This window comes from Alternaria arbusti (genome assembly GCF_024043155.1).
Source record: "Alternaria arbusti strain BMP 1465 chromosome Unknown scaffold_32, whole genome shotgun sequence".
Taxonomy (NCBI): Eukaryota; Fungi; Ascomycota; class Dothideomycetes; order Pleosporales; family Pleosporaceae; genus Alternaria; species Alternaria arbusti.
The window spans coordinates 1-66,983 of record NW_026249972.1 but is presented as its reverse complement, the minus strand read 5'-3'; the positions used below and the strand labels follow the sequence as shown (position 1 = coordinate 66,983).

General features: G+C 53.2%; 22 protein-coding genes across 22 annotated transcripts in view; 12 read left to right on the top strand and 10 right to left on the bottom strand.

The window, feature by feature from the left end:
• The window catches only part of J4E86_011283 (uncharacterized protein), a gene marked incomplete at both ends in the record, with an annotated part of 1,685 nt that extends 1,492 nt beyond the window's left edge, over positions 1-193 (top strand). The window contains 2 exons of the mRNA XM_051451776.1: positions 1-47; positions 96-193. The exon at positions 1-47 is cut by the window's left edge and continues 1,296 nt beyond it. Coding sequence (XP_051297033.1) covers positions 1-47; positions 96-193 — 145 coding nt within the window. The remainder of the gene's footprint in view (positions 48-95) is intronic.
• A 558-nt stretch (positions 194-751) lies between these two features.
• J4E86_011282 (uncharacterized protein) lies at positions 752-3,499 on the top strand (the record flags this gene model as incomplete). The annotated part of the gene is made up of 1 exon (XM_051451775.1): positions 752-3,499. The coding sequence occupies one exon, from the start codon at positions 752-754 to the stop codon at positions 3,497-3,499; it is 2,748 nt and encodes a 915-aa protein (XP_051297032.1).
• A 3,505-nt stretch (positions 3,500-7,004) lies between these two features.
• Positions 7,005-8,930, top strand: J4E86_011281 (uncharacterized protein; the record flags this gene model as incomplete). Its single annotated transcript, XM_051451774.1, has 2 exons — positions 7,005-7,090; positions 7,160-8,930. The coding sequence occupies 2 exons, from the start codon at positions 7,005-7,007 to the stop codon at positions 8,928-8,930; spliced, it is 1,857 nt and encodes a 618-aa protein (XP_051297031.1).
• A 5,277-nt stretch (positions 8,931-14,207) lies between these two features.
• On the bottom strand, positions 14,208-14,770 carry J4E86_011280 (uncharacterized protein; the record flags this gene model as incomplete). Its single annotated transcript, XM_051451773.1, has 2 exons — positions 14,208-14,702; positions 14,753-14,770. The coding sequence occupies 2 exons, from the start codon at positions 14,768-14,770 to the stop codon at positions 14,208-14,210; spliced, it is 513 nt and encodes a 170-aa protein (XP_051297030.1).
• Positions 14,771-16,219: 1,449 nt separating this feature from the next.
• Positions 16,220-16,672, top strand: J4E86_011279 (uncharacterized protein; the record flags this gene model as incomplete). The annotated part of the gene is made up of 2 exons (XM_051451772.1): positions 16,220-16,251; positions 16,333-16,672. The coding sequence occupies 2 exons, from the start codon at positions 16,220-16,222 to the stop codon at positions 16,670-16,672; spliced, it is 372 nt and encodes a 123-aa protein (XP_051297029.1).
• A 1,615-nt stretch (positions 16,673-18,287) lies between these two features.
• J4E86_011278 (uncharacterized protein) lies at positions 18,288-19,161 on the top strand (the record flags this gene model as incomplete). The annotated part of the gene is made up of 3 exons (XM_051451771.1): positions 18,288-18,607; positions 18,668-18,972; positions 19,121-19,161. The coding sequence occupies 3 exons, from the start codon at positions 18,288-18,290 to the stop codon at positions 19,159-19,161; spliced, it is 666 nt and encodes a 221-aa protein (XP_051297028.1).
• Positions 19,162-19,661: 500 nt separating this feature from the next.
• On the bottom strand, positions 19,662-23,719 carry J4E86_011277 (uncharacterized protein; the record flags this gene model as incomplete). Its single annotated transcript, XM_051451770.1, has 5 exons — positions 19,662-19,800; positions 19,853-22,830; positions 22,885-23,081; positions 23,135-23,507; positions 23,564-23,719. The coding sequence occupies 5 exons, from the start codon at positions 23,717-23,719 to the stop codon at positions 19,662-19,664; spliced, it is 3,843 nt and encodes a 1,280-aa protein (XP_051297027.1).
• Positions 23,720-25,308: 1,589 nt separating this feature from the next.
• Positions 25,309-27,990, top strand: J4E86_011276 (uncharacterized protein; the record flags this gene model as incomplete). The annotated part of the gene is made up of 2 exons (XM_051451769.1): positions 25,309-25,509; positions 25,558-27,990. The coding sequence occupies 2 exons, from the start codon at positions 25,309-25,311 to the stop codon at positions 27,988-27,990; spliced, it is 2,634 nt and encodes an 877-aa protein (XP_051297026.1).
• Positions 27,991-29,576: 1,586 nt separating this feature from the next.
• Positions 29,577-30,983, top strand: J4E86_011275 (uncharacterized protein; the record flags this gene model as incomplete). The annotated part of the gene is made up of 1 exon (XM_051451768.1): positions 29,577-30,983. One exon carries the CDS (start codon positions 29,577-29,579, stop codon positions 30,981-30,983), a length of 1,407 nt encoding a protein of 468 aa, XP_051297025.1.
• Positions 30,984-31,389: 406 nt separating this feature from the next.
• J4E86_011274 (uncharacterized protein) lies at positions 31,390-32,733 on the bottom strand (the record flags this gene model as incomplete). Its single annotated transcript, XM_051451767.1, has 3 exons — positions 31,390-31,677; positions 31,733-32,592; positions 32,649-32,733. 3 exons carry the CDS (start codon positions 32,731-32,733, stop codon positions 31,390-31,392), a joined length of 1,233 nt encoding a protein of 410 aa, XP_051297024.1.
• Positions 32,734-33,331: 598 nt separating this feature from the next.
• J4E86_011273 (uncharacterized protein) lies at positions 33,332-35,413 on the bottom strand (the record flags this gene model as incomplete). The annotated part of the gene is made up of 3 exons (XM_051451766.1): positions 33,332-33,374; positions 33,432-33,699; positions 33,748-35,413. 3 exons carry the CDS (start codon positions 35,411-35,413, stop codon positions 33,332-33,334), a joined length of 1,977 nt encoding a protein of 658 aa, XP_051297023.1.
• A 989-nt stretch (positions 35,414-36,402) lies between these two features.
• On the bottom strand, positions 36,403-37,434 carry J4E86_011272 (uncharacterized protein; the record flags this gene model as incomplete). Its single annotated transcript, XM_051451765.1, has 2 exons — positions 36,403-37,047; positions 37,102-37,434. 2 exons carry the CDS (start codon positions 37,432-37,434, stop codon positions 36,403-36,405), a joined length of 978 nt encoding a protein of 325 aa, XP_051297022.1.
• Positions 37,435-37,765: 331 nt separating this feature from the next.
• On the bottom strand, positions 37,766-42,240 carry J4E86_011271 (uncharacterized protein; the record flags this gene model as incomplete). The annotated part of the gene is made up of 4 exons (XM_051451764.1): positions 37,766-38,016; positions 38,071-40,594; positions 41,149-41,837; positions 41,889-42,240. 4 exons carry the CDS (start codon positions 42,238-42,240, stop codon positions 37,766-37,768), a joined length of 3,816 nt encoding a protein of 1,271 aa, XP_051297021.1.
• A 733-nt stretch (positions 42,241-42,973) lies between these two features.
• Positions 42,974-44,502, top strand: J4E86_011270 (uncharacterized protein; the record flags this gene model as incomplete). Its single annotated transcript, XM_051451763.1, has 2 exons — positions 42,974-43,094; positions 43,193-44,502. The coding sequence occupies 2 exons, from the start codon at positions 42,974-42,976 to the stop codon at positions 44,500-44,502; spliced, it is 1,431 nt and encodes a 476-aa protein (XP_051297020.1).
• A 406-nt stretch (positions 44,503-44,908) lies between these two features.
• On the bottom strand, positions 44,909-46,776 carry J4E86_011269 (uncharacterized protein; the record flags this gene model as incomplete). The annotated part of the gene is made up of 3 exons (XM_051451762.1): positions 44,909-45,688; positions 45,743-46,546; positions 46,615-46,776. The coding sequence occupies 3 exons, from the start codon at positions 46,774-46,776 to the stop codon at positions 44,909-44,911; spliced, it is 1,746 nt and encodes a 581-aa protein (XP_051297019.1).
• A 2,358-nt stretch (positions 46,777-49,134) lies between these two features.
• J4E86_011268 (uncharacterized protein) lies at positions 49,135-49,857 on the top strand (the record flags this gene model as incomplete). The annotated part of the gene is made up of 2 exons (XM_051451761.1): positions 49,135-49,588; positions 49,661-49,857. The coding sequence occupies 2 exons, from the start codon at positions 49,135-49,137 to the stop codon at positions 49,855-49,857; spliced, it is 651 nt and encodes a 216-aa protein (XP_051297018.1).
• A 1,061-nt stretch (positions 49,858-50,918) lies between these two features.
• Positions 50,919-53,635, top strand: J4E86_011267 (uncharacterized protein; the record flags this gene model as incomplete). Its single annotated transcript, XM_051451760.1, has 5 exons — positions 50,919-51,267; positions 51,332-51,532; positions 51,587-52,486; positions 52,742-52,896; positions 52,958-53,635. 5 exons carry the CDS (start codon positions 50,919-50,921, stop codon positions 53,633-53,635), a joined length of 2,283 nt encoding a protein of 760 aa, XP_051297017.1.
• Positions 53,636-54,244: 609 nt separating this feature from the next.
• Positions 54,245-56,083, top strand: J4E86_011266 (uncharacterized protein; the record flags this gene model as incomplete). The annotated part of the gene is made up of 2 exons (XM_051451759.1): positions 54,245-55,305; positions 55,366-56,083. The coding sequence occupies 2 exons, from the start codon at positions 54,245-54,247 to the stop codon at positions 56,081-56,083; spliced, it is 1,779 nt and encodes a 592-aa protein (XP_051297016.1).
• Positions 56,084-57,311: 1,228 nt separating this feature from the next.
• Positions 57,312-58,816, bottom strand: J4E86_011265 (uncharacterized protein; the record flags this gene model as incomplete). The annotated part of the gene is made up of 2 exons (XM_051451758.1): positions 57,312-58,336; positions 58,390-58,816. 2 exons carry the CDS (start codon positions 58,814-58,816, stop codon positions 57,312-57,314), a joined length of 1,452 nt encoding a protein of 483 aa, XP_051297015.1.
• Positions 58,817-60,446: 1,630 nt separating this feature from the next.
• J4E86_011264 (uncharacterized protein) lies at positions 60,447-61,545 on the bottom strand (the record flags this gene model as incomplete). Its single annotated transcript, XM_051451757.1, has 3 exons — positions 60,447-61,013; positions 61,061-61,175; positions 61,226-61,545. The coding sequence occupies 3 exons, from the start codon at positions 61,543-61,545 to the stop codon at positions 60,447-60,449; spliced, it is 1,002 nt and encodes a 333-aa protein (XP_051297014.1).
• A 3,092-nt stretch (positions 61,546-64,637) lies between these two features.
• On the bottom strand, positions 64,638-65,208 carry J4E86_011263 (uncharacterized protein; the record flags this gene model as incomplete). The annotated part of the gene is made up of 2 exons (XM_051451756.1): positions 64,638-64,934; positions 64,987-65,208. The coding sequence occupies 2 exons, from the start codon at positions 65,206-65,208 to the stop codon at positions 64,638-64,640; spliced, it is 519 nt and encodes a 172-aa protein (XP_051297013.1).
• Positions 65,209-65,438: 230 nt separating this feature from the next.
• On the top strand, positions 65,439-66,901 carry J4E86_011262 (uncharacterized protein; the record flags this gene model as incomplete). The annotated part of the gene is made up of 2 exons (XM_051451755.1): positions 65,439-66,457; positions 66,629-66,901. Coding segments are annotated over 2 exons (1,292 nt in total), but the record flags the coding sequence as incomplete, so codon positions are not given.
• Between the last annotated feature and the right edge of the window lie 82 nt (positions 66,902-66,983).

Here is a 66,983-nt window from a genome sequence, read left to right as displayed (position 1 = left end):
CAGCGTGTTGGGACAGAACAACATCAACATCGAGATGATCTCTCAGGGTACGTCTTTCTCTATCTTAATGCCGCTTCATTGCTAACATTCACCAGGCGCCAGCGAGATCAACATCTCCTGTGTCATTGAAGAGCGCGAGGCCGACCGCGCTCTCAATGTTGTACATACAAACCTTTTTACTTTCTTAGACTAGAAGTCGCATTCGCATTAGCGGAGTTGAATACCACCTAGACAAAACTTTCCAGGTCAATATTATATTTACATATCCGTTTCACTTTCACCACCATGCCTTCAGTCATTCTCATCGCTTAATGGGCTCACCGCGTTAGGTCGATGTCTCTATCCACCGAGTAAGTTTCACCCCGACTTGCGCGTTTGCTCATGGTCGTAGCGCGCGATAGTCGCACCACGCAACAAATACAATCACAACGCACCCTCGACCCAAGACAATTGTCACGTCTGTTGCGAGACACCGCTCGACTCCTTCACAGTGCAAGTGAAGGACATGTGACCGAATTTCCCCATCGAGTTGCAAATCATTCCCACGCGGTTGCCTACACTGCCCCGGGCGCAACTATTGCGATTAGTTAGTCTCGTGTCCCACTTCACGCGACCAAACACCCTAGAGGAGGTTATGACACTCAATCTGCTCGCCAGATCACAAGGCCTATCGAGCACGCCGCCAAACACTCCCGACGCAAGCCACGAAAGATTCCCATCTGCATTCGAAACCCGCCCACATACGTCCAGAATGCAAGAACGAGTCCTCACGATGGAGCGCGTCTTCACGAAAGAAGACAGCGCCATCTCGCCCGCCACCGGCAAGTCAATCAGCCAACACGAAGCCGCAGGACTAAAAAGCCTGACTAAGGAGCAACATCTGAGGTTCTGGGAGGAAGTCATATACTGGAACAAAGAGCGATTCACCGAGGCGAAATGGCGGCAGGCGAAGAAGAACATTTTGCGGGCTAAGAAGGAACATTGCATGAAGGTGCTTGGGTGGTATCCTCCTCCTCCGCCTGTACACTCGATCGTCACGCCAGGTGGACGGCAACTTCTTCTTTACAGCTCGTCTTCATGGACTGCGCCTACGGGTGCACACCCCCTTCGCCCAGCACATCTTCCGCGCTTCGAGACTGCGAGCCCGACTACACCGCGGCCGCGATGGGAGATCTTGTCTTCGGGTCCTGGGACGCCGAGGTCGGCTACTGCTGGGCCTGTCAAGAACTCTTTCGCAGAAGGCGGGTTTTGGGAGTCACTGATTTCACCGAAGACGCCTGTTACGGCTATACCGATTCCAACGACACCTGTTACCGCCGTCCCGCCTTCGCCATGGCTTCCTAATATTCCCTCCATAGACGCCGAAGCCAAAGCCACCTACGAAGACCTCAAAGCCTCCGTCTCAAAAATGGCCCTCAAGGTCTGCGCAAGCCGCCACACACTCCGCCGGTCCTTCAATAGCGACAACGATGTCATACACCCTTCCATGGTGCGTCCAAAAGACACCCTGCTCGCCGCTCAACTCACTCTCGGCTCCTTGAAATTGCATCAACCTCTGTCGACATACATCGACGCCTCGCTTCCCCAAAAGCTCGACTGCCATGCCGACGACGAAGCAGCTGGCGCAAAACAATACAAGATCTACCACCGGGAGCAGCTCGATGATGTGGATAGCTGGTTGCAATTTGATGCGCAGACGGGGGAGTTGACGACTATACTGGAAGCTCAGCGCGATTTACTCAAGATGAACAAGGATAGGCGGAAGAGTAGAGAGGTTGCGGTTGGGGAGAAGGGTATCAAGCTCGCGTGGGCTGTAAAGGTTGTGGATGATTGTCAGTACTTCGCCGACATTGCCGCGGATGGGGAAAGTGAAGGTAGCGACGAGGGGTATGAGTACGGTAACTTCGTTCGAAGCCTGGGAGATGGCGATGGCAGTTCCTTGCGGTCGAATAGCTCTACGCTCGACCTCACCTTGACACTAACCAACAGCTCCAACGCCCGCAGCAGTGGCACAGAAGACAGTCTCAACCTGACTCAACGCTCATCCAGCAGCCCCATCAAACCAACCCACGACCCCAGCTCCGACACCTTACCACTCCGCTCACGCAACTACACCCTCTCCAACCTCTCCAACGCCACCAACCCAAACATCTACACACCACCCCCCTCCCACGCCCACAGCATCCGCCGCAGCAACGCCACAGCCACCCCTTCCTCTTCCGCATCTCGCCGTAACCGACAGGGTAGTCTCTGGATCAATACCAGTCTAGCCAATCCTTCGATCAGCGCGGCTAGTACGATGAGCCCGCAGGAACGTGGGACTAGGCACAAAGGACCCAGTATCGAGGATTTGAGCGGGTGGGCTGAGGAGTTGAAGAAGATGGAGAGGAAGAGAATGGAGATGAGGGGGGATGGGCGGTTGGGCAGGCCGGCGGGGGCTGGGAAGCCGAGGCAGTTGAGGTGGTTTTCTAATACTGAAGGGGGTGATAGTGACGATGAGGACAGGGCAGAGAAGAAGACGACGGATAAGAAGGAGGAAGCGAAGGATGCGGAGGGCGACGGCTTGACGATTAACGGGGCCGTTCACCCTGCGCTGAGGAAAGGTGGTCACGGCACCGATAATGGCATTACGAATTGGCGTGACAATGTCGACGTGTCACGAAGAGAAGAGAGGAATAGAGGCGCAAGCGGCGGCAGCACCAGCACAGCTAGTTGGCGCTGCGAAACTGCTTCTATCGTTGAGCGGGAAAGCCGTCCTTCTAGCATGGCCATGGATGATGAGGTCTACGAGATCGAAGACGAGAACCAGATATCCGATAACGACTACGACCACAACCACGACAACCCGTTTGACGACGCCAACAACCCCTCATATCTCGACGCCTCCGACTCCGACACCAATGACTCTCCCACAATAACACCAACACCGACTACGCCAATCCATCCCCAGCGCACCTCCTCCTTATCACCGACACACGCACCGATCAAGATGTCCGCATTATCAACGCTACGTCTCGAACCGCCCCGTCGACCACCGCCACCTTTTCGACCACCACCGCCACCGACGCCGTACTGTAATATGAGGCCGCCGGCGCCGCGGCCGACGGCTGGTGAGGGGGTGGTCATGTCTATGCCGCGGTATAACAGACAAGCTACTACGTCTTATGAACGGCAGTTGGGTCAGATTTCTGCTGTACCGACATCGTCATCGTTTATCGAGGTGGTTAAACGGCAGGGGCAGGGGCAGGCTGTTGCGCGTGCAGACGGAGAGGAGCAGACTGAAAAACAGGGGAGTGCAAGTGTGAGCGTGAGTAAAGCAACTTTACTCCAAGAAGCCGTTCAGTCACGGGGAGGCGGAGGAGGACAACATACGCGTATGTGGAGTAAAAGCAGTGGGAACGCCAAGGACGGTACGAAGAGTAAAGAAGAAGAGGAGTGGGACGAAGAATTGAAAAGGATGGAAGGGAGGGAGAGGGCGAGGCAAATTGGTAGTTCGTAGATTTCGTGTAGAGCCTCATGGCATGCATGCTTGGATGGAGAAGAAAATGATGATAGTTTGACATGTCACATACAACAGAGATCTTTGGAGAGTAGTAAAGTGGTGCGTAGGAATCTGGATTAAGAATACTGCTTCCAACTTGATGCAACAAACACCCTACTGACCGCGTACTACGAAAAGCGGAAAAGCAGAAAGAATAACGGGTATATAAACATTCCAACACCATCAAACGCCCAAGTCATCACCGTGATCACAATCACAACAACATCTAAATGCCCACAGTCCGCGCTCACAACGGATACTAACTAACCGTACACCACGAACACGGCGCCTCTTCCGAATCTCTAATATGACATGTCAGCAGATAATCAAACACATCCAACACGTCCCAGCACAACCAAAGAGGCGGAAAGGGAAGGGGAGGGAAGGGAAAGTGTCGTCATCTACATAACAACGCACTTATCCCTCTCCTCCTGTCCCTGCCCCTGTCCCTGCTGCCCCTGACTCGGTCTCCTCCCTCCGCCCATCCGTCCAGGCAAAACATTACCATGCCTGCCCCTCCCCGCGCCAGGCAGCGCCGGCAACCCGCCACTCGTACTCTGATACGCACTCCCGCCCTGCCCCGGCACCGGCGCTTGAGCACTCGCAGGATGACCAGCCGGAGGCACATATTGCGGACTTGTAATAGCCTCCTCGTACAACGGCGGCGGAGCCGCTTCCCCAGCAGGTCTATGCCCCGTAATATTATTATTACGGCGGGGCGGAATGACCGGGTTCTGTGGGTTCCGCGGTGGCTGGGGAGGAGCGTTGATAGCGTCCATGGAAAGTTGGTTGTTGCGGGAGTTGCGTTGTTCCGTTTCGCGGCGCTCGCGGTCTTCTTCTTCTTCTTGGAGCTGGAGGGCTAGGGCGAGGTCGTGGTCTTCTTGTTCGGCGCGGCTGAGGGCTTCCGGGGAGGTGACGTCGGTGTCTTGGGGGATGTTGGATTGTGCGTTGCCGCGGCGGGCGGGGACGGTGGTCCAGCCTTGGCCGTTGTCGACGCCGGAAAGTTGGTGCTGGTCTTGTAGGCCGGAGGTGTTGCTGTTGTCGACGGAGCGGAAGTCGCCGGAGAAGAGCTGGCTACCTTGGCCGTTGACGTCGGTAAGAGACTCCCAGACAATTTCGTCGTGGGTGGAGTAGCCCTGGTCTGTGACGAGAGTGACGAGCTCGCCATTGCGAGGGTTCTTGCAGAGCGTCGAAAAGTGGTCGTTTCGGAACAGGATAGCGACTTGACCGGGCTGGAGGTTATCGCGAATGACGTTCAAACCATGATCGGTCAACTGTGTTGGCCAACGCATCAAGAACTCTTTGATGGCATGGATATCCGTGAACATTTGTTGCTCGTCCTCGTTCAGAGACTCGCCCGCCCCTAACTTTGCGTTCAACTCCTCTTCCTGGAACTGTACAAACTGCGATGTTTCGTAGGACGCAGCTACGCGACTAAAGGCAGCATAAGCGTCGGATCCAGCCTCGGGCAGCCATCCGTGCATCAGTGGGATGTTGAAAGTGCGGTACAGCTTCATATCTTGCGTGTTCTCAAAAGCGCCAGCTCGGCTCGTGAGCGTGGATTGTGCATCCGGGGTGTTGGAGTCTGGGACAAACATGGGGTTGACATTGAGACCTGTGTGGAGAGCGAGGAGGAACTTGTACAACTCGCTCACGTCGGGTAGAGCTTGCGCAGCATCACCCCGTCTACCGGACATCAACTCGTCGAAGACGGCATCAAGCAGTAGTCCCAGGCTGACTGTCTCGCGTGTGCGTAATGTCTCAACAAGCGCAGTGTCAAGCCTAGCAGGAGTCGAAAGGACTAGTGCGTTGACCAAAGCCAGCAAAGGGCAGGGGCCATTCAGGTTCTGCGTCAGGATGGGCGAAACGCGCATGTCCTCGATGGTGTGATCAAGCCAGCGAATGTGCTTAATTTGGTAGTGTTCCTTCCTCTGCCTCTCCATTGTCGTATTGGGCGATTCCAAGGCAGGAGGAGCGGACGAACCAATGCCTGTGTCGATAGGTCTAGGAGGCATTGTAGGCGCCATGTCCTCGTGCGACCTTCTTGGCGGCAGCGCAGGTGGATGTTCTTCGGAGGAGGGTGGTGTTTGCTCGGGCGTGTATTGAGGTGGATGAGACGATTGCTCGACAGTATTCGCATGTGGAATGATTGGGGCGGGAATGTTGTGTGAGCTTTCATTACGGGCAGCTGCATCGCTTGGCGGTGCCGTCCAGGGTACAGTGTCAGTATGAGCATCGTGCGAGGCGGGTTCCCATGGATTCGTATCGAGGGAGGTGTCTGGATGCTCCGACCGGGGTGTAGGTGAGTTCACAGCAATGACAGGCGGCTCTACTGGTGCTGTCGACTGCGTAGACGGGGCATGGTCATCTAGTCCAAGGTTCTTCATGTCGTGGGTGGGTGTACTTGGCGTCTGGAAGGCCGGGAGCTCGACGGGCGCCTCGTACTTGTGGGCGTGGCTCGGCGCATCGCCCCAGATAGCCTGGCTGCTCTCTCCGTCCCAGCTGTTCTGTCCAGTCGTCTGCATCTTCAGGTAGGGGTTGTTGGTCTTCAGCGGGATGGAGCCATTGGACTGCTCGGACACGGTGCTGGCTGCCCCGTAGGAAGCCGCGCTGGCACCGGTGGGCGTGGCCGAGATGCTTTCCTGTGAGCGCTTGATGGGGATACCTGCCGGCGGCCCTGGCCTCAAAGCATCGGGAAGGCCGCTGGTGATGTGTGTTGTACTTGGCACAGGTGGCCTTTTTCCAGCAGCCGGCTTCAGGGCAGCAGGCACGTCGTTGTGGTTGATGTCTTCGAAGTCATCATCCGACTGGTTCCACTCGTCTTCGCTCAGGTCCGAGTCGCTCTCGTGCTTGTCGTCGGGAAGTCGCGTCTCCTCGGGCGTCTTGATGTTGAACGCTGGCGACTTGCTTGTGCTGGGCGGGTTCACGGCACGCTCGGGCGATACGGGAAAGGCAGGCGGGTGCTCGTCAGAGGGCGTCGTGGGATACGGGGGTATCGCTTTGGACAGCGGCGCTGGAACGACGTCGTCGGCTTCGTCGGACTTTCGTAGCACCATGTTTACGGTGCAGTGCCCTGGGGCTTGGTGTGGGATATGGGGGAGTTGTCGCGACAGTCGGCGCGGCGCGGTAGTATGAGGAAGGTGGGTGAGGGGATTGATATTGAAGCAGGACTCCAGCGAAAGAAGCAAAGTAGTCGACGTAGGCGACGTGTTGGACCCGAGTGACACGCCCAAGTAGCAGAAGTCGCGATGGCGATGACGTACGACTGGTGCGAGTGTGTGGCTGAGCCTGTGGCTGAGTAAGACGCGGCGGTGCGCCTCGGAACTATTCCTTGCGACAAATTCACTAGCTCCACCTCACCTTTGCGCGTGCAGAACTCGGGGCTGAGATACCATACTCAGACTTTTAACCATAACTACACATGGAATAGTAAAGAACACAGGACCGCGACCACATTCGCGCCATGCATTCCCACGTCCGCCCCAATACGCACGTTGCGCTGCGACTGCCCTCAGGCCTCTTCAAGATCGTCGAAATCACACCGAATACGTACGTCGCATAGCTGGAGTGAGCCCTCCGTGTGCATATAGATGAGGATTTCTTCTAAACACCCTACAGGAGCATCAATCTCGGCAAATTCGGCACCTTCAACTCCAACCTCCTCCTCGGCCGCCCGTACTATCTCACCTACGAACTGCTCGACAAGGACGATGGCAAATCCAAGACGGAGCTGCGCGTCGTACCCGCTTCCGAACTCCACGCCGAAGCTCTAGGCAGCGACCATGCGCCCACCGCCGAAACTAGCGAAGAGACTGCCGAGGGTGCTGCGGGTGCTACGGGCTTCGACATTGTGGGAGAAGATGGGCAGGTCATCATGCGCAACAACCGCTTGACCGTCGACGATGCTTCACGGCAGGCGCTGTCAATGGCTGAGATTGAGGAGCTGAAGAAGGCAGGCGCCGGCTCCGGTAAGGAGATCATCGCCAAGATCATGGCTTCTCACAACGCAATCGACGAGAAGACGAGCTTTTCGCTGGCCAAGTACACCTTGCGGAAGTCGAAGAAGTACCTGAAGCGCTTCACCGCCCTGCCCATGGATGTTGGTCTGCTCACAGAGTATGTTCTGGAGAAGGAGGCATACAAGATCATGGAGCTGAGGGAAGATTTACTGGGCTTGATCAATAGCTGGGCCAACATACACTCTGGAGCGACGAACCAGGTTCACTTGGCGGAGGATGGAGTCAGCCAGGTAGGAGGGGGCCGATGGCTCGTGGTAGATGATACCGGAGGTCTTGTCACAGCAGCGCTTGCCGAGAAGATGGGCATCCTCTACCCTGAGGACGAATACGACGACTCATCTCCAGAAGAAGAGGCAGCTGACGTCGACATGAACAGCACGCCAGCACCGACCTCCGCCCCAGAGCCCAAAGACACCGACACCGCTATGCCCGACGCCGACGCCACAACAACCACAGACCCCACAGCCACCCCTTCAGATCCTCCCCCACGCCCACGAAAGCCCCCACGACCACACATCCCGCAAATGTCCGCCCAAACCAACACCCTCACCGTCCTGCACCCCAACAACCAACCCAACCTCTCCTACCTAAAATACTTCGGCTACGACTACGGCAACCCCACGCCCGCCCACCCCCTCTACAAACACCTCAAATCGCTCTCCTGGCTCGCCCTCCTCCACCCCGAAGACGACCCTTCCTACGACGAGCCCGAGATAATCTCCGAGGAAGTCCTTGCAAGCATGAAGTCAACGAAACGCGGTACCTACTATAAGAAGCGCAGACGTTGGGAGCGGGTTAAGAGCGTGGTAGATGAGACGAAGAGGGGTGGGTTTGATGGGTTGGTGGTTGCGACGGCGATGGATGTGAAGACTGTGTTGAGGGAGTTGGTGCCGCTTGTGAAGGGTGGGGGCAGGATTGTGGTGTATAATCCTAATGTTGAGCCGTTGGTTGAGTTGTGCGATCTTTATTCGAAAGAACGCCGCGCGGCGTATATCGCACGCGAATTTGGGCCTCCGCCGCAAACCAACGGTCACGGTACAAGCAACACCAACGGCAAACGGGTCAAAATCGAAGAAGACGTCGATACCCCAGCAGGTACATCGGAAGCCGACAACGAAGAAGACGACTTCCCGCTCAACCCCACGTTGGTCCTCGCACCTAGTCTGCAGACGGCTAGAGCGCGTCAGTGGCAGGTTCTTCCTGGCCGGACGCATCCTATGATGACGAGTAAGGGTGGTGCCGAGGGGTATATTTTTACGGCTACGAGGGTGGTGCCGGTTGAGGGGAGGGTGGAGGCGAGGGGGCATCATGGGAAAAAGAAGAGGAGGGTTGAGGAAAGTGGGGAGGTGGCTGTTGCAGCGTCAGCTTGAGGTTGATGGGGATTCGTGATAGGAATTTGGTTGGTATGTAGTGTTTTGGCCAGTTGAGTGAGCATGTAGGATGTCTTTTGAATGTTCCGCTGGTGTCGTACATGAGAGCTCGCAGGTGGGGGAGCCGTCTCATCTTTGCGCCGGATATATAAGTTCATCTCTCGCACCTGCTCTCTTTCACTTCAACACACTCTTTTTCCATCATTCTCCAAAAACCTTCTCGAAAATAACCCATGGGCTGCCTCTGTTTCTCCAAAACTCCCGTACACGAAGCCATGAGCTGTTTTTCCCTCCCTCTTCCAACACGCCATACAATTTGGCTATGTCAGCGTCCGCCATCCAAAACTATAGATCGTTCTCGCCATGGCCTTCGCTCCTCTTCTAAAACTGCATTTACTCTTGTCTATGTTGGAGAGAAGAGAACCGGAACTTTCGAAACGGGAGAGACATGAATGCTTTGGCTGAGCCGCCATGCATCTCAGCGCTGGACTTTCGTTCACACCGCTTTCGATGCGTCCTGCAAATGGACGCAGTGTATGAAACCTACGCCTCAACGATTCATGTCTCCTGCATCACACTTCAATGTTCCAAAAACTAAAAAACCAGGCCCTAATTTATATGTGCTGTCTCTCTTCCAAAATCTTGACCTTCGCTATCATCAGTGGGAAGACTGTCGGATTTCTGCGATATCGAAACCGCCGCTGGCTCTAGTGATGATTTCGAAAAGTCGGAGAAGTGCTCCATGTGTTCGAGAAAAACGCAGAATATCGCTTATGGAGAACGAAAAAAGTATCTAGCCTGGTTCGATGACTTCCGTGGCTTCCTTCCCTCGCAAGCCGCTAGATGAGCGGTCTCGGGTATAAAACCTCGTCTTCGTGCGCGATCTTCCTTTCTTGTTTATCATACCTCTTCCCTGGGTTTCTCAAAAAGTGCTGTACACAGCCTTACATGTGCGTTCTCTCTTCCAAAATCCTGATACTATCACTCCATGGCCGAGACGATCTCCGCGCTTGCTACATGCAGCCTTCCGATCCAGAAACGCGACTCGATTGGTTCTATGTTCCGCGACTGCGACATCTAAATCGTAAAAGGGGCGGAGGATGGCTGTGTGCCGTGGTGTTGGACCAAAATAGGAGAGAAACCACGGAATGTGTGGAGAAGAAGACTGAAATGTTACTACGCCTTTGCCATGTTCTGTGGAAGTCAGCACTTCCCACGATAGTGGACTCGAAAACAATCACCATGGCTCACGATGGACTCTCTGTCTCGGTGTCCAGCATTCTTCCTTCAAAATCAAAAGTCGAAAGCGAATAACTGATGTGAGCGGAGAAAGACTCCGCCTGTTCCACACTCACAGCCCAAAACCCACTCGACATATTTGTATGTGCCACGACATGGAAGTCCAGAACACGAGAAATACCCTCCTCATGACTCTTTGTCTGTGCTCTTCCTACAATCACAAGATTCATCGATAATGTCTGTTGAGAGGGGTCTATTTTCCCAAAAGTCATCTTCCAAGCTGTGGATGGGAAACGTTGATGTTGTGCGACTGTGACCTCCAAAATACCGCCTGGAAGAGTATATGGTCGTTGTCTGTGTGCGAGAAGGGGGATTGATGATGTTGTATTTCTGGAACCGAGAAGAGTCCCGGATGAGATGAGGCACTCAAAACAACGATCCTCAACTCAATGTCTGCTTCTCTTGATCCAGCATCAACGTCACGCTCGTACAGGAAGGACATCTTTGGAATGGTCTGAGCGCCGGTTCTGAGAGCGTATAAATACCCACTGCGTTTCGCTCTGCTTTGTCTTCTACACTCCACTCTACCTTTATTGGTATTCCTCGAAAACACCGAGGGCATCGCTGCATGGTTGTCTCTTCTTCCAAAATGCCACTCATGTCGCCAATGACTGAGAAGTTTCCCGGGGTGTTTACCCAAAAATCGAAACGTTCACGCTTATGTGTCGCAAAGCAGACCACAGCGCTTCACTCTTAATAGCAGGACGTCACTCGCTATGTGAAAGTTGTCCAAAATCTTCTCCTCTACTAGAATGTGTGCCAGAAAGGGCGTTGCGATCTTACGATGCAATATTAAAATGCGCAGGATGACGAGGCATGACTTGTTCTCGTCGCGCGCGGTCGATATAAAAGCTCTCATCTTCTTCTCGATCTCCTTCTCTTCTACATCCTCGCTTTTAATACAGTGGTTACCAAAAGGTTCGAATGGCTATTTCATGACTTGTTGCTGCCCAAAAAAGAGATAGAGAAGCGAGCCATGACGATCTTGCCCGTCTCTGACTTCATCGAAATATTCCTTAGCGCCATCCATGTGCAGCTTTCAATCTTCGCGACCAAAAGTACAAGCTTGAATCTCTATGTGCTCTTCTCCGCTGTTCTTCTGAAAAACATACAACCTAATCTTTTATGACAAGTCGTGGCGCTATCAAAAAGATCTCGAAGACGTGATAATGTCGCGACTCTCTGTTTTCTTCCAAAACCAAAAGCTATCTTCTTGATGAAATCGCCGACGTCGCGTCTCACTGGAACAGAAGAGACAAACAACGCATGTTTCCTGTCGGAAGAACGAGAAAAGCCATCCTACACTGCCTATGTCGCAGATCGTGAGCGCGACAACGCTTAAATGAAATATTAAAACATAGGCCCTATGACTAGCAGATGGGGCTGTGGGGGTATAAAAGCCTGCAGTCTCTTTGCCTTAACTCCCTTAAGCACCGCACTTCATTCTGCACATGTCAAAATACCTGGTTCTCCGTGACATGTTCCTGCTCCTTCTCTCCTTTCCAAAATAAAAGAGGCAGACCGCATGGTTCGAGAGGACGGAACCAAACACACTTTCGCGCAAATCATGGTTGTTTCGAAATTCCAAATTCATGCATATATTCAGCAGCTCGCTGTCTCAGAGACTACATGTGTCCTGCAGGCATCAAAAGTCAAGAGACGCCATATCATGTTCTTCTCTCCCGGTGTCTCAAAAAGAGAGGTAAACAGGCTATGAGAGAAGCCGAACTCGGCAAACCACTTATCCTTCCAGAGGACTATAAATTCCCGCCGTTGTTGTTAATTTCACTACAACCAGCATGCTACGATATATAACCAAAAATAGCCCAGACACAGAACATGTTTGCTGCTGCTGCTTCTCTTCCAAAACACAAAGATATCCGCTCCATAACATCTGGAAACGTCTGCACTTCACGATGAAAAAAAAACGAAAGAAGAGCCCTGATGAGCTTCAGCGCGCTAAAATGCAGGAGATGTCATGATGATTTCCAGCATACCTGTTTCAATATACCTGGTCACGTATCTGAGCGTTCATGAAACTGTCACACGAGACATGGAGAAGAGAACGATGAGATATCTACGCATAGTATTGGCAAAGGCAACGCATGCACTATCTAACGAACCTGATCGATGAATCCATCGATTGGAATTACCGCTTGATGACGCCATCAAATCCTCTCGTAACGCGTAACGGTTCCATCACGCGTGTACCATGCCGGTCGATGAATCCATCGAGCGTACCTGGAATTACCACCGTCCTACAGCATCTCCACCAGCAAGACTTTCTGCAACGGGCGCATCGGATCTGTTGGCCAAACGTGAAGCCTCCGGCACGGAGACGTACTCGACTGCCACCGTCACCGGGGTCATCGTGACCGCTTCATGCTCGCAAAGCATCGATCCGGGGTGGAGGAGCTCGTGGCGTCTCATTCAACCAGAAGCCCCTCTCCTTCCACCCCTTTCCCACTCGCAAATCCTCTGGCAAGGGCAGGGCCAGTATGTACTCCCCTTTTGCATCCGCCCGTAGCATGACGCAAGGCCTTGGGGTGATTAGGCCGCTCTCCCCGTGACTTGTGCAGCAGACAAGGCACGCTCTGGACGCCCCTTGACCCTTCGGGAAAAGATAGGAGCGGATAAATCCATCGGCCGCGGTGAGCATGCAAAGAGCGTTATCTTCATGGTCGGCATCGTTCCAAGCTCTGATGCAGAATTTGGTCGTGAGGCACTTTTTGACTTCATCGCGAAGCAGTTTCGTGAGCTGGGCAGGAATGCCGTTGCGTATGACGACGTTGCGACCATCCTGAGTAGGCAGCAGTATTGCGATGGGGTATTCCTTGGCATGAAGTTCCGAAGAGGCAGTCGCAGGCACGGAGAATTTGGGTTCGGCATCGCTGGCAAATGGGCACTCGCTATCCTGAAGCAGTATCGCGATGGGGTATTCCTCTGCAAGAAGTCTCGAAGAGGCAGTCACAGGCACGGAGCTTTCGGGTTCGGCATCGCTGGCGAACGGGCACTCGCCTTCTCGAGAGCGTCGCGACTGACGTTTTGCTCGAGTGCTGGAAACGCGTTCAGAACTGGCTCGCCGTTTCCCTGCGCCCTTCGTTGGCAGTGTCTTTCGAGGTGCGACATGATCTTCTTGCAGTGTTAGCATCTTTGACTCAATCAGAAATCTGGTGAGTTGATTACCGGTTGCATAGGATGCCTCTTCTGTGACGGCAGCAAGACTAGTTGGAGCGGCAATGGAACGAACCCGCAGACGTTCCTCGTGCATGGCAGGACGACTTCCTTCATCGACCCTTCTCTGCAGACGGGATGCAATGGCACAACCGCTCACTCTGCGTCGATTTTCTTCGTATTGACGCATGGAGGCATTCTCTTCGGCTTGCAGTGCTTCAAGAAAAACGTTGGGTGCGTCGGGCACCTCCGGCAGGTCGGACGCCATCTTGTTGACGTGAATGGTATGGGGTTGCAGTTGCTCTGACGAAATGAACTAATGAGGTGTGCGCGCTACTTGTCAATCACGCTCGTGAGGGCAGGCACAAAGAATCGGATGACAAACGTTGACGTAGCTGTGGTGGTTTGGGCAGGAAGTCGCACCGAGTCCGCCACACCATCTCCCACACACTACTTCTCACAACGCCGCTCGAATTACGAGGCATACCGCACGATCCACGGGATACCAGCGAGATGTCTCCAAAAGTAGTGTTGCAAAAGCTGGCCGCAACACACAGATCGATTGTTCAATTATACAAAGACATTCATTGATGCCGCAACTTCTATATATCCGCAACGATGACCTCTTCCCCTTCCTCGTGAGCTTTTCTCACGAGCTGTCCTTGCGAGCGTCTACTCACGAGCGTTCATTCTACCTACGGGCGTTTACTCACGAGTGTTTACTCACAAGACGACGACGCCGTCACCTCTTGGCCCTCCAAATAACGCACAGCCTCGTCGAAGTAGTCCTCTCTGGCATCCACCTCACCGACTTATTCGAGTAAGCTCTTCTTCAACGAGTCTGTCGAACTCTTTGCTAAGAGTCTCGAAACCATCCTCGTCGACTTCCTCTTTCTTGACGAAAGGAGCAGAAGTGCGACTGGCATTCCTGAGCCTCTGAGTCTCAGCCTTTAGCTGCTCGTTCTCAGCCCTGAGCCGCTCATTCTCAGCCCCGAGAGCATCCATGCCCACCCTCATCTTTTCGATCTCGGCACCACCGGCATCAGTCCGTGTTCGCTTCGGTTCCGGCTGTTCGTCGTCATCACCCCGTGCGCGCTTGGGCACCTGCAGCGACGAATGGTGCTGTTTCTTGTCGGCAAGCGGCTGCACGCTCTCGGCAAACTCGCGGTGCTCTGGGTAGTCGCGTCGAATGACCTCCAGGTCGAGCGGCGATGGGCGCAACTGTTTGGGCCTACGCATCCCTTCGTTCGGGCACGCACGCTTCAGGAAGGCAGCAGAGAGCCATAACCGGTCACAAAGCTATCGAGCATCAGCATCTGATGCACCTCGAGATAAGGGAGGAGACTTACGCATCCTTGGTGGTTCATGGTTCCACACCGGCAGCAGCGACGAGGGCAGGAGCCGTCGCGGAGCAAATGATAAGAGTTATGACCGAAAATGTTTGCTCCCCCACAATGCAGGCAGGTCGTGTCCTTGCGGCTCATTCCATGGCCGGCCAGTATCTCCAGCTGATCGATGCAGTCGTGAGGCCGAAGGTAGTACTTGACGTCGAGCTTCAGCCTATACCGACCGTTGTCGGCATTAGCATTGGCATTGCCATAGGCAGACCCATTGATGTACCCGTTGGCACTGGAGTTGGCACTGTAGCCACCTCTGCCGCGAGGCGCTCCAGATGGCGCATTGTAGCCCCCTCGTGAGGGTCCTGTTGGCATTCGACGTTGGCCGAAGCCCTGCGAATAGTTGCCGCGTCCTCGCATTTTTTCGAATTTTGGCAGATCTCGAAAAGAAAATTGGTGTGGCGTGGACGCGAGTGGAGGAGGCAAGAGCTGTGGACTTTCACTTTTAACACCAGTTAACTTGAATGCGACTGATAGCATGATACCCATATTTTCCTTATGGTGTGCGTTATCGCCGTCCCATGGTACTGCGACGATCCAGAGGCGACCCAGAGACGACGAGCCAACTATACCAGCCGAATTTCAGACGACTCATACGCGAGAAGATACTCTACGAAAGAGAGGTATCGAATCTCCAAGAACCTCCCTATGCTCTGTGGACTACAGGATCGGAGAATTGAGGGCCGTTGTTCGTCCCGCAGTCTTCTCCATGGAAGCATTCTTAAGATGTTATCCAGCTCACGAGTATGGGGTCAGACTTGGGGAAATGCTGTTGACAATGCTGGCCGATCGCTGTTCGGCGACAGGCAAACGGTTTAGCTTCAGAGGCTCACTCTTAATGTTCTCACGGATGAGAATTGCGTTCCATGGCGCTCAACAGGACCTCGGGACGAACCAGCGACACTAGTCCAGGATTGGCGAATGATCGCATCGAGCCTGACTGAGGAGCATACAGCGAAGGGCAGAAGACGAGGTACGAGCAGCCAAATGCATGCTGCGGACGGGAGAGATGGATGACGCGGGAGAGATGAATCATCCGTCGTTCAAGGAGATTGAGACGTTTTTGGAAGATGCTGCAAGTCTCGTGGAAGAGCATGTACCACTTGCTTTGGATGGCGATGTGCAGGTAGCTTAGACTTTCCAGGTAAAATGAGGTAAGTAAATTAAAAAAACGAGACATCTAAACATGAGAGTACAAAGCCAACGTGCCCTCGTCTACACGGGGCTACAGTGCATGACGGCGTGAATTTCGGGTGTCGCCGCAGCCATGGACATTATGAAGAGAAGCGCGTCTTCGCAACAGCATTACCCCTCCTCTACGGCCCACGATGAGCCCCTCCGTCGAGCTCGTAGGTGTACTGCACAGGCATCTCCTGAGGTGGCTCGGCGGCAGCATGTTGATATTTGTAGGGCCCAGGAATGACAGGCTCAGAAGCCAACTCGGCCTTTGGGTACGCGTCTTGATACATCACTGCCGGGGCGTAGGGTTGCTGCATTTTCTTCTTCTGTCGACGCTTGTAAAGGAACCATAGGCCTACGCCGACTACGAGTGCCAGTGTAGGCCCAACGGCGATACCCGCGATAGCTCCGCCTGACAAGGAGGAGGACGAAGAAGACGAAGACGAATCGCTAGACGGAGGTGGCGGTATGGCGCTCGATGCTGCATTGGATAGGACGTCTGATGCTGTGGCAGGAACGGAGGAGGACGCTGATGATACGGAGTTTGATGCAGACGAGGTAATTTCGGACGTCGGCGAAGCGGAGCTGGGTTCTATACTCGAACTACTTGTCGGAGCAGCGCTGGCGCTGGCTAGTGACACGAGGTCAGCCGAGAGAATCTGGCAACGTACAAACTTCTCGGTGAATTTGTAGCCCGACGCGCATGTAGTCTGGCCTGGACAGCATGCTTGGTCTACGCCAGCCTCAAGGTTAGCGCATGGCACCGAGTCGGCTTCTTCGCAGACAGATGGCTGGTCGACGTAACAGCCAGGCTCGCTGTTGGGATTGTCGATGCAGCACCATCCCTTATTGAGGAGGTTTTGGCACTGGGGGTAGCTTTCTCCCTTCCGAATACAGCAAAGCGTATTGCTGGGGTTGCAGGTATTCGTTACTGCGCCTTCGCCTGGAAACGCATCTTCGCATACGTCGCGCTTGAAAACTTCGAGTCCTTGCTTGAGGGCGCGCTTGATGTTCAGCGCAGCTTCCTGTGGTGTGGGAGACGTTCTTGGTCGATGGCCGAGTGCTCGTGTCGGGGATTTATCGAGTGTATGCGCAAAAGTGACCGTAGTAAGGCAGAAAAGGAAGAAGACCCATCGCGAGACCGTGATGAACGAGCCAGCCATCGGTCAAGCGGATTTGGTGTTAAAGGCCGAAGGTAACAATGTGGTACGCGTCTAGAGAATGATTTGGTAGAGACGTACAACCACGCGAGCGAGGCCCAGATCTGATCTTATGAGAATAGTGTGCTGAAAGGCCGTGCACCGCCATTGTTCTGCGGTCGATATTGAGACCAATTGCAGTGGCTATCGCCCAGCTTAGGGTGGGGGCCTTACAGCGAGCATGTGGATTACTGGCTGAGCGGCCTGAGGTTCGGCCTAAGGCTGTCAGGCAGCCTGGCGCTTAGCCTCATGCTCGTGGTTTCCTCCAATCCTTCTCTGATGATATGCAATTACACATGCTGCAGGAATCAATGGGTTAGTCAGGGACTTTCCAATACCTATGCTTCGCCATCATCGTTGCGCTCAGAAGAGAGGGAGAGGGTGGTCTGTCTCGTAGGTGTGTTATCGTGCCAAGAGCACGTTGGCCCCACGGCAAGGCCTCCAGTAATAGGAGTAAGTCTCGTTGTGGCTGCAGCTGAAACAAGATAGTGACGATGTCCCGGACTATGGGTGGCTTATGGCGTCGATTTGCCACATTTTGAATTTGAGCGGAGGCGCCACGAAACACGTCGCTCAGTCTGGCGACTCGAGGTTGATGAACATCAGAGCCGGTTGTGAAGCTCCGGTGTGACTTGTTATTATCATTGTTGGAATCTGTCGAAGTAGCGCTCTCGCGGCTACATCCGTCGTTTTGTGTGCGTGAAGATGTGTCGCAGCGTGTTGTTGTCGTCTGGTCGATCCTTCATCACGCTAATGCACGTCGAGCCGAGATCGGGGCCAGAGGCTAACCATCCTTGGAATGGCCGCGATCTGACTTTTGGGGGCCAGAACTGAACCCTTTCAGCTGCTGCTGACACGTCCGCGATATTGACTGTGGTAATGATTCCGCGCATATCACTCACACATGCCCTGAGCCTTGAGCAGACTCTACGCCATCACGTGTCCAATGTGAGCCCTGGCTCCAGTGCATCGCAACCATGGTTCTTAGTAAAATCTCATCTCAACAACCAAAGTACACCACAGTCATGTGCTGCTGCTGATGCCTCGAGGGATGAAATAAGATTTCGCACTTGTGCGTCGTTCCTTCTTCATCCATCTTCAACTCCATCATGAGGCTCTACGCCAACGTCATGCCCGCGTTCCGCCGACCGATCCGAACTCCTTTCATCGCTACGTGTCTCGTACTCCTATCCGTTCTGACTTTCTGGAAACTGAGCTCCAATGTTCCCAATGAACCTTATGGCGGAATCGCTCTTAACGAAGGCCAGTTTGACAAGGCCCTAGTCATCGCTTCCATGAAGCATGAGAATACGTCTTGGTTCTACGATGAGCTTCCAGAGTGGCGCAAATATGTCTATGTGGTGAACGATCCAACCGCCGAGCTCACGGTGCCGTTGAACAAGGGTCGTGAATCGATGGTGTATCTTTCGTATGAATACAACCCTACGCGATTATGTCGTTTGCTATGCAAGGACTGACTCTGAAATAGCTTCATCATCGACAACTACCACAAATTGCCAGGAAACATTCTCTTTCTCCACGCGGAGAGATATCAATGGCACAACGACGATCCCGACTATGACGGTCTGTCGATCCTGCGGAAGTTTCGCTTTTCCTACCTACAGGAAAAAGGGTATCTCAACCTGCGCTGTGTATGGGTTCTGGGTTGCCCAAACGAGATTCGCCCGTTCGAAGATGCAAAAGACCCGGCCCGGCCTGCGCCTCACGCAGGGCAATTCTACAAGCAAGCTTTCGAAGAGCTGTTCCCGGGTCGCGACGTTCCAAGGGCAATTGGTGTTTCTTGCTGCGCGCAATTCGCTGCTACGAAGGAAAAGATACAGGAACAACCGATTGAATACTATAAGCGCATTCGAGATATGTTGCTGAAGACAACATTGGAAGACTCAATCAGTGGAAGGATTATGGAGTATTCATGGCATAGTAAGATACCCCACCCTGGTCATGGAGTTCCCAGTGTACTAATTCTTGTAGTAATATTTGGGCAAGACCCTATTCACTGCCCCAATGCGAGTGTGTGCTATTGCAAAATGCTTGGGTTGTGCAACCTGAAGTGCACTAGTGACGCTTGCGATGGTCGGTACAAACTGCCTCCGTTCGCAACTCTCCCTATAGGATGGCCGATCATTGGTTGGCATGGCGAGCAGCGAAAGCTCGGAGTTCCGGGTTGAGGAAGACATGTCGTTGAGTGCTCTGTGAGAGTAACCATGGCAGTCAATGTAGGTGCCAACTTGATGTATGGTAATACTCCCGACCGCTGAACGCTTGCTGTAATCAGCAAAACACTAGGCGAGGCGAGGCGACTGTGTAGAAACGGGAGCGGACTAGTAGGTCTGAACATGCGAATTAGCTCTCGTCAAAGAGAAGGACCGCGTCAGCCAATTACAATGGCCTTAGACAGTCTGACTTCACGTGTATCGCGACGATCTGCATGCGTTGAAAAGCCTCGTATTATAAGTATCAAATCATGCTTGGTCGAGCGACTGCGCCAAGCACGTAGCGAAATACCTTCCTCTTAATCTTTGCAGTTCCTCATGAGTACCCATTTCGGCGATAATACCATCTTCCATGACGAAGATAACATCTGCATGTCGAATGGTACTCCTGTATAATTGTCAGCAAATGTAATCTGGCACTCGAGGCGGAAGGTACTCACAGCCTATGCGCAACGGCAATCGTCGTTCTTGACATCGCAGCCTCATCCAGCGCCTTCTGCACGATCCTTTCACTTTGAGTGTCCAACGCCGAAGTCGCTTCATCCAGCAACAGCAATCGTGGCTGGCGAATGAGTGCTCTGGCAATGGCAATACGCTGTCTTTGACCACCTGAGAACTGCAAGCCCTTGGATCCACAAGGGGTTTCAAGACCCTCCGGTAAGGAAGCGACGAACTCTAGGACATTAGCTTGGCGACAAGCTTCCTGAATTTCTGCGTCGGAAGGCTTGTGCTCAAGACCAAGGGCGATATTTTCTCGTACGGAGCCAAGGTAGAGTGGTGGCTCTTGTTGCACGAGCGACATGTAACGGCGGTAGAGCTGAGGGGACATGAGCGAAATATCCTGATCGTCTAATGTGATGCGTCCGGATATCGGGTCGTAGAAGCGTAGCAACAGAGATACGACTGTACTCTTGCCACAACCGGAAGGGCCAACAAAAGCAGCAAATTTGCCGGGCTCGATCTTCATGGAGATACCCCTCAACACCCGGAATGCGTTGCGCTGCTTGTACCTGAACTCGACGTCTTCCATGGCGATAGTGCCATCGGATGGCGGCCCCTTGCCGTTGGTTTCATCGGATTCGCAGATGGTCGGTTTGACTGTTCGCAGCCACAAGATGTAGTTTGCGGCCCCTTCCGCCTTTGTGATCGAGGTGCTGTACATGAAGAATTGCGCGACACCCTGCCCACCAAAGACAATGGCGATGAAGATTACAAAGAACTGCGACGTAGTGTACTCGCCTTTCGCAATTAGCCGCGATCCGTACCAGAAGCCTAGAGCCATGACTAAGAAGTCAGCGGATTGCGAAAGCGCGTATGGGATCAGCGCAAAGGTTAGATTCTTAACGACTTTGCCCGTGATAGCCCGGAGTGTGTCGCTGTATTGCCGCATGATCGAGGTTTCGAGAGTGAGCATGCTGACCGTCCGTATGGAGGTGACGGCTTCCGTAGCCAAACCCGCGCTGCCAGAGAACTGTTCCTCTGTGGCACTCTCGAGTTTCTGGTCCAGTCGAATACGATAGTAGCCGGCAGCGACGATGATGGTCAGCCCGCCGAACACCAGCGTCAATCCAAGCCTCCAGCCATACGCTATGCCAAGCGCACTACTCGCCGTGATATTGACCAAGATGTTGAACATAAGACCCAAGTTCGCAGACATCAACTCTTGCAATGCTGTCGGCGCCGATGACAGCTTTGAGGTCAACGCGCCAGACGAGTTCTCCGGGCGGTCGAAGAACTCCTGGTCAAAGCTGATAATACGTTCGATCATCTCTCTTCGGTAACGATGAGTCATTGCCTGCCCAATGTTGTTGCATGCAAGGCCGATCATAAAGTATGCGAAGAGGTTGGCGAGAGCCAGCACGAAGAACATGAGTGCCCAGAAGTTTGCTTCATCTTGTGCCTCAGACCCTTGCAGTGTGAACACCCGAACAAGACGAGAGAAGATGATAGCCTGGGCTGGGTAGGTACCACCGCCGATGATGCCACCAATGATGGTGGCGGTATACCAGACCCAAAGATCAAGGTTCTCCTTTAGCATGATCCAGATGCATTTGATGAGAGAGTAACCCAAGGTTCCAGCAGCAAGCTGCTCGATTTCGCGCTCGAGATCCGTGTTGCTGTACTGCGATTGCATTCGTCGCATTGGGGCTTTGCTGTCCAGGGCGTCTTCAACATCTGCTGTTTCCAGCAGCTCTTTCTCAATGTCCTCGTCGTTGGCCTTTGTACCAAGATCTTGTGCGCGCACCATGGCTGCATACAGACCATCACTCTCGAGGAGTTCATGATGTGTACCCTGCTCATAGATCTGACCTTCTTTCATGACGATGATGTTGTCGGCCGCCATCACAGTGGCAAGCTTATGGGCAATGATCAGCGTCGTCTTGTTGATCGAAACGCGGTTGAGTGCGCTCTGCACGACCTTCTCGGCGCGAGGGTCCAAAGCGCTAGTCGCTTCGTCAAACAACAAGATCTTGGGGTTCGAGATGATGCTTCGAGCGATGGCAATGCGCTGTCGTTGACCACCGCTCAACATACTTGCGCGCTCTCCAACTTGGGTATGGTAGCCTTCCGGTAGCGCCTCGATAAAGTCATGCGCGTTGCTGTTCTTACACGCTTCTTGCACGAGTTGCATTTGCGCTTCCGCCGGTAACTCCCTTTGGTCTCCTACAAGGCCCTTGATGATATTCTCGAAGATTGTGCCTTGGAAAAGGGTAGGTTCCTGCTGAATGAGGCGAATGTTGGACCGCAACCATTTCGTGTTGTATTCGGAGATGTCTCGACCATCAAGCAGTATCTGACCAGTAGCAGGTTGGTACCATCGCTCAAGCAGACCGACCAAGGTCGATTTACCACATCCACTGGGCCCGACTAGAGCCGTCGTCTTTCCCGCTGGTATCGACAAACTCAGCCCTCGTAGGACCTGTGCGCTGGGTCGTGCAGGATAGGCGAACCGTAGATCGTTGATGATAATTTCTCCGTCGCAGTCGGATGGCTGCATGCCTTCTGCCGAGAGTGGGTCGAGGGCTGATGGCCTGTCAATGATGGAGAACAACTCGCCTGCCGCCGAGGAGGCATTAGTGAAAGCCTGTATCTGCGGAAAGATGAGCAGTGTTGCAGTGGCACCGAGCACGACACTCAGGACGACGGTGAAGACTGTGCCCACATCACCAATCTCCCCGCTCTGGAACATGCGAAAACCTTGCCAGAAGGCTAGCGAAGTACCTGACATAACCAGGAATGTTTGGCCGGAGAAGAGCACGCCATAAATGACGGACTTCTTGTTGCCCTCCTTGTGCGCCTTCTGGAGGTAAGTCTCGTATCCGTCAACGATCTTCTGGTGAGCCCCGAAGGCGTGAATAGTTCTGATTGAGCTGATCGCATCTTGCGCCAGAGTACCAGCTTGCGAGTAGATTTTGGTCTGTGTGCACGTTGTTAGTCCACGGCTTCAAGACATGTTGTCACTGGTACTGACCACTCTAGCTTCGATGGGCGCATCCATGCCTATGCACACGCCCGTAATTAGGAAGATGGCAGGTATTATGCTCATCACGATAAGAGCAAGCTTCCATTGGACAGCGATTGCCACGATGAAGCCGGAGAAGAAGAGTGAGATGCCTTGGACGCATGTGAATAGCTTTTCCGCAGTGCCTTGATTGATCCTGTTGCCATCTAGGCCACGATGTCAGTAGTGTGTACCTAAACATTTGAAGTAGGCTGCTCACTGGTAGTAACCTGAGTCGCGGCAGATCCACTGCCATCTTTGTCGAAATGAGCCACATCCTGACGGAGCAACTTGTCCAGAAAGTCCTCTCGCAACGCGCATGTTGTCCTGGCTGCCGCGATACAGATGCACAGAGTACCCAAATACCCAATAACGAAGCGAGCGACAAAGAGGTAAACAAAATAGAGTACCAAGTTGTCGATGTTGCTGGTAAAGTTCGAGCTATCTTGGCCGGTCGCTTGTTGGTTGAATTCGGCTGTGGACTGTCCAAAGACAAGAGTCATCAAGGGGAGCGCAGCGCCAACGACGGCGGCACCTGTGATTCCAAGAGCAAACAGTATGCGATCAGCCGTGCTGGCATATGTAAAGATACGCTGTGAGAAAAGACATCAGTCTGCGGTCGTTACTCTCATGCGCATCTGTGACTTACAAAGTAGTCTTTCAGACTTCCCTCTTTCTCTTCTTTCTTCGCTTCTTCGTTGGAAGCCTTGCTCGATTTCCCATCATCAACATCAACTTGCTTTTCTGGGTCGGCGTTGCCAGAAACGTCGATCGCGACAGCGGGTCTGTCTGCTGTCTCCTGCATCGTGTTGGAGCTGTGAGTAGTCACCGACGGCGCGTCACGGGTGTCCATCATCATTCACAATGCGCAAGCAACATACGCGCATTAATGCAGCAGGCAGGACGTGTTGTTTGTCGCATGAGATAAGCAGGCCTAGAGCGTGTCTATAGCGTCGCGTTCACGGGCGTCTCGCGCTCCGGACGTCAAGGCCTCCGGCGTTGCCAAGGCGGCGCCCATCAGCCGCAGAAACAAGACGTCATGACATTCAGGCATCATCAAAACCGATCGATATGAGCCGCGAGTAACAATCCACGCGTGGGATATCTGTTCATGGCCGTTGGGGAGGGCCTGCCCTGCTGGTGTAACGTCTTCATCACTAGCGAGGAGAGATTACTGGAGTCGCGACTGCCAAAAGGGATGTACTAGGCTGCATTTGGATTAGCGTCACTTGGGCCTGGTCGGGATCACGGACGTCGGGGCTGCGTACAGCCTTCGCCGTGTCTTCGCATTCTCGTACTCATTTCTTCTTCTGACTTCCGCTTTTGAACTTGCAGTGTCTTCACATCCGTCGTAGCTTCTTGGCTGCACCCAATATGACTTTCGATTCGGTTGGTTGGACCTTAAATGGAGCTGATCAATTTAGATTTGGGTCACGTCACGTGATTGCTTCACAAAAACCTTGGAACTCAGCTTTGTAGGCTCTTAGGGTTTAAATCTTTTTCTCAAACATCGTGCTCATATCTAAGGTCTAGAAACTATACAGCAACCTCTATATAAGCTGCTTCAGAAGTTCTGAAACAGTTGGGTATTCCTAACTCCTACTACCACTGCTTCTTTTCCAGCGCGTTCTAATCTCAATATTTGTGTTCCTGGCTATCAGGAAACTAATATAGGGGCTTGCATCGATGTAAATCTCCTTCTATTCTAACTCAGACAAAGACAAACACAGTGTGGCGGTCTACACATTGTCACGTCCAAATACAGACAACAAGTCTCAGGCATTGTTCGCATCGGCCATAGTTCAGGTAATACTTTCAACATATACATGTCCATGATCGATAAAACGATCAAACCCCCTAAAAAGAGCTGTGGAATCATGACTGGAATAGGCGCATCGTGAGTGCCACTGGCATGACAACATCAGTCTTTGAAGGGGCGTTCGCTCGCGAGTGGGTAGCGAAGAGCTTCCTCAATGTTGACCTGTGTATTATTCCGTTCCGACAACGACCGAACTGGGTGGATTTGAGCATCTTCACAGTGACGTCCAAGTGGTTCTTTCGTGCAGATACACCGTACTATCATATAATGCGCCCCGTGACTGGCCCTATCAGATCCTGTCAGCGTGTTTTGACCTAAAGTGTAACAACTCTGTGAATCTCGCGATAGTCGTGCGCCTACGTCATGTGCGCTGCGCAACGCCTGAATGACCACAGCAACTCTCCTTTCTCTTTACGGGTCTGCTATACCGGTTGCCCACACCAACAGGCTCACTCAACTCTGGAGTAGACGCCCATTCAACCGATCTTCTTCCCCTGACCACACCTGAGCTTATCATGTTGAGCGCGCCGACGGCCAACGAGATCGCTTCCGCAAGCAGCTCCACCAGCACCAACATGAGTGCGTCCGACATGGAGACCCAACAGCAACTCGCCATTCCGATCGAGGCCAGCCACGAGAAGATGACACGCAGTCAGCCATCATTCGAAGTCGCGCAGGTCGATGGCGACCCAGCGAACACTGAACACCAGAAGAGGCTGGCTCAGATCAAGACGCTGTTCGCCTGGCGTGCGACTGAGACAGACGCTTCGCTCCACGTAAGTCCTGACAAAACACAAACGAACAATGAGACTGATAAGACATAGAAGGACAATGCGCTGTGTAAGAACATTGCGCTATGCATCAACGCCGCAACCGAGAACACCTGGCGGAAGGCACGACTAGCACACGGTATGACCGCCTCATCGAATTCGACAATCAGCTCCCCCGGCGGCAGCGGGAAGTCGAGTTCTGGACCGGACAGCGACGATGTCAAAACCGCACGGAAGCTCAGCCAGGTGCTGATGGTCACTGACGAGCGGTACGAGGTCCTACAAGACGATCTCCGCGACGCAAAGCAGCGCGTACGCGAGAACGTAGCTCAGTACCAAGCTCTCAACCAGAAATACGCCGAGCAGCGGGCGCAGCGCCTGAACGACAAGCGATTGGTAGACCAATGGTCCCAAGAAGTGGCCGACATGGAGGCCTATTGCCAACAGGTTGACGAGACAAACCGAGACCTGAATGACCGTTTCGTTGAAGCGGCTGAGAAGCACCAAGCGGAGATCAAGGCCAAGGATCTGGAAACGGCGATGTTGAAGGCAGATCACGGCCTGGCTATCGCGGACCAGCGTGAAGAAACCGAGAAGTGGCACCAAGAATGCCTGCGGAAAGAATCCACCTTCCAGAAAACGATCGAAAAGGTGACCGCTGAGCGTGAAGAGATAAAGAGGAAGGCCAATCTTGAGAAGAGGAAGATTCTCAAAGCACACAGGGTCAAGACTGACGATATGAAAAGCGAGATCGAAGAGCTTAAGATGAAGAACAGTCGTATAGGATCTGAATACTACGACGCCATGTCTCAGGAAGAGGAGACCATCATCAGCCTCAAGGCTCGAAACCAGCAGTTCGAGAAGGAGCACGAAACCATGGCGCGGATGCTACGCCAGAAGTTCCCAACCGGAAGTGAGCTTCAGCGTGTTTTGGAGGCAGATGTTGCTGGTAAAGAAGAAGCAGCGGAGCTCCGGGCGGAAGTGCAGCGATTGAGGACCCACGGCGAAAACCTGCTCGACACAATCCAGAATACCGAGACGGACGTCACGCGACATCGAGAAGCCGAGCAGGGTATGCGAGCGGCGTTGAGCCGCTGTAGGAAGGTTGTGCATCTGCTGGAAGATAAACTGGCGCTGAAGAAAGACCAAATCCGGGACTTGTCGAAACAGCTCGAACAATTACAGCAAGGCAATGTTGCACCGGGCGCTCATTGTGCAGCTCTCGATGCGATCGATCTCGAGAATGAGCAATTGCGAAGCTCTCTCCAAGCGGAGCGTGACGAGAAGACCGATATGCAAGCTAAGCTTGATAAGCTTGACAGCGATCACCTCAGAGTCTCCATCGAACACGACATAATGGAGGCCAAGCTCATTGTAGAACAGAAGTCCAACAGCACGCTCAATAAAAGTACAGAAGCGATAATGCACGAGCTGAACATGCTCCGCAAGGTAGCCAAAAGCCGTCAAGGTGCTCTCGGTGAGCAAGATCAGTGCGAGCTGCTGGATCTGATCAGCGGAACCGCTGCAACGAACCAAAGCCTCCTCGACACAAACGCTCAGCTACAGGATAAACTCCAGGAGATCGAGCAGTGGAGCAAGACCATCGTCGACAAGTGCGAGAGCGACGTTATGAAGGTGAATAGCGACGTAGATTATTGGTACCACCTCTACTTCAACGAGGCCGTCCTAACAACCGAGCGCTTGCACAACGAGATTGCCGCCCTCAAAGCAGAGAAGGGTGAGCAACATTTCGTCGAGCCGGCTCCGCCCGCCAACCCCGAGGTCCATGATCGGAAGACGCTGGCATTTGCTATGGCACATGGGCTCCAGGGTGTTCCGCCGGAGCTGATCTCTGCGACCTACTACGACTCTACGTCCGGAGTGTGTTTGTCGCCTACTGAAGCCGCGTTGAAAGCACTGAGGCCACAGGGATGGTACCCCATCTACATTGCGGGTAAAGTGTGGTTGTCAAAGATGGTAGCGGCAATCTCCGAGGAGCAGGCTGCGATGCGCATTGAGGCTGGCGATCATAATGCGAGTCAGGGTAGCGCTGGCTCTGCGCGATCCTCCGTGAGCAACACATACGCGCAACGGAACACCAACTTCCCGACCAACTCTGGCGCCCACAACGAGGTGCCGGATGGTGCGTCAGATCCAAGGACACCCATTCTGACGCACGCATCGAGTCGAGGAGCGCAGAGTCCCATGACTCCCGAACGCGACAACCGAGCGTCTGCTGAACACGCAGCGATGCCACCACTCTCACTGCAGGCACTGAAGCGGAAACCTCAAGTGGTACGCCGAGTTGCGCGAAGCCGCCTCATCGAAGTATCGCAGATACCAGAATACCAACCGTCGTGGCAGCAGATCGATGGAAGGATGACGCGTGAGGTGTGGGAGGGCATGGAGGAGGAGCTCAGGGTCCACTGGGCCACGGACTACCTCAGGATTGAAGACGACGAGGCGCCTAGAGGTACAATGCGATAAACAAGCTGGGGATCAACGGTTGCATTATCGTGTGACGACAATGGAAGACGAGGCCGCGATGGACTGCTGGTCATGCAGGGCAAGGAAGGTTTCAGGCGCGACAATCGGTCGGCAATCCCCAAATGAGATAACCCCATCGCGCGAGGAAAGTGCACACAGGCTGGAGACGGGTAGCGGGCCAAGCCACCCAGTAAGTGAGATGCGCGAGCGCTAGAGGAGATGGACAGCGAGATGGGACGATGCGGGAAGGATGACATGCGAGGTGACATTTGGGTTCTGTCCATGTTCGCGCTAGATCCTTCGGGGCAGCGCCTAGCAATCTGCAGGATGACACGCATGATTGGCGTTTGACAGGCCAACGTCACTTCATCCCTAGTACTTATTATTCTTCTGATATATCAATCAACGTTATAAATATATGACTGTTCAGTGTCTTCTCTCCTCCTTAGCGGGTGCCTCTGTTATATAAGTCGGCAACAGCCCGCGCAAATCACCACGCACACGTAATTTACAAGGTTTGTACGTTTACACGACCGCAACCATCGTTACTGTGAGATACTTTGTCTTCCGCAATTAGTATATGATTGACTGAAGCCGACAAAGTCATCTTAGAGCCACGGTCGCTTTTGACGGTGTCGTGATCGATGACGTCATCCATATTTCTCTCATCAAACGGTCCCACCAGCGGTGCCCGAAGTACGGAGAAGGCCCCATGAATGCAGGTATACATCGCGACTCATACTACTGGCTCATCAACCCGCATGCAACACTTAGAGAGGCCTGCTGGCGCATCGCCGACGCTGTTATGACGCCTGCGCGGGATGCTGCCCTCGCGTGCATCAGCGCCGGTCTGGCTCACTGAGACACGATGACGCACGAGTTGCTCGAACGCATTCAGAGGTACCACTCGCGCAATCTATTATATGCAATTAAGCTCAGTGTCTTAACATCTCTAGCCAATATCCTGTGTTGGGATGTCGCGCTCGCCATCTGTTCCTCCATCAGCGCCCCTTCACCTTCTCACAACCACTGCGGCCATCACATCAAACGGCGTCCAGAATTGCAATGACGTCGCCAGTCGCACAAACACTATCTGCTGCCTTCTCTCTCTCGTCTTTCTTGCTATTGTCGCGTTATTGAGCCTTTACCGAGCCAGTCAGGCGCTGCTGCGCAAAAAGTGAAGGAGACCTGAAACACAACTTTTCGACCCCAACCCCCGAGCCTCCGCAGAACGACACCAGATCCCGGTCAGAACGCCAGTTCCTCGAGAGGCTGGGCCAATAGCTGGCCGCCGCCACAGTATGCGACGCCGAATCGGGTAACTGAAGTATCCACCACCACCACCTGCACCGCAGAAGATGGAGGAAAAGGTGCGGTATTTATCTACCTTCATGCTCACAGACTCTCTAACCAGCCTCCTCAATTGCTTAGATAACGACGCCGAGCCTTTCTCCCACAGAGCTCACCTTGTGGCTGTCAAAATCAATTTCTATTCGTCTCTCCTACACCACACATTACTTTCTGATTACCTACAAGCATTTCAGCGATTACTTTCTCACTTCTTTCAAACCTACGTATTCATCAACATGTCCAAAAATATGGACTTCGACTTCAGCATGTTCTGCAACGACGACTTCCTCAAGGACATCCCTCTGCCGTCCGTCGAGACCTCTGGCGACGACGTCGCTCTCAACTTCGACTACGGCTTCAACGCTGGAGAGTTTGCCGGCGACATGTCGTTTGGACTTCCTGGCGGTGACCTCCTGAGTCACGCCAGGCATCTACAAGGTGCTGAGTTGGCGTCCTCTACTCTCCCCAAGGCCATTGAGACCCTCCCGGCCTCCACTTTGCCTGCCGTTCCAGGGCCTATCGAGGCAATGTGGACGCCTCTCATGAACCCAGATCCGCCGGTAACCCCGGTCAAGAAGACCAAGGCCCCCGCCAAACCTCGTGCGACCAAGCCCAAGGCTCCTCCCAAGCCCAAGGTTGTCAAGGTGAAAGCTCCGCCCAAGCCCAAAGCTCCCAAACCTCCCAAGGAGAAGGCCGCCAAGGTCACCAAGCCCAAGAAGCCTGCGAAGGCTCACAAGCGCACCGTCTCTGCACCCTCCGGACCCATTCGTTGCGTCGGAGAGCTTTACCACCTCCCCTGGTCTCAGCTCTCCCAAGAAGAGAAAGGCCGTCTTCTACTTCCTCTCCTCCAGGGCATTGACCCCAGCACCGGTATCAAGATCGGCGAGCCCGGCACTCTACTTCCCCCGCCTGACTTCGAGATGATCGGCGAAGACCTCTTCGGCACTGGCGACAGCGGCGCCAAGCTCATGGGTACCTCATCCTCACCCTCAGAGAAGCAGCGCAGCAGCCTCACCATCACACCTTCAAGCCCAAGTGCCTTCCTCAGAAGCCCGGCTACCGCTACCACCACCCGCGACTCCGACGCCGAGGACGCCGCCAAGTACCGCGCTCTCATGGCAGCTCAAAAGGCGCAGATGCCTGCCACCAGTTCTCCTATGTCCAACTCCGACATCAGCAACATCGACATCGACATCAACAACACAGTTCAGTCATTGGGCAACGACGCCGTCAACATGGACTACTGCCTCAACATGGACTACTGCCTCAACAAGGACACCTCTTCCTTCGCCTCTGACTTCCAGCTCGACTTCTCCGAGTTCCAGTTCAACTTGCCAGAGTTCGAGTTCAATCTCGACGATATGTCTGATCCCGCCCATCAAGGTCTCAACTCCGGTCGCGGTCTCGGCGGTCCTTGTGGTAACGGCGTCATCGGCGACCCGGCTCCGGCTCCAGCTCCTGCGGTTCAGCCTGTCTCTCCTGTCAACAACAACAACCTCGATCTCTCGGACGCTGCCGCCATGCTGAATGCCCGTCGCGGTATCGGTCAGACCCCCACTCCCGCCAGCGACTACGGACGTCTCCGTCAGATGGAGGCTCTCAAGCGCAATGCTGAGCTCCAGGCTGCTGGTCGTCGTCGCTAGATGCTTTCTGTAGTCGGCGTTGGATGGTATCATGTCATGTATCTGCTTTTCTTTCTTTTGTTGCCTTGATGGCGCGGTTGGGAGGAGCTTATTGGCTTGGAATGACGGAATCATTGGGTGGTAGGTCAGCATGGACCTTGGTGGTGCTTACTGGAAGTGAGATGGACATGAAGATGCATGGAGATGGATATGGTTACGGAACGCTCACATCGCATCACTGCTGAGCATCGGATGAGCTTGATGAGAAACATTGAAAGAAGAATATACCCATAAAACCCATTGACTCTTCCCTTCTACACTGCCTGACCGTGATATCTGCCCTGCTATAACTTCGTCTTCGCTTCTACACCTCTTCTCACACGTCAGCATATCCACCTTGCCTCTCATGCCCTTCCACCAGCACATTTCAAAGCTTCGACTTACTTTCTCTATGCTTCTCAAACATCTCATAGGCGCCCTCCTCCCACTTCCTCATCAGTTTTCCACATATCAGGTCCCCAGGCGGTACAACCTGGCCAGCGTAGACACCAGCAAGTCCGGTCTTGCGATCGATCCACCAGATGAGATTGGGATAGCCGCCCCAAAGCATCGTCCCTGCTTTCTTGCCGTCGGGCGCGTCGTCCATCATGATCAAGCCGCCGAGGGCGTAGTCTTTAGCTACGTGTTTGGGTGTACCGCCCATTGCGTTGTTCGCCTGTGATTACGTTAGCCGAACCGCCCTGGAAGAATAGAGTGGGGGAAAGACATACCGCATCATCCTGCACAACAGCATTTAACATTGCCCGACTCCCGTCACCCAACTGCGGCTTGAAAAACACCTCCAGACTCTCTTTACTTAGCAGCTTGCCCCCGCCCCCCTCGTCGCAGTCCAACACCCCCTTCAACACCTTGATATACTCTTTCGCGCACGTAAAACTGCCCTGTCCGCCCATACAACCCGTCACCTCCTCACCCTTATCATCCACAAAAGGCATCTTCCCATCATGAACACTTAACTTCCCGTCTTCACCCCTCCCCGACATCTCCGCCATTCTCTCCTGTAAATCCGGGCGTGTGGAAGGGAAAAACGTGACATCAGTTATACCAAGCGGACCCCAGAGGTTCTTCTTCATGTACTCTTCTAGGGTGAGACCGGAGATGCGTTCGACTAGTAAACCGGCGTAATCAACCCCAGGCCCATACGCCCAGCTTTCGCCCGGCTCAAACACAAGCGGCGCATCGAAGCGCTCCACAACCGTTGGCTTGGCATTCATCTTCTTCCCGTGATATTTCAGCCACGCCAGCGTTTTCGGATGCATACCTTCGTACGTCAGGCCGCTCGAGTGCGTCAGCAGTAGACGGAGAGTAATAGGCTTCGTGTGCTTTTCCTCAATGGGAACTCCCGCATCGGTGAAACCAGTGAGGACGTTCAATACTTCCAGTTCTGGGATGTGGGTGTATACGGGTTCGTCTAGGGTGATCTGGCCGCGTTCTACGAGTTGCATGGCGCAGAGGGCGGTCATGAGTTTGGTGCAGGATGCGACCCACATCATCGTGTTGAGATCCATGGGCTTGGCGGAACTGGGGTTCATGGAGGTAAGGCCGAAGGCTTTGGAGTATGTGAAGGAGCCTGGTGTTTGTTAGTACTGGAGTTTGGATATCGTAATGGGAAGATGTGTTGCGTACCATCACGACTTGTGGCCGCTAGAGCACACCCGGGGATTTCTTGCGCCGCGATGGCGTCGTTGATGATGGGTTCGAAATCGGCCATGGTTGTGATGGAGATTATAGTAGTTTCATGCAATAATGAACGTAGTGATACTGCCTCCGAATTGTATGGCTATGGTTATGTATAGACCGCTGTGCAGGGATTGCAGGCTGCAAGGTAGAGATTGGTGTCAAAATGACAGAAATGGTCCTAGAAAAGTCATCAGTTTTTAGGCTACAGGAACTCTCACGGACGACAACTCACGGATAAAGCGGTAACGTATACATAGTAAGGGTTGCACGAAAACTGCCTGGTGTTTGTTGTCGTGATTCGTCCGTGGCGGGCCAGGATGGGCTGCCGAGGTACACGATGCGGGGCTTCGATTCTCCAACCGCTAGTCGCGACGTCGACTGAACTGCGAAATCCACGAATGATAAGACAATGAAGGAAGAAAGTACAGAAAAATTATGGCTTTTCCAATTTCTACTTCCATGGCGCTTTTAAGTAACAGAGACGCAAGTCACGGAGACACTGTTCACGACAACATGTCCCCCTCCAGCGACATCGCATACAGTCCAGGACAACCCATTCGCCTCAAAATTACTGCTCCTTGATCACTAATCTGGATTTGTATCCATGCGACCATAACAATACAGTTTCATCACCACATCTCGAACTCGCCGATGCCGGAATCCCAATCATCCCTAGAACGAAATTCAGCCTCAAATCATAACGTTAGTAGTGAGCAGCTGTCCACATACTCATTGATAACTTGAACATTGTCCGAAGTCTTGAAAGCCCACAACATCATCATGAGGTCATCAGGTAGCCCTTGAAGCTCGGCATCTTGTTTGTAGCTATCCTCATTCCGTATAACCGCAGCCAAGCCTCGCATCTGTGTCGCTACGTCTTCAGGCTCGGGTTCAGGAGAGACGAAGTGGGTTGTCCATGGGCCGGGATCGAACTGCTCGACAGCATCAGCAAGGGTGCGATAGTCTAGGACGGTCAGGTTCTGCATCGGTATAATGTCTAGGCAATGTTAGTGAGATGTTGAGGACTTGCTGTTATGGCACTTACTACCGAGATTGCAATCCGGCAGGTGCCCTTCATCTTCTCCGCAATCCACACATGGCAGCTGTTCAAGGCCTTTCATGTAGCTGCCCCACGGCTCGGGAATGGTCTCTACAGGCTTCTCCGTTACGCCTGCAGCTTTGGTACCCGATGGGCGTGAGCCTGATATGCTGGGCGACCGGAGGTCACTGATTGACGGCTGTTGTTTCGCCCGAGAAGCATAAGTCTGCCCATTAGTTGGCGTGTCGCACGCTCCAGCGGCCGCAATTGGCTTTTCGATATTTATACATTTGGTATGATGCGCTGAGGAGCTTGTTGGTAACGGTAACGGTAACGGGTTACCTATACCATTGAATGGCACTTCTTGCGGTTCATTTGTTGGAGTCTTTGAGGTAGCATTGTACGGCACGCGCGGGCTTGTTGAAACACCGGTGATGCTATCATCATCGTCGAAAGCGGATGGCGTTGTCGGAGTGGCGATCCGTCTGTGTCCTTTGTTGGCGGTGGAGTCTGTGATGAGACCACCCGCTCGGTCATCGGCTCCCGGCTTCGGTATCTCGCGCCCAGTGTATGTCTTCTCGATATGTTGGTCTTGTCTTCCGCTTGTCGGAGATCGGATCGGTATGTTCGAAGCATTGGAAGCTCCTGAAACCGAGGCGGTAGTCTTCGGCAAAGGGTCTGCAGCACTCTTGGACTGGGCTTGCTGTTGTGGAAGAGCTGCAGAAGGAGAATATCGTACAGCGGAGACGCGGGCAGACGGGTGAACCCAGTTATGTTGAGATACTCCATTGCTAGCATTGGATGTTGCTTGTTTTGATGACGACTGCAATCCCCATTCTAACGCAGCTCGCGGTATCGTAGGCACGTTCCCGCTAATAGACGGACCAGGTTGTGCAGGTATCAACGGTGGCGTTTCGAAGCGTTGGGAGGGAGCCTGCTGCTGACTTTTCGCTTTGGAAGGAGAAAGTGGAATCTTGACCTTTTCTAACGATGGAGATGTGGGCGAAAGCTGGCCTGCAGGCGCTGTAGTAGCACTGGTGCTTTGCTTGACTGATTTAGTTTGGCCTGCAGGCTTCGGTCGCGCTGCTTGTGATAGCTTCGCGCTGCGTGCCCTAGTGACTCTGCCAACGGGGGACTTCGGTGTCGCTGGTTCTGCGTGCTGAGCTTGCGATGAAGTCGGGTGTATGGGCCCTGGTGTCACTGGAGATGAGATGGGCCGTTCTGGTAGCTGAATCGCGGGATCGATCGGTGTAGGTCGTTGGGCTCTGTATTTCGCTTCCCAGTACTGCTTAAGACGTGGGTTGGTGCTGATTGGGTAGAGCGGCACTTGCCCTCTGGACGACATGGGCAGATGAAGCATCGAGCGCAGTTCGTAGATCGTTTGGAGATGATGATGCGCCGTACCCGACATCGCCATCTTGAAGCTTGTATCGTTTGCGCCCCTTACCCATCTTAGAATGATCTCGTCGAACCTGTCGTCGCTGGAGTCGGCAGCTTGGAGAACACCCTCAGGTGTTGTGAAGCCGCGGGCCATTGCGCGCCGGTCATCGTCGATAGTCTGGAACCTCCAATACCCGCCTTCCAGATGTGATGGGTCGATTGTCCGCACAAAGTGATCAAATTCGCCGTTGGCACCCGTCGCAATGCCGCGGTAGGCTGAGTGATAGGCCATGGGGACTGCCGGGAGCGTGGCTTTCGATTGAAGCGGCGTGAAGGTTGGCGTAGAAGCGAATGAGGGTAAGTCGTCGCCGTTGAGATCAGACTGGTTGGTGTTGCATCAAGCGAGCGCAGGTGGAAGTCCGCTGTGAGAGTAGTCGGGGAAGTAAACACTGGAACGGCGCAGAAGATTGGAAGGTACGCGTAGGCACCCAACATGCAAATTCGAGGGAGCTGAAAATTTCGAGCTCAGAGGACCATGGTTTGACAGAATCATTGGAGTGATTAAAAGACAGTTGCAACAAAAAGATGGGCCATTCGCCGCATGTTTACCTCTCATATCGCGCTGCACGTGTGAGGCAGCTGCCTGCGGAGGGGGCAATTCGAGCCCGCCGCTCCCATGCATCCTCAGTACCTACAAGGAGAGCCGCGTAATGGACTGAACATCAGTTCATAGGAGGCTTCGTCTGTACATCGATCGCGACGTGCTATCAGTCAATAACGCGGTGCAAAAACTATCGTGACGCGGTCGCGACAACATCATAGACATCAGCCAGGACATCCAGCTGCGAAAGTGCCGCATCGCAGACTTTGCATCACAGGCTGACTATAGTTTTGGACCGAAAAATTGATTGAGGAATGCGCAGGAAGGAGGATGTGTATAGGAGATCGGATGAGACAAGATAGAGACGCGATGTTCCTCGGTGATGGTGTCAGCCGATGACGTCATCGGCTCCACAATCGCCAACACCCTTGCTGTCCAGCAGGCAGTCCAAATCAGGCAAGTTCTGAAAACCGTAGATTGAGGGTGCCTGGAGAATTACCACGCGCTGTCCGAACTTCTCCCCGCCGTCTCCTACTCAGCCGCGTCCCACCTTATGCAAGGAAAGGTCTAAACACCCTAGAAACTACATTAACGTCAGGCTACCTACTTTTCATGTGTTCATCCAAATGTAGGCTGCAAACCCGTTCAATTTGGTCTATGTCTAAGGTCGTCGTCTCAACTCACAGCGCCAACCCCCCAAACCACTCCAAAATAATCCTCGTCGCCTCCGCCGCCTCACACGTCAAAACCCCCTCATCATCCCCCGTATCACCATTCGCAAACGAACTAGGCCAATCATGGCCCAGATTCTCATACTTGTAATGCACAACCACGTCGTCCCAGCTATACCGCGTAACCTTCTTCCCTTCATCCACTTCACAGAGATACGACGTTTTGTTCGCGTCAACGTCAAGGCCGTCTCTCTCGACCCAATCCCTCACCCACGTGGGGATATCAGTTGAGTTTGCGTTGCCGCGGGTGTTGATGCCACCGGCGTATGGTATTGTCGTGTCCTCCAGGCCGTGGAATTCCATGATGGGGACTTGGCGACTGGGGTTGCAAGGTAAGGGCTGCTGGTCGGCATCGAGGTAGAAAGCGCCAGACACGGGCGCGAAAGCGGCGATTCGCGAGCTTGCTTTGGGGTCGCAAGCTAGCACGCCGCCGGTGAAGCCTCCGCCGTTGGACTTTCCGGTTGCGTAGATGCGGGTGGGGTCGATGCAGTAAATTGATTGGAGGTGGTCAAGGAGTTCGAGCGTGAATGTGACATCGGAGATGGAGGGTGGGGAGTCGGGGTCGCCCTCGTACTGCTGCGTGCCTTTTGCGTTCTGGGCATGTGTTAGCATACTTCTACCACGCATCTAGAGATGGGTAGACGCTACCGGTACGCCTTCGGGATACGCAACGATGCCTTCGTAGCCATAGCTGGCGTTCGAGAATTGACTGAGAGCTTCTTGGTACTTTGCATTCTTGCCACGGCCGTGGAAGGAGAGAATGAGTGGGACGGGGTTGTTGTTGTCGTACGAGGGCGGGATGTGTAGACGGTATTTGCGAGGGGAAACACCGCTTTCACTCTCCAATGTCAGATTGACGGACTTGTCAAGCTCGATACCATTGGGGAGTGGCTTCTTACATCCGCAGTCGGGTGCGGTGTTTGGACTTGAAGCTGCGGTTGCGGCAAAGAGCACCGCTAGCATTGACGACGATGCCTTCATTTTGGTAGTTCGGGGTGGACTCGGAAGTCTCGATCGTGGCTGCATGCATTTATATATCTCCGAGGTGGTTCAGGCGTGCAGCAACATCACATGCGACCTTCTCTTTTTGAGGCTAGATTGCTGTAGCATGGTATTTAGCGTGATGCTAATGTACAGCCCGCCGTGCTAGTCTGTAAGCCTCATGAAAGGTGTCGATCGCAAGCCTCAGCCGTCCTACAACCCACTTTGCTATCAATAACTATAGTTTCTATCTTTCACAAGCCACCTAATGACTATAAGTCGTAGCAGCTACGCCGAGCTCCAACGGACCCATAAACGCCGACTTCATCCCTCAGTCCAGGCCCTCGACCACGGCTTCTACCATAGCCTCGCGATACTTCTTCTTCATCCCATCATCAAAGCCATCATACTCCTCTTCAGAAAACGTATTGTGCCCACCCTCCACGTATTCCTCAGCGACTCGTTGCTCAAGAGTACGCTCGTCATCATCGTTCACGTCCAGGCGGTCGATGCTTATTTCTTCGACGGGCGCAGCGACTTGAATAGGCTCGGTCGAGTTAGGTAGATTGCCGTCTTGAGAACCTGCTGATATGTTAGTGACGCTACTCAGTTGGCTCATGCAGCAACATGGCTTACCCGTAATACCCTGACCATACTGCGCTAGGAACGCGTCTTGATCGATGTCTTCGTCAGCGACGTAACCGGCAAGTTGCTCATTCTCGGCTTCGTGAGCGCTGATGCGCGCAAGCATCGTCTTTGCAAATGCAGGTAGCTCATCAAACTCCCGCGCCTCTTCCCCTCCGATCGCTGTGGGATTTTGGCCATCATCAGGATGGCAACCGTCAGCCTTCGTGCTATCGTTCGGGTCTCCTCGCTCATGTGATCTGCGCTTGCTAGAAGGCGGTGACGTACCATCCGTGTCGTGCGAGCCTGGGGTATTGCAAGGCGTGCCGATTTGTTCTTTGCTACCGTCGGAATCATCTTCTTCGTCGGTCTTCTCTTCCTCGTTGCTGTCCGACCCATCGTCAATGTCGAACATCTTGCGATGCGCCTCTTCTAGCTTTTCGTCCAGCTGTTCAAGTTCCTTCTTGAACTCCGCCAGGCGCGCGTTCGACGCCGCACGAGTAGCCTCATCCATGACGATCTCACCCTCGCCCGTGAGTAGAGGAACCGTGAGTGGCACCCACGCGGCATGTCCTTCCAAATACTGCCAAAAGTCCGGCCAGAGCTTGCGCAGAGCCAGTTCGACTGCTGAGTGGCAGCCCTTGAGAAAGTCTGGATCGAAGTACTCCTTGGGCAGCATGCTCTTGGTGAGGCCGTGGTCTTCTCGTAGCGCAAACTGTAGCAAGCGTCTGTCGTGAACTAAGCGGCTAGAAGCCGTGGAGCAGTAAAAGTGTTCTTTGCCACACTTCTTCTTCCAATACGCAAGTTCATCGTGCAAGCTATCACGCTCGACGACTGCGACATGCCAGTAATGCATCTCGAAGTCTTTGTACCATGCTCGGTAGTTGTCGATCCTGCGTTCGCACTTGGCGCGCGTATCGAGCGCCTCAAGCTTGAACCTATCGACATCTTTCAGGAGTTCGTACTTCTCGGAGATGAGTTTCCTGTTCTCTGTCTGGAGTGGGTGGATCTGGGTGAGGATCAGGCGATGCATTTCGAAAGCATGTGGGCTACTGGTGGTGTTTGTAGCGCTGACCAAGGCATGACAGTTCTGGATTTGGTCTTCGAGAAGCTTCTCTTGTGCTTTCAGTGACTTCACTTTGCGTTCAAGCCCAGCTACCTTGGCTAAGCGATCTTGCTCCTCGGTCTGGTGTGTGAAGAGATCCTTGTCACACTGGTCCAATTTGGCTTGCATATGTCGACGTGTCTCTACTTCCTGCTGAAGCTCAGCGCGAAGTTGTTCTGCCTGCGTGTAATACTCCGCTATGGCCTCTGCCACGATGCCGTTAACAGTGGCTCGTGGAACGCAGTCTGTGGTGTTGGAGACACCGTACTGGTTCGCCTTGGCAGCAGCAGCAGCGATGACCTTCTGAAAATCCGAAGCGTATTTATTGCACTTCGTCAGTTTGTCGTTTAGGTAGGAGACTTGATCGACCGCGTCTGTGCGTTCGGCCTGCAGCGTCTTAAGCTTCCTCAAATACGAGGTTATTCGATCTGCATTCGACTGGTTGATATCGAGCAGATTCTGCACATCCGTCTTAAGGTTCTTGTTGTCTTTGCCCAATGCTGCGTTCTTCTTACGCAAGGCTTGATGCGTCTTGATGGCGTGCTGGACATGCTTGGCTAGGTCCCCTTTGGCCACTGCTGCGTCTAGTGTAGTCTCTAGACCAGCGATGGTGGCGTCCTTCTCCTGCAAGATCTGCACCCAGTTCGCATGGTTGTTACGAGTCTCCGCTTGGGCGATGAGGGCTGCACGCTTGACATTCTCCTCGGTGTCTTCCCAGAGTTTGCTTTTTTCCGCAAAATGGTCGGAAAGCTGCCGATATGTACTGTTTTGCTTCACCAAGTTGGCTTTGCAATTGCAAGCGATTGCGTCGCGGCCTTTGGGTATGGCGTTATGGTTTCCGTTCATGGCAGCGGCTGCGTCGAGAGCTAGCTTCAGCCGTGCTAGCTCCTCATCCTTTCTGGTAACGAAGTCGGATAAGCCGTGGACTTTGGCCTCCAAAGTACTGTTGTCCTTACGAAGGATAGCCATAGTGCTTGACTGCTCGTTGTGTGTCGCCTCCAGTTCGGAAATCCTATGAGACCAATCGTCTATGGCCTTACGGTCCGCTTGGCGCTTTCCACATAAAGTATCAAGAGCGCTCCTGTCTCGCTTCTGTTCATGTAGAAGTTCGGTGATCTCACAGTCTCGTACGGTAATGATGGCTTCCTGATCATGTAGAAGTTCGGTGATCGCGCGGTCTCGTGCGGCGATGACGGCTTCCTGATGGTTACATGTAGCGGCCAATGCATCTGCCTTCGCGACCAGAACTTTAACGTCCTCTTTAGCAAGCGCATGCGCTGCGGCAATATCATCGTGTTGCTGAGTTGTCGGCCGGCCCTCGAGCTGAACGACATAATCTTGAAGTCCGGCACATTCACGTGCGAGTGCTTCGTTCTTCTGTTGAAGCTGCTGTAGTTGACGGGACGCTTGCGATATCGAGCTTCGTTCATCCTGACGTGAATCAGTCTGAGTTACGTATGGTGATCACGAACCGACGGATTGAAACTTACAATGTGGAAAGGGTGAGCTTGCATAAAGATCTTGGTCGCAATAGAATGTGAAGAAGGCGAAGTGGTAGCCAATGGCTTACACTCGCTCAAGCTGCATGAATGAGTGGCGGGCATATTGCTGGTAATCAGCTGTGTTTGTGGTTCCTGGTTTAGAAAGCTCTTTGATAGCCCGAGCATGTTGGCGGAGGTGTGCACTGGTGACTCCGGTCTTTGCCAAAGAGTTGAGCCCAGCGCTTGGGTGGTGGGAGCAGAACGCAGCAGTCGTAGTGTAAGTGATGTATCGGAGCAGAGCATCGCCAAGAGATCACATGCAGCGTTTGGTTGCGAAAAAGGCACGGGGCCACGAGCACTCCCTTCACTATGGTGGACCGTGCCCGAATGCCTCTCGTATCATATCCAGTGAATTCGTATGTATATATGAAGAACACGGTAAGGCGATGTCAGACGGGGTATCGAATCGGAGCAAAGCGCGCCTCAGTCAGTTCTCCAGCCCACGAACACCTCGTCAGTTCTGAACCGCTGCGTACATGTCGTGTCGTTCAGCTCTGTTTTTACTCCAGTTCCATACTCTAATAAACCAGCGTGAGCAATCATGATGCCGTTATCAATGCAAAACATCTCGTCTGTTGCAAACACATTCCCACCCCTGTCTCTTGCCATCATGCCCATCATTTGCTGTAAACGCATGTTCGAGCCCACGCCACCTACTACTAGCACTTGTTGTGAACCAACATGTGCCATGGCTCGCTCGGTGATCTCAACGAGCATGGCGAAAATGGTCTCTTGCAGGGAGAAGCACATGTCTGCTCTTGTGACCAGCTGTCCATCTTCAGTCTTTAATCTCTTCTCGTTGGGTAATGACTCGTCTAGTCCGCGCGCGAGGAGATCGGCAGCAGCCAAAATACCCGAGAAGCTCGCGTCCATGCCTTTGACGCCATATGGTAGATCGACGAGATTCTTGCCATGTTTTGCCAGTTGCTCAACATTGTATCCGGGAAATGGGTCGTTGGGTATCATGAGTGTGCGGGCGAATCGATCGATGCAGTTTCCTATAGCAATATCCAGGGTCTCTCCGAAGATGCGATACCGTTGGGCGGAGTAAGCAATGACTTGTGTGTTGCCACCAGATACGTATAGGACCACGGGGTTATCGGCGCGGGTTATTGAGCGACCCATTTCGATGTCTGCGTGATCTTAGCTAGAATTCCGATACGTAGATTTTCTGGGACGCTTACGACCAACGCAGTGGTTCACGCCCACCATGGGCTTCCCCCACAGTAAACTAATCGTCCTGGCTGCAAGCGCGACGCTTTGTAACGGTGCGCCCATACCTGGGCCCTTGGTATAGCATATGCAATCGATGTCTTCAATTTTGACTCCCGCTTGGCGCACAGCCTGCTTGATTAGCCTCACGACCCATGCTCGGTGATGTATTGCGGTGTCCTTGGGCAAGAAGCCTTCGCCGGGCGGGGAAACATAGGTATGCCGCAGGTTCGCGAGAATAATCGGTGGCTTGTTAGGACCAGGGTGGGAGATGACACCGACGCCTATCTTGTTGGCGCTTCCTTCCAGTCCTATGGCGATCATTGTGGCGGTCGTCGCGGTTCGGCGTTGATGTTTGACGCGTCGAGGCGGGGTGACGTTGGAAAAAGCTATCGATAAGGAATGACATGCATGAAGCCAGCGCTGGGCAACCACCAATGGCCAGCAGCGGTGCAAATCAAGTCGCGTGTTATGAATCCTCGCGAAACCGCGATGCAACCCGGAATTGGCAGAACTCAGTGCTGTAATGCTCTTAGAAATTAAGCTATGTGCATTTGCTACTGTGGAAGAGCTTCTATGTCCGTAAAGGAACCTGGGCAGTGCGAGTGCAAGTAGAAGCAGACCTTTTTCAACACATTTGCTGATCATACAACTTTTGCGAAACTCACGATCGTCCTGTCAGATGATGGCGATGCTGCACGCTGCACGTATGCAGCAAGCAAGCCGATATAAAACCCACGAAAAGACGTCACAGCGCCCGCGAGTCAGGTGCTGCAGGGTCTGTGAACCACCACAACAAAGTCCACTAATTCTGTCGCATATCTTCACAATCAATTCTTCATATCCCAAATCTATCCAGCTTTTCTATCCTCGCTCCAATTTCATTCCTCTTTGATCATATAACCAAAAGCAAGAGTTGCAAATTCTTCCACACCCCAGCCACCAAATCCTCCACCGCTCGGACCAAGCAGCCTCGGTACGCCGAACCGCTAAAGAATATCCACCAAATATCCAACCCTCCACAACAATCCCACGCCACACCGGATCGTTGCGCTGTATGGCAGACTTCGACGGCACCAGCCAGACCTTTCTGGCCTGGCTGAAGGCTTCTGGGGCGGAAATCAGTCCAAAGGTCAAGCTGCAAGATCTGAGGAACCAGGATGCTGGGCGAGGCGTGGGTAAGTAGCTACTCCACCTATGCGTGCTGCCAATCCTGCCTTGGACTACCACCACCCTCCAGCACATACCTGACAGAACAATGCTAACATACACCAAGTCACGACTGAACCTATCGCCGAACACGAACTGCTCTTCCGCATACCCCGCGCCTCCATCCTGAGCGTCGAAAACAGCATCCTCAGCCGCGAAATCCCCGCTTCGACATTCGCCCTCCTCGGCCCCTGGCTCTCTCTCATCCTCGTAATGCTCTACGAATACCACAATGGCTCCGCATCAAACTGGGCTCCTTATTTCGCCGTCCTGCCCACCGAGTTCAACACCCTGATGTTCTGGTCCGAGGACGAACTAGCCGAGCTACAAGCCAGCGCCGTGGTAACCAAGATAGGGAAGGAGGGCGCCGACGAAGCCTTCACAGAGCAATTGCTACCTGTGATAGAAGAGTTTGCGGAGATAGTGTTTAGTGGGGATGAGAGGGCGAAAGATAAGGCGAAGGAGATGCGCAGCCCTGAGAATTTGGAGTTGATGCATAAGATGGGCAGTTTGATTATGGCGTATGCGTTTGATGTTGAGCCTGCGACACCCAGCAAAGAGGTAGACGAGGAAGGTTTTGCTGAGGAAGAAGAAGACGCGGCGCTGCCAAAAGGCATGGTGCCACTGGCTGACATGCTGAACGCCGATGCCGACAGATGCAACGCGCGACTCTTCTACGAGAAACACTGCCTCGAGATGAAAGCGCTAAAACCCATCCCGGCAGGCGACGAGATCTTCAACGACTATGGCTCCCTTCCCCGAAGCGACTTACTGAGAAGATACGGCTATGTAACCGACAACTACGCGCAGTACGATGTCGCCGAGATCCCTGCTGAGCTTGTTACAGAGATCCTCGTCCGCGACGGCATCTGGCATCAAGACAGAATGGAGTATCTTGACGAACAAGAGGTGATCGATTCCGGCTACGACATCGCAGCCAGCAACCCATTCACCCTCCAGGAGAGTCTCTCCCCCGAGCTCGTCGTCCTAGTAGAAAGCATGCTCCTCCCAGCAGAAGAATACGAGCGCCTTAGCAGCAAAGGCCGGCTACCTAAACCAGAAAAGATCACTAGCAAAGGCGCGGAAGCGCTGCAAAAGATTGTTCAGGCACGCATTGCGCAGTATGCTACATCGCTAGAGGATGACTTGAAGACGTTTGACCAGGTCCCACCTGTCGACGCTGCATCGAAGAAGCAGCGGAGGCTTGCGATGGCAAAGGCTGTGCGTATCGGCGAGAAGCAGCTCCTGGCTCAGACAAAAGATGCGCTGGTGGAGAAGATTGCAAGAGATGGCGGCGCGGCAGCGAAGCGGCAAAGGGCTGTTGATGAAGAGGGGGATGTAGAGATGGGTGGTATGGGGAAGAAGCACAGAGCTTGATCAACTCCAGACTGTGCCCATTAGCACCTACTGTGGTGGCGTTGCGAGTTGCACCACGGAGAAGACCCCAATCACCTGAGCGATGTTCAAGATACAAAAGCGATTTGGTAAGTTTCTGAATTTTTTTGTCGCCAACTCAAGTCCTTGCGGCACTCCACGGCGTTGGTATGTATATGGATCCAAGTATCGACTTGCTGACTTATGTTCCATCTAGGTCGCTGCCCTTCCACCCACCCACCAACCGACCAACCGGCCACCCATCCTCCCTCCCTCAAATCTATAGGGCTAGTGTACATAGCTTTGGTAGATGTTTGAAGCCAGAGCCCGCCGAACGAATAGAAAACAAAGGGTATAATCTGTCGACAAGAAAAGCGCTGAACGAAGAAGACTGAACAAATTGTGGGTATCATCTTCCCGCTGGTCCTGCGCCTGTCGCACTTGTCGGTGTGGGAGGAAGAAGATGGCCGGACGCAGATCGATTATGGTTCTCAATCGACCGGCGATTGGGATTTGCGGGTGGTTGCTGCGCCGCTGCCTTCTCGCCTTGACGCTCGATCATGATGCGGTATCTGATGTGCAGGTTGTCAGTCCAGTCAACGGGATAAGTCTCCTCATCCTCGCTGCTGTCACCAGAGAAACGCCAGCGATCTGCCAAGCGATCATCAACCCGCTCGGTCTTCTGACGCTTCACGCCTCGTCGGTCGATCATCATGCGCCCGCCCCGACCGATTCTACGACGGAACCGAGATTGATCGTGGAATGGAACGTCATCTGGAGGAGTGGCGAAACGTATACGCGTGCTTCTCCGTGGATCTGTCTGCTTACTCGACGGCACCACTGCTGTGGCATCAGCACCCTCTCCATCAGATACGGATGCGGGAGGCGTGGGAAGCTGACTCTCCGTGAACACCGTACGGAAGTCTGACTTCGCAGCGGGTGGCTCCAGAGGGGGTGTAATGGGCCGCCATGTTGCGTCGACCCATCCCACATTCCACTTTTGGTGCTTGACCAGGTTGTCTTCGATGAAGCTATCAATGGCCTCGGCTCGCTTGGCTTGCTGCTCCTCGAGGTATACAATGTCACCGTCAACAAGGCGTCCGTCTGGACGTGTGTTTGTGGGTTTCATGCCAGGAAGCGTCTGGCGCTGTCTCTCGACATCGGCAGTTCTCTTGGGCTTGGGTGCAGGCTGTAGTGGGTTAGTCATCTGTGCAAATGGTCTGGTGAGTTCATTGCGACATACCTTCTGAGTGATGAGCAGCTCGTCGTCATCACCCTTGATACTGAGTCGTCGCTTAAGCTCCTTGACAGCATGCCGTTGTTCAAAGATCAGCTTGTCCGTCGCGAGTTGTTCTCTTTGGATTGCCTCTCGCCGTTTAACTTGCGACATCAACAGACGAGCCTCTTCCAGTTCCTTCCTCAGCTTCTTCAGCTTCTCGGTTACTTGCGCGTCACGACCACGCGTCTTGCGGACTTGCCGCACCTCACGTCGCCTGAAGCAAACATACGGATCAGCATCATCGGTCTCGAGGTTCGTCTCGAACTTTAATGAGGGCATAAGCGGGCGGTTGCCTTTCAGTAGCCGTTGGTTCTTCCAATGTGGGTAAATATCTCGTGCGAACCGACGCGCCGACTCGCTGATGGTCTCATCGAACTCTGCTTCGAATTCCTCGTAGGAAAGAACAGGCGAGTTGTCGACGGCTGCATACGGTTGTTTTATCGCGGTGGTCTCTTCGAAGAAGTTAATCACCTCTTCAAACTCGTCTTCTGAGCAGTGGTTGGTTTTGCCTTTCTTTTGGTTGTAAGACTTGAGAAAGGCGACATCATCACTGGTCATGCAATACGGACAGCCAGATGTATCTTCGACGGTAGACGAAAATCGAATGTAAGTGGCGGGCTGCGTGAATCGTTTTGGATAGACATCTTCATACTGCAGTGTACTCGCGACAGCATCCGGAGTCGGGATGTAGAGTTGTGCAATCTTCCCACCAGTCGCTCCCTGCGCTGCTGCCTGGGCGGCGGATATGACAGCTTGTAAATGGTGCTCCTAAACATGATGTTAGTATGTGGTGGGTAAGGGAAAGGGAAAGCCGAAAGCGGCCTAGCGCGACTTACAATCTCCTCGCCCTTCTCAACACCGGTCTCAACTTTGGGAATATGGCGCGACGCATCGTCATCAGCAAGCTGCTCAACATCTTGTTCGCGCACGACAGGTAAATTCTGTTTTGTCGATAGCTTGCGCTGTCTGAAGCGTTGTCCGGTCGCGCGAGCCGTCATTGTTGTTTGTCGTTATGCACGTGACGACGGTTTGGGCTGCGTATGGGGCTTTGGTTGCAAATCTGGCGCCGGGGGCCAGCCAGCGAAGAGAGGAGTCACGCTCCCAGAAGCGCGATCCGACCACCAACGCGTCGCAATATTGTCGATATGGGTGTCAAAAGTGTCGCACGGACTTCCGCATGCGTTTTATCGCGTCGAAAGTGATGAAATAAGGTGTTGGGGTGCTGTTTGGCGATGGAAAAGGTTTAGGTGGGCGGCGATGTCGAGCGTGTTCAGCGGATGCGTTGGGGCGGCTTTTTTGGCAAGGAAGTTGCGCACGCAATGGACCAATCATAAGAGAGATCGCCGAGGATAGGTGGAACCTGCGCGATCGTCTTCTGCCCATCGTGCACACTTAGAAGCAGCTGCACATCCTCATGTTCATTGTCTCCGAAGCAGCAACTGCAGAAAGAAGTGCAGCATGCGTACGTGTTTGCATTTAATGTTACTGCGTTCCATGGTTCTGCGTGGAAGGGAGTCCGGATGGCGTTAGCTCGCCTTGGCATGATGCCTGCGGTGACTTCCAGCACCCACGCCATCACCATAATAACACCTGCACCAGCGGCATGCTCGTTCCAGCCAGCGCTTACAGACGTGTAACACTTCTCGACTGCGCAGTTTTCATGTTCTGTACCTCGAAATGAACTGCTTTAAAGCCATTCCAACAGTCTTCAACATCCTCGGATACTGACGGTCTACTACTATCGAAAAAGCACGCAATCTCATCAAGGCTTCAGTATGATGCCACTCAACATGCAACTCTCTTCAGTGGTATGTTTACAGTCTGGCTGGGCTCGTAAGTGAGAGGTGCAGCTGTAAAGCTTTCTTCACGTTCGACGGCTCAGTCTGAATTCAGTACCATTCGTCTCGCCTTCCCTCTACAAATCAGTCTTTACTGGGGGAGGGGTCCCGTTATGTTGTATCCCGACTCACAACTCACACTCACACGACTGCATTAGTCGTTTATCTCCAAGAAACGAAGTTTAGACTCCTAAGCGGGTCAGCCTTCGAGATACCAGCGACGCGTCTGGGCTCTTGCCGGTTTCTCACACGCTCGGAACGCCTCGGAATGTTCGGAACGTGCTTCCATTAATAGGGCATGGGGGCTTGGAGCCTACATGCATTACAGCAACCGCGCCGCAACCCCGCCCCCAACAACACACGCTCAACTCGCTGTCACTCTGCCCCCATTCCCTCGACGTTTACCTACAACTACACACCTGTCCACAAATCGAACGCTCGCAGAAAACACGGCAATTTCAGTCGGCCCATCAGAGTCGCTAGCTTGAAATGGATCAGTTGCCGCAAGAACTCGTCGAGGAAATCACCAAAAACCTGCCCACGGACGATCTTAAAAACGTTCTTACTCTCTCCACAAAGTTCCGCTTCGCCGCAGAGAGATATTCTGGCGCTTTTACAGAGTTCACCCTGAATGAGCGTAACGCGGACAAGTTCCTTGGGCTTTACTCAGGACACCGGCTGCTTTACTTGCGGGAATTGCACTTTCGGCCCAACTTCCCTCCAATCTGGCCCCCCGACCCCTGGGAAGGCGAGACATGTCGCGAAAACGCCGATGCAATCAGAGCCAAGAATGAGTGCTTCACGCGTCAGGTGCACTCGCTGTTCACAACGCTCAGTACTGTTGAGGAGAATGCTGGACACCAGCAAGCCTCGGGTCGATATCGGATCCAGATATACGACCCCACCAGGCTAATACATAATAGTGTTTACTGTCCTCACCAGGAATACATCAGTTGGCGTATTCGTCTGCTCAATACGGAGCTTCCCCCGGTACATTCAGTTCGTTCGCTAGAGATTCGCAACGAATGCCCAGAAGACGCGAGTGTTTATCACGATAGTCACGGTTATCCTGCAGATTACAGAAAGTGTTTCGATGGTGGATCGTTCAAACTGGACTTGGGGGTCATGGTCGATCTGGCGTCAAAGCTTCCGAACCTGGAGTACCTGGGCTGCAAGACAGGAGGGTTCGAATGGGCTCCTGCATTTTCAGGCAATGATGGTAGTGAAGACCCCAACAGACACTTCCAAAGCGATTGGGATGGCCCACGTCGTGATGCGAGGCACAATTTCGCGCGCGCTGTTGTCTCTCACCAAGCCCATCTTCCGATCTCGCTTCAGCGGGCGAGCCTGGATTTCGTCAGCCCGCTGATACGCGCACTTCACACTATACAAGACAGGCCTTTACCTAATCTGGTTGATCCAGCTCTCCGCGACCCATTTAGCGCCAGCCTTCGTATCTTGACTAATAATCTGCGACAACTGCGCCTGTGGGCGATTGTTGATGAAAGCCTGTTCAGCATGGACGATGACTCACAGCCGCAATGGCCCAATCTGGAAATTCTGGAAGTCATGTTCCACCCGTCGCGGCCTGACGGGTCGTGGTACTTCTTCGGACCTCAAGGCCACGGCCGCGAGGCTGTCGGTTACGACATCACCGCTGCCTCGTACCCCCCTCTTGAAACGACCGAGCTCGACGTTGATATGGACCAGCTTGTAACCTCCGGGCATCTCTCCGACTTACCTAATGGCGCGCAAAATCAGTTTCGTATCACACCAGATGAAGCAAGACTGAGGCCGCTCCTAGCAGGCTTTTCCAGGGCAGCAGCGCAAATGTGCTCTTTGAGGAGAGCCATCATTTGGACATCGCTAAGTTGGTATCCGGAATATGACTACGCAGAGTCCCAAGGCTGGGACTCGGAATATCAAGGACCTGGGCCTAACTGGGCTATACAATATTCCGATCAAGACAACGGTATCTGGGGGTCACCATCGCACCATCTCCCAAGTCAAGAAAGAAACGATAATCCAACCATACGTTGCCTAGTGTGGATGGTGGCAGCGTGGCGTCCAGATGCGGAGCTGCGCCGTCTTTTCCAGAACATTGGGCGAGAGAAGCACGGTAATGATCTGGTCGAGCACTGGGAGGAGGGGTACAGTCAATCCCACTACAGCTATCTTCGCAATTGGATGCTTGACGATCACTGGGGTGACCCAGGCCGCATTCCTTCTTCGTTGTCGTAGGATTTGAACTACGAGACTAGCATCCGAGCAGAATGAACGAATGGCGCTGTTAGTGCCATCTAGATGCAGAGCTCACGTTCCAGACTCAAGATCTTTCGTTGTTCTTATCTCTGGTGACGTCGCTGACGCCGGTAAAGTGTGATTCCGTGTAAGATCGAGGCGGAGCGGAGCTATCGACGAGCAGTCTTGGTAAGCGGCATTTGCGATCCGCGACAACGCCGCAATTTGAGGAACACCATTATTGGCGACCTGGTCGCATTCGCGGTTGTTTCGCTGGAAATAAGCGACGTTTCGGTGTCCGATTCTAACAATGGTGGGGCTGAATCACCTCACCACCGTAAGCCTTGCAAGTCCTTGGCAGCGCGTAATCCTCTCGGCTCTGCTTAATCCGACACGACCAAAAGATACCACCAATATCGTCCGGAAACCGGCACTGCGTTACCTGGTGAAGCCTTCGACTATCTCGCTCAGGCCTGAATGTGCCGCCCATTCGAAATACATCGTATCTGGCCTGGCTTTCTTCGGCAATAGGTACTCGAATTCGTCGATTTGCAAGAGTCCATCTCGTCTCCCACTCGCATCTCGATGGAATCTTGCCATGGCTCTATCATGACGTATATTTCGACTGTGCCATGCATTCAGGAGTCTGTCAGCTTCATCTAACATCAAGCGGCACAGTGGAACTGGGTTGTATGAGTCTCTGCCACGACAACCATGTTCTGGGGCTAAGATGTTCCTTCAGGAATGGGAAGCTTACAGTAGTCGTCATACCTCATGTACCGTCACATTTTTGAACGGCAATGTTCACTGAGCCTCAGAGGCACAGGCTGCCGGGTCCAAAATGACAGCTCATCGACACTCCGAATAGCCAGACCTCACGGCGTGGTTGTATCAGACTGCTTCGTGCTAATAGTAGATCTTGGGGGCGTACTTCCCAAGTATACTCAAGACCAGAATCGATATGAGTATATAGGACTAGGGTTGAACGCGCAAGATACAGCCATCCAAACTGCACCTCACCATCTTTATTCATTTGTGTCTTTGCTGTACCACGATCCAACATGAAGGCTTCCCTCGGTCTGTTGGCCGGCCTGACGGCATGCATTTTCGCGGAAAATTGCGATCCTATCGCATACGAGCAGTCCAATCCATACGGCTTAGCAGAGACAAAAGACCCCAAAGTCGTGGAGAAGCTGGACAAATACCTATCGGACACTAGATGCCACATGAGATCCGACGAGATTGAGGACGATGTGAAGGAGCAGTGCAAGAACGTATGCATGCCAGGTGACAGCACAGAAGAGGGCCAGATTGTTGTGTCTTCTCAAAGTTGCATCTTTGGTGACAACCCCTGGTACCCGTTAGGTGGATTGCATCCCCTCCTGTGCGGTGAAGACAAAACGTACAACGGTATGTCTCCCTAGGCATATGCCTCTTATGCAATACAGAATTGTGAGACTAACTCTGAACGTAGGTTTGATGATTAAGTCAGGCCACTGCGCTTGTGATCTTCCAATTCTGGAATTTGCGGGTGAATTCTTCATCGAAGGACTCGCCGAAGCTGGCAAGATCCTCGAGAAGGTGCTTTGTCCCGCGTTGAAAGCCCTCGACGTAGTAATGGCCATTGGGATGGCAGCACTTCCCCCACCAGGACGAGCCATCACAGGTGGAATGGGTAAGTGAAAATCATTGCTCTCGTTTAGTAGCAGACGCTAAGAGATGATTATAGTGGCCGCTATCCGATCAGCAAAGGCGTACAAGTACGCCCATGAAGCGCAAGACGCTGCGCAAGAGTGGGCCGACTTCTTCCTCAGTGGTGCGGACTTTGCGGGACAAGCAGGTTGCGACTCGCCGGTACCAAGCAGGGACGAATTGATCAAGAAGGCCTTTACTCCTCTGGTCGATGCCCCGGACGAGCTTGTCCCGGGTGGGATGAACTACGATGACCTACCATGTCCTGCGAAAGGCTGCAAAGGATGCAAAGGTCCACGCTGCACGAGAAACAATGGGGATGGAGACAGAGACGTTTCCAAAACTAGCGCCAAACCTGCCCCATCGATTCGGACCGGCCAGCCCGAAAGCAGAGCGCAAGAAACTCTGACACCATCCGTCTCCTCTACGCTGATCACTTCCACGCTCTCACAGACGCCTGATATATCGACTATACCTTCAACCCCCATCTCTTCATCGTCTACTTCGCCAGCAGCTACATCGTCCGCGCTCGATTGCAAAGCGTTGGGAGCACTGGCAAGAGAACAGGATCCACTTCAAGAGGAGCTTCGCAAGCGCAGTTACCCCATCACTTTGTCACTAGAGTCTGTTGAGAAGCGCAAACCCAAGGAGGCGAACGTATGTGGTGCGGATTTCAACAGCTGGGATTTTCCAAGCTCTGGACGTTGGGGGAAGAATCCACCCACGACATTGAAGAAGTACGGGTTCAACGAGCGCGACTCTTGCGACAATTATGACTGGGACAACCCAGACCCCACCGCCAAATATCAAACCGAACATGTTCTCGAATGGCAGACTGTGGCCAGCTTCTTCACTTGGATGGACGAAGCGGCCACCAAGGCCAACAAAAAATATGACCATCCGGACCTTAGCAAAGCTGGGGAGAAAGTGGGATTTTGTGAGTACTGGAAACTAACATGGGCATTCGAGAAGGGGGAAATGGGTATTCCTGGGCCCATTCCGGCTGTGCCATCCCCTACAGCTGTGTCATCCATTTCGCATATGTCGTCCGTTCCAGCTGTGTCATCCGTTCCAGCTGTGTCATCTGTTCCAGCTGTGTTATCTGTTCCAGCTGTGTTATCTGTTCCAGCTGTGTCATCTGTTATAGCTGTGTCATCCGTTTCGTTCGCTTCAGCCGTATCATCCGCTCCAGGCGTGCCAGCTATTCCACACAACGGACCAGCGATACTCCAACGCCCCTTTCAGTGGATAGCTAGTCAGTATCCCTATAAGAAAGCCAAGGAGCAAGGTTGGTTAGATGAGTTCAAGCTGCTAGAGCAGGCACTCAATGGCGAAAACAAGTCCAAGGTATGTACTTCACGCAACGGACTGAAAGGCTATCAACCTAACTATTTCTCTTCTGCCACAGCTATTCGACATAAAAAAGAAAACAACGGGCGAGTATTCGAATATTCGTGTACCCGAGAAAATGGAGTTCTTGATTCAAGGACGTTCGAACGAGGACGGCATCAAAGCTCTTGATGCTGCCTCTCAAGCACGCGTCGCCGTACAAAGGCTACGCCAGATGACAGGAACCTTGAAGTACATGCAGGACAAAGATATAGCAGAAATCTTCGCCAGAGAAAAGAACAGAATCGGAGCGATCATTGGGCACATCGACGAGCAATTGACTAAAACACCTCGGAAATCATCACCGGGAGTTGGAAAGAGCTATACATGGGTGAAGCAAGACCTTCAAAAGGAATGGAACAAGTACATGGAATTCACGTTTGAGCATGCAAGGAAGAGGGCAACAGATTTTATGGCAACATGGCTAAAAGCTCTCAAGGAAGAGTGGGAGTCCTCGAAGAAGACTGAAGTGGCCAAGGACTTCAAGGGTAATGCCCAGGCGAAACAGATCAAGAAAAAGGAGCTGGAACAGACACAGAAGGATATACTGGCCCTTGTTAAGAAGACTGAAGACGAATGGGACAAAGTCAAAGACTGGAAGAAGCCGGCGAACTGGAACGAAAAGGACGAAGAAGACACAGGAGACGATGGCGCCGATCAAGAAGACCAAGAAGCAGCAGGCCAAGATGCAGTCTGAACAGAAGCGCGCATTTCGAGACAGGGTTTGTACTGATTGGTGACAATGAATCTTGGCAGTTGGATTGGGGGCTGGTCCCTAGATATCAACTGCATGTGGCATTGGGGGATGTTTCGTCTGGGATCTTGTACTGGAGTCATGGCTGTGTTTCATCTCACTCGTTAGTTAGTCTGGGCGGCAATCGTAACCGCCTTCACGATGCTCTCTGTTCATTCTTCCCTATGCATCGCCGATCACTGGTCCATCACTTTTCTTTAGTAGAATACTCATGACTAATGTATTGCTGTGGGCGCGACCTATCATCCTTGTCTTCCTTTTTCTCAAGCGTTCTAGCGACGATAGATGCGACGAGTGATGGGCAGGAAGGAGCCACTTTAGCGCTCGGAATGTTTCGGAAGATTCCGAATTAGCCGCATGTTGTGACTACGCCGCAAATCAGCCCAGAGCTCTGCCACGCGCACCTTCGTCATGGATAGTAATCTCCCATTATCATCTCCGCAGTCTTCTCATAGAAGTTCAATCGCTCCTCAGCATGGCACTCGCTCAGCCACCAAACCTTACTCATTACCGCAACTCAACTCATATTGTCTATCACATACTCACACCATCATGAACAAACTCCCACAAGAGCTCATCGAAAGAATCTCTAGCTTTCTACCTAGAGAGGACTTGCGCAGTGTTCTTACCCTACATAGCAAATTTCGCTTTGCAGCAGAAAGGCACTCCGGGGCTTTTGCAGAATTCACAGTCACTGAAAACAACTCAGCCGACTTCCTCACGCGCTTCTCCGGTCATCGCCTCCTCTATCTGAGAGAGGTAACGTTCCGACCAGATGTCTCGGCAACGTACGACTTAAAGGGTAACGAGGTTGATGACGACGGCAGCGATGACGATGGTGATGATGACGACGTTGACGAAGATGACGATCGAGTATTTTGCCGAGAGAGTGCTGACGAGGTGCGAGAGAGAGACGAGTCATTCACCCGCCAGATGCAATTTCTGTTCGACATCCTTCAACGAGTCGAGAAGCAGGCCGGAAAATACCACGCTCCGGGCAGGTATCGACTCACGATCTACAACCCGATAAGAAGAACGGAAAACGAAGATGCATGCCCCCATCGCTATATGACCAGCTGGCGCGTCCGGCTACTAGCAAAGGACTTACCTCCCATCGCGTCCATCCGATCGTTCAGAATCGTTAGTAACGACAGGAAAGGGTACGAGTACGAGTACCCTCCCTGGGACCAATATGCATATACGTATTGCCTTCGATACAATTATTCCGAGATGCAGGAATCGAAGCTCGACCTGCAGGTTCTCATCGACCTAGCGACCAGCACGCCCAATCTAGAATATCTGGGTACCCGAACCGGAGGGTACGAATGGTGCGAATCCCTGGATGAAGAGGAAGATCCGTGTAGTGGACACTACGAGCACGACTGGGCAGGACCGCGACGAGATGCTCGACATGATTTCGCTGCCGCAGTTACCAGCTGTGTCGACAAGCTACCCAAAACGTTGAGGCGAGCTACGCTCGACTTTTTATACCCCTTAAGTCGGGTGATTGACTATGATCACGGAACGCTTTTCCCAGATCTTGTAGGTAGCAACCTTACTCACGATCCTTTCTCGACGAGCCTCAGTATCTTGTGCAACAACCTTCGCCACCTGTAAGTCATATTCATGCATACAAACTAATATGAGACCAATAAATTAACTTGTACATTCAGGCAACTACGGGCCATGATTGACGAGAGCATCTTCCCCGCACTATCGCCACAAAATCCTGCAACATCACACACTCCCTGGCCACACCTTGAACTACTTGATCTCATGTTTCACAACGCCCGTCCCGATGGCACATGGTATTTCCAAGGCACTGATGGCCGAGGCGACGTTGCACGCGGTCTCCCTATCACAGACGCTTCCTACCCACCCTATAGTCGCACGCAGTTCGATGAGGACATGGACGAATATTATGTCGATAACATCCGGGGTGGAAGACAGACACGTGGTAAGGATAATTACGAGTTCCGGATTGCTCCTCATGCCAATCTCATCTTACTGCTCGAACGCTTTGCAAGAGCAGCGATACAAATGCCGGCGCTCAAGGAAGCAGTGATATGGTCGCCCATAAAGGGGCAAAATGTGCACCTCGAGCGGCCGATGGGCAGTAATCGTGATCTAGATGCGATATGGGGAATTGACTACACTGAACCAGACCGCTCTCAAGAGTTCAGATCCACTCGTCAATTAGATTGGTCAGTAGGGAAGTGGCGCCCTGAGAAGGAACTGCATAGCCTCTTCCAGGAAATCGGACGCACGAAACATGGAGATGAAGTCACGGAGCGCTGGTCCAAGGATTACAGTTGGGATGAAGTGTGGTCTTTGTATGCAACGGAAGGCGACGCGAAGAGACGCTTTCGCAATTACGGGAAATGCGTTTAAGGAGAGGTATGGGCGAATGTATAACCACGTTGTAGTCCTCCACGATATATCCATTATGAAGTTTACGAACCGACTAACTTGTTAAATAATGATCTAACTAACAAACAACCTAACTAACTAAACAACCACCTAACAGCTAAACAACCTAACTAACAATCTAACAATCTAACTAACAACCTAAAAGACTAACTACTCTAACTCTACTCTAACCTAAGGCAAACACTCTACATTAAAGAACACTACAAGACAGGCGCAGAGACGTACCTAACTAACAATCTAACAAACCAACGACCTCTAACCCTACGCATCTAACACAAACACACTACAAAAAAGCTACCTTAAGACAGGCGCAGAGACGAACGCAACACATTTACGCTCTATCTCCCCAAAACGTCTATACCTTCCAAAACCAACTGTATACCTTCTCCCAAGAAGTATCGCGAACAAGAAGAAAAAGATACACCTAATAACGCGTAGAACTACGACAACTCGACACGAAAATTTGTAAAAAGAAGTAAGCTACTAATTACATTACGGCGATGTACATACTTTGGCACGGGCAGCGGCACCAGCACTAGCATCAGCACCGTAAACAAAACAAGACGCCCAGGCTAGTTGGCGTGTACCCGTGGGTACCAATGTCTCCCCTTCGCTCTTTGGTAAAATTATAAGGAAAGTGGAATGCCGACTCTGGGTATATAAGCTCGCAGCGAGATCCATGTGGAAAACCTCGCAAGACTGCGTAAAATAGCACAAAACGTTTACATACCAACAACCACTCTTTTGACGCAATCGCATAGAAAACTAAGGATGAAATTCATAATCTCGGGGCAGAAACAGCAACGCCTTCTCCGATCCTTCACACCCTCCAGGCAGTCTTCGACAAATCTACCAACGTACATTGTGGGATAGATGCATTACTAGGAAATCTTACAACACCTCATTTCCACGTCCACTTTAGTTCACTTATCACTCCTTCACCCCATCATCTCATTCCTTTACCATAACAATAAACAATATCATTACAACTAGAACTCTACTAACCCTGGAGCCTACGTTGGCGTTGAGTCGACTACTTTGCGTGGTGTGAACTTGATGTAAGCTGCAGGCCTAATGCACCCCATCACCCCACCACTCCCCCTCCCCTCTCTCCATCCCCTCTCCTCTCTCCATCCATGCCCTGCAACCATCCCCCCAAACCCATGCCTTACAAACCCCCACCCCATGTCTACCGCATAAAACTCCCAAAATTCAAAAACGTACTCCCACTCGGTTTCTGTGTCGCACTCCTCGGCGTAACCGGCCTAGCCTTGTGTTCCAATTCCTCTTTCGCTTGGACCGTAACAGGTTTGAAGGACATTGGTTGGTATGGCGGACCACCTTGTGCTGGAGAGGACTGTTGCTGTTGTTGAGATACTGGTTGTGATGACGGCGCATGGCTGTAAGATTGGCTAGATTGCGGGTGCCATGGCATACCAGCCGGAGCCCAATTTGTCGAATTTGTATTCGTATTTGTATTGGAAGTTGTGGCAGTAGTGTTCCTGAAGGATGTCGGTTGCTCGCGGGTGTACAATCCAGAGGGCTGCTGTGTAGATGCAGAAAACGTGGATAAGAGCGGCTCACTGCGTTTTCTCTGCAAATTCCTCCGTCGACTATCCTGCGCCGACTTCTCCAGCTTCTCAGCAATCTTGCTCGTCTTCGCCGTATCCATGGTGAACCAGCCTGCATCCAGAATCTGCTGTGCTGTAGGCCTATCCGTAGGAACGGGGTTCAGGACCCAGCTCAGGAACTTGATTTCCTTCTCCGGAACACCCTTTTCCAGCAACCTCTCCCAGTGTTGTCCTTCGTGGTGCGAGCGGTCGTGGTATGGGAGTCTGCAGCCGTCGTAGTAATCCAGCGCGCCGAGGCCGAAGTCGTGTGCTATGGCTCGTTCGACGGATCGCTCTTTCTGGCCTTGACCTGTGTTGCCTTGGAGGAGCTCGTCGTAGATGCCGTATTTGTTGAAGGAGGCTTGGGCTTCGAGGAGCTGGCAGTAGATGACGCCCCAGGACCAGATGTCGGCTGGCTGGTTGATCTCGTTGCGGAAGTAGACTTCGGGGGCGCGGTATACGATGGGTTGGACGAGGCCTTTTGCTGGCTCCATGACGATTCCTAGGTCGCCTAGTTTGGCGGTGATGCGGTCGTCGCCGACGGAGGCTTTTTTGTTGGGTTCGTCTTCGAAGCCGCTTAGGAGGATGTTCTGCATCTTCAGGTCTGGATGGGGTTAGCTTTTACTTGTCATCCTGGTTGTGTGTGTAGAGGCTCACCTGCATACACCAAGCCTCGTTGATGCACATCCCGCAGGCCCATCAACGCCGAGCGCATGATACCCTTGAGTTCCACATCGCTGAACTGCCGCTTCTTCCGCGCATCCCAGAGAGTCGATTGAAGGATCTCGAGCACGATTCGGGGCGGGTCGCCTCTACCGGATGGTGGGATGCGGTCCACTTGTTGTCGGATTGTTGGAATGCCCTTGAGGAGCTCGTGCATGATCATCTCGTGTTGGAACTTTGGCCATCCAAAACCGACGTCATCGTCGCCGGGTTGCTTCACGATGAAGATGTTCGATTGAGTCGCTGCGTCGACAGCGACCCATACATTGGCCTGACCGAGTGGCTTGACGAGAAGGTAGCGGTAGCCGTGTTCGCCGACAAGCTCGGCGCCCTCGCGCATTTGGATTGTAGCTCCAACCATTGTGAAGTGGCGATCCGGGTTAATCGAGGTTCTAGTATTCGACACAGAAAGCGTGTATTGGTGTGATTTGGGTTGAACCGGTTTGGTTGTGAAAGTAGTAATCGCTCAAGTCCCATCCATCGAAGTTGATGAGCAGAAAGGAGGAAGCGACGTCAGGTACAAGATCAGGATATGGGAACGAAGTGGATCCAGACGGACGGATACCGGCTGTCAAGTTCCTAAGCTTAGAGAAACGGTGTTTCCAACATTGGGAGCTTCAAGCCTGAATTGGCTGCTTGATTGCGCAGGGCCGAGCGATGACGGAAGGCCTGCAACGGTTACGGAAGTGGCGGACTCGCGTCATTGGCCGCTGCGTAGTGGCCATGGCAACTCGTGTCGATCTGGCGTTGTTGATGCTCAATAAAGTGCATGCGATGCTGCATTCGATCCAGGGACATAGCCTTTACCTGGATGTAGATCCTTGAGGCTTGCGCATTTCGGGAAGAGTTGTGGAGTCGGAGGTCGATGCCGGCGCGGTTACCCAGCTGAACATCTGAGATCTACCATGATCATCCCGCACGAAGATACAGCCTCGATTACCAGCGCCAAAGGCGACCACGCATATTACGAGGTATACATAGACCTAATCTTCTGCTGTCTCGCCACTGCAAAGAACCTCCATCGCCTCTACGCCTTCCCTCCCCGACGTACCGACGTCATCCATCCAGAGCTGCGCAGTGGCCACGACAATCTGCCGATCTCTCCATATCGGAAAAGTAAACAAACTTCGCTTGCTCTTGAACGTCGCTTAGGTTCATATCAACCTTGCATTTACCAGCGACGTACATGCCAGCATTGACCCGGTACATGCGACGTCGCGATATAGTTACGAACACAGTAAGCTTGATGACAAGGGGAGGGAAGTAGCGAGGCGGAAGGGTCAGGGCTGGGGGGCCAATCATATGCGGATGAGGGAAACAAGTGGGGCCACATTTGCGTGTTCGCATGTCGTTCGGAAAGCTCGGAAAGACATAGTTCCTCAACCGTTCATGGTCGCAGTTGAACATGGAAGATCCCCTTAATGGGAAGTCTGTTTAGTTATCTTTGTTTTGGTTGAGAGCGATACGCAGCTGTCTACAGTCATCATCTCATACTCGACACATGCATGAAAAGTCACGGCCTTGATTACAGTTCGGGATGATAACTACTCAATACATTTCATATTAACATAAGCAATAACGCTTCTTCTTCTATCTAGATAACAACACTTCGCATCCCTAAGCCGAGCTCTTCGGTCTTTCATCCTGATGCCTCCGCGGTCCGGCCCCGGTCTGGCCCTTTCCCTTTCTATGAGGATTCCACCCTAAGTCCCCCTCTTCAGACAACGACAGTGGTCCAGCCTTTTCATGTATACCAACAGCGCCGGTTGTGGTCTAAATACCACAATGTAACAACAGTTAAACAAGCTAGGAGGGCAACGCAGCCCTCGATCAATAATGTGGATAGAAGCGAACAAAAGGTGTTGTAGGGTAACGTAGAAGCGGAAATACGAGGCGGCTGCGATGATGATGGTGGAAAACGCCGGATAAATGCAAGACATGTGAACGGACGTAACGCTGAAACAATGCAATGCGCGGACTGGATGGTGCGATTAGACTTCGTGGCGGTCGTCGAGCTCGAAGCTTCGTTTTTGGCTGATGCGACGGTAGAAGGGCATCCTTTGGTTGAAGTAGCGCATCTTTGGCGATCCAGGTCCGGTCGTGCGCTTGTTGAGAACGAAGAACTTGTACAACATGCCGAGAATTGCAAATCCAACAACGAATCCGAAGACAGTGACAAGGAGCCAGTGCTTGGCGAGCCAGAAGATGATCTTGACATCGGTCCTGTGCCAGCTGTTTCCGAGGTGGTGGGTGAAGAAACTCCAGGGGTGGTTGTTGTATTCTTCGGGGAACAGGATGCGCACGCGGTTCTGGTCGATGGGGCCGGCGTTGTTGTAATGTCTCCACACAAGACTGAGGAAGAGAGGTCCGGTGGAGGCCATGACGGTGATGTAGGGGAGTGGCCAGCGACGGTTGTAGTCGGTCAGGGAGTCGATGGCCTTGAGGAAGAAAGGGTGACGAGGGACCGCGCCCATGGCATCGTTCGAGATACCAGTGGGAATGGTGCGGCGAACCCAAGCTGGGTAGGCAAGAAGAGGGTCGAGACTGCGGTTGCATCCCTGAGAATGTTAGCATTGCGACGGTTGAGAGGACATGCCATACGTACATCGTCCAAGTCAATGTAGATTCCACCAAAGTGGTGCAGGACAAAGTAGCGAATAGCATCGGCGCGCTGGATGGGGTAGGGGTAGCCGTCGAAAGTCTCGAGGAACCATGGGTATCTGACGATGTTAGCTAAGACCTCGCGTGATGTGGACGTAGGAGCGCCTACTCTTGAGCGATAAACTCGCGCGACTTCTTGTCGGTCCACAGCTTGTACTCGTAGTCGGGATGGAGGTCCAGGCAGCTCTGCTGGGGGCCCTTCCAGTGCAGCGGTATACTGTCGTTGATGTACGTCTGGTGGATGATCTTGGGGATCAATTGCGGCGCATCACTAATCGCGCTCGAGTTGGGCGCAGGGAGTTCTCCGCGGAGAATGGCATCCTCGCGGCCAGTCGCGATCAGAAGACCGAGCAGTGTCCATACGCTGTGTACCGCGAAGCCGAGGACGACGATGGTGACGAGCAGAAATATGGTGACGCCTCTCCGCATGATTGCTGTATTGTTCTCTGCCTCCTTTCCCGATGGATCGTTGTGCACGGACTAGGTGGTGAGTGAAGAAAAGGCGCGAGGGCGGGATAGAGATGTGGTATTAAAAGAAGTATAAATCAAGCATCCGGCAAGCATCAACGTCCGTCTAGTACTTGGCGGGAGAAGGAGGGAGAAAGGGCAGAGGCGTGGGCGTGAGACAAAAGACGAGCGCTGCGCGTCTAGAGGGCTAGAGTGAGGCTGTGCACAGACGCCCAATCTCAGGAGGCACGCTAACGGGGTTCGCGCCTGCCCCCTCCAGGCACTTCACATGTCAAACACGGTTCGAGCTGCGACCATCCACCCCCACACCGTTGCGGTGAATATCTGAGTGTGCTCGCCTTGTTCCACCGCTCTTGGGTCCAATTTCACTGTCTGGTCAACACAAACAGCCCCGTCTCTCACTCGCAGCCAGTTCCATAAGCCGTCATCGTCGCGAGAGGCTATGTAGTGAGGCATTTCCGTCCCGCCTATGACGCGATGCTGCAGCGCGCTACATCTCCCACACTCGCTTCCCACCAGTTCCCACATTCTACGCAGCCAGCCAAGACCAGCTCACATGTCTCCTACGTCGACCAAGCAGTTGCGCAGTACGCGCGATAACCTTGGAAGCTAACAGCCCGCAGTGTATGTACACACCGTTGCTAGGCGCCCTGGCGTGTGTTTGGCGGGCAAATTTCTTTTGCGCCTGCTGCTAGTCGATCAGGACCCACCAAACTGGGAGAAAACCCAGCAAAGAGATGGACCTTGGTAGACTAGCGCCCAATTCGACAGTCGGCGCATTCAGTGCTGTCTCGGTAGTTGTTGCTATCGTGACCCTGGTACTTGGTCTCTTACTCCCACGGCAGGAAGCGAGCTCCATGACGTACCAACACCAAGCCTTGTCTACACCATGACGATGTTGTGTTGAGAATTATTCCGCGGGTAGCACGGTACAGGCTGGAGCGGAGTACACAACTCATGATTCAGTTGCTACTAGCATCCACTTGAATGTGTGGAGAAGGGTCTTCGCCAAGACCTCCGAGGTCTCCTTACATTGTAGCCGAGCCTTTCCAGTGCGTGCGAGCATCTTGATTCCGTCGGGTCGCATCCCGTCGAATTTACTCCGCGTTTTGTAACAAGTCAGTGATCCGCCCGAGGTCTCATCATGAATTGCGAAATCGCTGTCGAGTGATACTTGTGTGTTCGACGTTGTCATTTCATGCATCGATGAAGGAAGGTCGACTGGCCGAAAGATTTCCTCGCTTATTCGAGAAGCTGTTACTCGCCGTCGCGCCTCCCACCATATGAGATGTGAGAGAAGCGACGCTTGAGTGTGTCAACTGCAGCATGTTGAACTCACAGCACGAAAGCAAGGCACCTTCATTTCTTCACCTTGTTCGACTTTACCATGCCGAACAACGCCCTACGACCTATCAATACCTCCTAGCCATGTCACCAACTTGACTTCTTACTTGAACTTCCATTCAGCTGGTATCCTGCACAACAACTCCTACCACGATGCTAATCCCACTCGGACTATGGACGTTGCTAGTAGCCGCGGTCATTTCGGCGGCCATTTCGATCGATAAGCCTACATTACCAGACAGAGCGGATGTTTATCCTGGTGAACCGCCTGGACCACGTACATCGTTTGTTGTAACCTCCAAGTTCTGCGTCATTCTGCTATCTGGGCTACTTGGTACGCAAGACTGCTTGCTTCATCTAGATGCAACGTACAATTGATACGAATAGGATATCGCGTTCGAATACTTGACCGCCAACCCTTCGATCGCGTAACCTTGACCCAAGTCTACGTCTTCATCCTCTACTTCCTCTCAATTGGCTTCGCTTTCTCCGCCGCAGTGGTAAACAACGGCCTAGGGCTAGGAACAAACGCTGTCTGCAAGGTCGCCATGAGGCTGTGCATCGTATTCTATGCCGGCAGTAAAGTGAGCATGTGAGGTGGTCCCTTCTAAAGAGATCATGGATGTATTGGAAGAACTAACTCCCGGCTTGGTGGATAGGTATCTCTTTCTTGTCGAGCGAGCGCACGCCCTACGAGCACCTTACATGACGCGCTATCATGACCCATTATGGCTATACAGCACAATTGGCATCGTAGTGAGCCTCGGTACCATTGGATGTGTCGCCTTCATCCTACCGGTGTTTTGGATCTCCAACGATGGACGTTGCCGCATTGGTGTCAAGCGATACACGGGCGTCCCGCTTTTGACATGCGATATCGTCATCAACGTCTACCTCACGCTTGTGTTTGTTTACCTCTTGAGCCCTTTGGTCAGAGGCGGCCAAACCTCGAGCGCCAGTTTCCCGAGCCGATTAGCACTGTGGATCGGCAATGTTTGCAGTCGGACAAAGAACAAAGCCACGCCGAACCTTCATCGATCAAACGAAGTCATGGCAAAGAAAGTCGAAACTCTGCTGTGGAAGACGTTTTGGGGAACAGTCCTTGTTATCGTGCCGACTGGCGCGAATCTTGCCTCTCTGTGCATTCTGCAGGGAAACGAACTGGCCTTTGTTCGTTGAGCTCTGAGTGAACACGAAGGCATTTACTGACGTGTTCTGGTGGCGACAGGTCTGCTATACGATTTGCACGTTGGATGGTACTTTCACCACCAGCTTGTGGTGAATCTGGCTAACCGAATGTCAACAGTCACGTGGGCTGCTGTGGTGTTCCACTGGCTCACATTGGCTGGTACCGACGAGAAAGAGGGCGGTTCTGCGGCGTGAGTAACGAGCCTTTCTTTCACTCATATCTGACATGCTGTAGGCCACCGGCACGTCAAAACACGTGTCCGCAAGTTCCACGACCTGCAGCACAGCCTCCTATGCGGAAGAAAACTTCAATGTTGGACCTTTCCTTGAACCTGTTTTCGGACGATGCAGACAAAGATGACGAAGGGAGGTTTCCAAGCAGGCCAGGTCTCAGCAAAGATCACACATCGACCACGCTTCATCGGAGCCCCAGCATACGTTGAGATTCACGATGGAGAGACTCTGGTCATTCTACTCTGGTATCTGTTCCCAACAACATCGTCTGACCAGGCTGGGTGAGGTCAAAAGTCGGAGTCCTCTTCTTCGATGATGGCTTGTGAGAGCAGACCCCGCCTGCGAGGCCCAGCAACCTTTTTCAACACCACGGGCGTCGCACTCGGTGAATGGTCGATGGGTTCCTCCCTCTTCACACGCCGCGCAGCCCTGTACTCGGCGGCTGTTCTTCCCTGTTCAGGCTCCTTGGGCACGATGGGTGCGTCGATCTTAAGCGTTGATGACAGAAATCTGAAGATGACAAAGATGATGGTGCCGGTGATGCATCCTATGAGGCTGGCAGTTCCGAAGTAGACGTAGAGTGTCTTTGTAGATTAGTATGGTAAAGATTATACGCAATGGATCAAGATTGAATACCTCTATCCTCTCCAACCACTTGACGCTAAATGGGATTGATAACACTCTGATGATTGATTGCCCGAGGTGGATGAAGGGTAGCAGGACGAATGTGATGACGTTGTAGAATGGAAGTAATAGGATGACGACGAGATTGATGAGTTTGTTGATGGGAAACCAAATCACGCGTGCCAGTTGCACGGAGATGCGTGCGACGACTGAGAAGACGGTGCTCGCGTCCATATCCGGCCGGGCAGATGTGTTGACGCGTTGGTGGTGGACGGGCGCGACTCACGATACAGGGCCGACTGCCCCACGATAGGTGTCATTGGCTCGTGCATTGAGCTATCGGCGATGGGTGCAGCCATGGAAATGCTAATCCCTGTGAGGCGCTGCATGCAATCCAGCGGCCGGGGCCAGCTCCAGCTTCAGTCCTGTAACGTCGCCCTCGTGCACATCCAGCGGGCGTATCCATGGGGAACCAGAATTCGCGGTCGACGACGCCGACGTCGAACCCGGCCTCGCCCACCAACAACGTGACTGCATCACATGGCCACGGACACGGCAATCCCAGCGGCCACGGGCACGAGCGACCCCAACACCACCACCACCTGCCGCACCTTCACCCGCCACACAGCCAGCACCACAGCGCCCGCCGCCGCGAGTCGATCCAGGCGCTGAGTGCGGCCAAAGCCCCCGCGGCTCCCAGCGTGAGCCTCGTCGACGCTGAGAGCCATCCCACGTCGGCCCGCCCCATCTCGCGTGGGAGAGCGCAAACCGTGGGAACTAGCACCAGGGCCATTACCTCGCAGCTGCAGGCCGCCCAGGACCACTACAACAACACCCAGGCCCGCAACCACTCGGCCCACACCCACGACGCCGCTATGGGCAACGAGCAGAGCAGCCAGAAGGGCGCCCACTTCCGCAGCAGCGACAAGGACAAGGACAAGCAGGGTCATGCCGCCTCCCGCGATGCGACTCCCCCGCAACCAGCGCCTGTACCCGACGCAGCGCCCATTGACCCAGCGCCCTCTTCAGAAACCTCACCCCGCGCGCCCTCGCCCACCGCCCCCGTCGACGTCCCCTCGACCCTCGCATCAAGCTCCTCCCCACCCCTCTCCTCCGCCATCCCCTCCTCCCTCGACCCAGCCTCCGCCTCCGACTACCTGCCCCCAGCATCCCAATTCTCGCGCCCACCGCGCCTCCCCCTCCCCATAGAAGAAGAAGTGCACACCCCCGGCAGCCCCATCATCTCGCCCCAAGAGATATGGACGCCTGTCCACGAGAGCGACGCCGATGGCATGTTGCCGCGCAGATCGAGTATGCTGAGTACGACGACAGCCGATGATGAGGATCTAGGAGAGGAGTTCAAGGGGCCCGGGCAGGGGAGGCCGACTGTGCCGACGCTGATTGAGTGGGAGGGGAGTGGGGAGAGGGTTTATGTGACGGGCACTTTTGCGGGGTGGAATCGGAAATATAAGTTGCATAGGAAGTAAGTTTTTCGAGTTCTTGGGGTGTCTCAGGCATGATTGGTGGGACAGTCATGCGCCTGGCTAGAACGGTGGATGCAGGCAGACGTATATGAGGGTTGCGCCTCGAACTCGATTCTGCATCAGCCGCCTTCGAGGTTACACCACACACCGACAGTACTAACATCTCCCAGCGGCCCCAGCAAGAAGAAAGATGCCCTCTCCGCCTACGTCTCCGTCACCCCAGGAACCCACCACCTCACCTTCCTCGTCGACAACGACATGCGCACAAGCGACAAGCTCCCCACCGCCGTAGACTACACCAACATCCTCGTAAACTACATCGAAGTCCCCTACCCCGAACTCACCCCCCTCCCCGCCAGCCCCCCAGCAAAAGACGCCGCCGCAGCCACCGACCCCCTCGATGCCGCAACCCCCGTCCAAGAACGCGAAGCCCCAGCCGGCATGTACCCACCCCAAATCCTACCCCCGACCCCCGACCTAGACCCCGCCTCGATAACCGCGCCCCCAATCGAACCCGCCAAACCC